We start from the raw sequence: 72,089 nt of genomic DNA on the forward strand, positions 1-72,089 counted from the left end.
TCGAGCGCGTGGGCGAGCGCGAAGGGGGGAGAGGCGAGGTGGCCGGAGTCGGGCGTGAGAGAGGTGGAAGTCCCGCGGCCTTCGTGTTCGTCCCGCGCCCAGGTCGGGTGCGCTTGCAGTAGGGGGGTTACAAGCGTCCACGCGGGTGAGGGAAGCGAGCGGCCCCAAGAGAGCGCATGTCCCGTCCTCGGTCCCGCGCGGCCAACCTTCTCTAAGAAGGCCGTGGTCCTCCCTTTTATAGTCGTAAGGAGAGGATCCAGGTGTACAATGGGGGGTGTAGCAGAGTGCTACGTGTCTAGCGGAAAGAGAGCTAGCGCCCTAGGTACATGCCAATGTGGCAGCCGGAGAGGTCTTGGCACCTTGCTGGCGTGATGCCGTGGCTGTCGGAGGAGCGACGGAGCCTGGCGGAGGGACAGCTGTTGGAGCGGTCGAGTCCTTGCTGACGTCGCCCTGCTTCCGTAAGAGAGCTGAGGGCCGCCGTCATCACAGAGCTCGTGGAGCGCCATCATTGCCCATCCGGCGGAGCTGGCCGGATGGGACGCCGGTCTTGTTCTCCGTGACCCGAGTCGATTCGGGGTAGGATGATGATGGCGCTTCCTGTTGACGTGGCGGGCCTGTGCCCTAGGCAGGGCGGCGTGGGGGCTCCTCCGAAGCCGAGGTCGAGTCTGTCTTCCGTTGCCGAGGCCGAGGCCGAGCCCGAGCCCCTGGGTCGGGCGAGGCGGAGATCGTTTGGCCGAGGCCAGGGCGGAGTCCGAGCCCTGGGGTCGGGCGAGGCGGAGTTTCGTCGTCTTCCGGGTCTTAGCCCGAGTCCGAGCCCTGGGGTCGGGCGGAGCGGAGTTCGTCGTCTTCCGGGTCTTAGCCCGAGTCCGAGCCCTGGGGTCGGGCGGAGCGGAGTTCGCCGTCTTCTGGGTCTTAGCCCGAGTCCGAGCCCTAGGGTCGGGCGGAGCGGAGTTCGCCGTCTTCCGGGTCTTAGCCCGAGTCCGAGCCCTGGGGTCGGGCGGAGCGGAGTTCGCCGTCTTCTGGGTCTTAGCCCGAGTCCGAGCCCTGGGGTCGGGCGGAGCGGAGTTCGCCGTCTTCTGGGTCTTAGCCCGAGTCCGGGCCCTGGGGTCAGGCGGAGCGAAGTTCGCTATGGCGCCTTTGGCAAGGCCTGACTGCCTGTCAGACTCACTCTGTTGAGTGGCACTGTAGTCGGAGTGGCGCAGGCGGCGCTGTCCTTCTGTCAGACTGGTCAGTAGAGTGGTGGAGTGACGGCGGTCACTTCGGCTCTGCTGGGGGGCGCGTGTCAGGATAAAGGTGTCAGGCCACCTTTGCGTTAAATGCTCCTGCAACTTGGTCAGTCGGTGTGGCGATTTAGTCAGGGTTGCTTCTGAGCGAAGCCAAGGCCTCGGGCGAGCCGGAGGTGTGTCCGCCGTAAAAAGGGGGGCCTCGGGCGAGACGGAAGTCTCTCGAGGTCGGCTGCCCTTGGCCGAGGCTAGGCTCGGGTGAAGCGTGATCGAGTCACTCGTGTGGACTGATCCCTGACTTAATCGTACCCATCAGGCCTTTGCAGCTTTATGCTGATGGGGGTTACCAGCTGAGAATTAGGCGTCTTGAGGGTACCCCTAATTATGGTCCCCGACAAATTTACTTAGTGGTGTTTTAGATAATTTAAACTTTTAATTTCCGAGAGTTTTTATTATGCCCTCGGAAATAAGGTTAATTTATATAATTTGGCACTCGTGGCAATGTTATTTCATATATATTATATGTTATTTCGTATATATTATATGTTAGTGGTAGTTTACTTAGTGGTAGTTTACTTAGTGGTAGTTTATTAGTTTACTTAGTGGTAGTTTATAGGTTATTTTAGTTTACTTAGTGGTAGTTTATTAGTTTAACTACGTAATTTACTTATTCTTTTCTATAGATATAGGGGTGATTTACTTAGATAATCAAGTAAACGTAATCCAGTTACCTCATGGAGGAGGATCGTCGGTGGATGTATGAAGGTTGGAAGAAAAGAGGTGCTCTATCAAGTGAGTGGGTTGCCAAGACTGACGCGTTTCTCGACCGTGCTTTTGCTCAGTCAGAGACTGGAACCGATGTTAGGTGCCCTTGTACCAAGTGTCAGAGCATTTATTTCCTTGACAGGAGGACTATGTCGATAGATCTTTACAAGAACGGTTATATGGTAGGCTATGAGGTGTGGGTGCACCACGGTGAGGACCCACCTCCTTGTATTGTATCAGAAGTTCAGTCACATGAAGAGGAGGACTACGATAGAATGGAAGAGATGCTTGACGATGTACGCCATGAGCTTCTAACCGTCGATTCGGAGAACCCCGGTCAACCCACCGAGTATGAGGATCCAGCTACACCTGAGGTTCAGAAGTTCTTCGAGCTCCTTAAAGCTGCCGATGAGCCGTTGCATGAGCACACAAAAGTGACCGTCCTTGTATTTGTGACTCGACTTATGGCTATTAAGTCTAAGTTTGCATTCTCAAACAACTGCTACAAGGAACTTTTGAACTTGATCAGTGATGTACTTCCGGAGAATCACAAGATGCCAAAAGACATGTATCAGTCCAAAAAGTTGTTATCTGTGCTCGGTATGGACTACGAAAAAATCGATGTCTGTGATAATAATTGTATGCTTTTCTGGAAGGAGACCGCGGGTGAGAAGAAGTGTATTGTTTGTGGTGAGCGTAGATTCGTTGAGGTTGAAAATGACGATGGTTTGACCGTGACTACGAAGATTGCACGTAAGCAGCTTCGTTACATGCCTCTTATACCTCGGTTGAAACGTTTGTTCATCTCCAAGAATACAGCCAGACACATGAGGTGGCACAAAGAAGGGGCACGTGAGAATCCAAATGTCATGGTGCACCCAGCTGATACAGATGCATGGAAGGCACTAGATGCTTTTGATTCCAGCTTTGCTAATGAAGTGTGGAATGTCCGCTTCGGTTTGGCAACAGATGGTTTCTCGCCATTCAATCTAACTGCAACGTCCTACTCATGTTGGCCCGTCTTTGCTGTTCCATACAACCTTCCACCAGCTCTTTGCATGAAATATGAATTTATTTTCTTGTGTCTTGTAATACCTGGTCCGGATCATCCTGGAACAAAGATCGATGTGATGATGAGACCCCTGATTGAAGAATTGAAAATTTTGTGGGAAGGAGTAGAGGCGTACGATTGTTACAAGAAACAGAAGTTCAACCTGAGAGCCACATTTTTATGGTCTATTCATGATTTTATGGCTTATGGTATATTTGCTGGATGGAGTTGTCATGGGATTTTGACATGTCCGATATGCGTTGAAGACACTTTATGCTTTCGACTAAAGTTTGGTGGAAAGATATGTTACTTCGATTGCCATAGATGTTTTTTGCCAGAGGATCACCCGTTCAGGTTCGATAGGAACGCTTTTAAAAAGGACACGATTGTGACGAGGGGACCACCCAAGCGTCTAAGTGGTCCAGAGATTCTCGCGAGACTTAATGATTTGAAACTAAACGGACATGGAAATCGTTTTGAAGGTTATGGATCCGAGCATAATTGGACTCACAAATGTGGTCTATGGGAACTCCCTTATATGAAAGCCTTGATTCTAATGCATAACATTGATGTCATGCACCAGGAACGAAATATGGGTGAAAGCATTATCAGCACTTGCATGAATATCACTAACAAAACAAAAGACAACCCTAAGACTAGGAAAGACTTGGCCTTAATCTGTAGAAGACCAAATATGGAGATAGGAGAGAATCAGAAGAAGCCATGTGCTCCTTTCAGTATTAAACCTAAAAGGAAGAAACAATTGATGAAATGGTTGAAAAACTTAAAGTTCCCAGATGGTTACGCCGCGGGTTTTAGAAGGTCGGTGAATTTGAAGACGGGCAAGTTTTCTGGGTTGAAGAGTCATGACTACCACATAATAATGGAAAGACTCCTTCCTGTTATGTTTCGTGGTTTTGTAAAAAATGATGTCTGGAAAGCATTAGCAGAGCTAAGCTACTTTTATAGACATCTTTGTGCTAAAGAAATAAAGAAAGAGATGATGGAGAAGCTTGAGCAACAAATACCGATTTTGGTATGCAAACTTGAAAAAATATTTCCACCAGGTTTCTTCAATCCGATGCAACATCTACTTGTTCACCTACCATACGAAGCTAAGGTAGGAGGTCCTGTGCAATATAGATGGATGTATCACATCGAAAGGACACTAAAGAAGCTACGTGCAATGGTTGGTAATAAGAGACGAGTTGAAGGGTGCATCGCTGAAGAATTCAAATACAAAGAGATAGCATCGTTCACGGGCCTGTACTTTGCAGAGGAACACAATGTCAATGCCCCTACGTTGCGGTATCATGTCGACGAGCCCCCTATCAGTGATATTGAAATTTTTCAATGGAGGGGCAAAACTGTAGGACCCAACACAACATATTGTTTCACCAACGACGAATGGAAGACTGCTTTACTCTACATGTATAACAACATGGAAGAGATGAGTCAGTTTCTCCTGTATGTGTAAACTATATTTTAGTCATTGCCACTAGAATTTTTGTTGTGATACTAAAAGGTTTGTTTCCTTGTACTAACAGGGAATTTGATTCTCAAAATTGCATCTCTGGCTGTGAACGTGACCAGATTCGTCGAGAGGGAAAAGATGGGGGACTTAATTTCTTGTGTTGGTTTCGAGATTGTAGATAAAAATGACAATATACACCCGGACCTTCGACAATTATCCCTAGGAGCAGTAACTGGCAGACGTTATGGTCGGTATGATGTCAATGGTTTTATATTCCGTTCCACAAGGTTCGAAGATGATCATCCTCTAGCAGCCACGACAAATTCCGGAGTTGTAACTAGAGCTGTCGATGATGAAGGGAAGGTGACTAATTATTAGGGAGTCATTAATGATATAATCGAGTACAAGTTTTTTGGAGATAAACAACTCAAAGTGGTGTTCTTCGATTGTGATTGGTTTTCTCCAAACTCAACGCGAGAAAATCAATATGGCATGGTGGAAGTCAAACACAACGATAGATTAAAAGGCCACGACACTATAATCCTTGCCCACCAATGCGAGCAGGTGTATTATATGACATATCCATCTAAGAAAAAGGGTTTGGTTGATTGGAGGGTAGTGTACAAAGTCAATCCTCGTGAACGACTATATGCTCCTGGTGATGCTGGTTATGTTGAAAGTCAAATCGAGCAGGAAGTGGGGCTGCTGAGATTTTCCAAGACGAAGAACTTACAAGCACGTTTAATGTACAAACTGAAATGTTGGAAGAATCTTTATTAGGTGATCAAAATGATGTAGAGGTTCCTCCAAAACGAAAACGAGTGACGAGAAAGAAGAAAGCTACTTGGCGTCCATTAAATCGACGAAAGCAACTAGATCCTGATTTTAATTACGATGGCGAGTATGGATCATGATTTTATTGCATATTTTATGATTTTATTGAATATTTTATGATTTCGTTGCATATTTTATGATTTTATTGCATATTTTATTATTTTATTGTCGATTTATGTACTAACTTGTTGTTGTTAAAATAGGATGTCAAAGAAAATGAAGTCTTTAGCTCGTAGTTTGCTTGGGACGAGGAGTAGCTCGAGGAGCAGCTCGAGGGGTGAGGATTCAGTTTTTCAGGGCACAGGTTCTACCATGAGCAGACGGAGAGCGCTGGCAGAACATTTGCCTCCACAAGATGTAAGTTAGTTGTTAAATTACATTATTTGAGTTACTTAATATTGTATGATGTAAGGTATTTGTTTCATAGGATGCTGAAATTGAGGAACCAGTGGTAGAGGATCATGCAAGAGATGATGTTGAAGATGATGGTGGAGATAATGTGGGAGATGATGGTGGAGACGATGCTGGTGGGGATTCTGGGGCTGGGGATTCTGGGGCTGGTTGAGATTCCGCAGCTGGGTCTGGAACTTCTTGAGTTAGGAGAACGAGGAAGCTGCATTTTGTTGGACCACCTCCAGAGCTTCCACCCGAATCTCGGGTTTTGATAAAGCCTAGTGGAAAGTGAGTGACATGTCTTTGCTTTAATGTTATTGAAAGTTATGTTTTAATTTCCACATTGTTTATACTATTTGCAGGACTTGGATCGACGACTCGTTCACAGGCACAGGACACTACAGGCAGGTTCACAGGCACAGGACACTACAAGGGCATAGGGGTTCTGATCCTCAGAATCCTGATGTGTTATGCACTCAGACGGCCACCGACCGTCTAGTGAGTTTTTGATACTCTATTATGTGTTTGATATTGTTTGCAAGGGCATAGGGGTTATGCACTTATATTTGATATTGTTTGCCTCCAGGCTTCGTATGGGTAGGAGATGGTTCAACGCCATGGGCAGGAGTACGATTGGAGGAGCCAGCCAATCGACCCTCAGGCAGCATATGCTAGCGGAGGAGGACAAGCCCACGGACGGTGAGATTATTTGATTTGGATTTCAAAATTGTCATCATATGCTTGCGATTCAACTGAGGCATGCGTTACTATACTAAGTGCATGGTTCACTCTTGTAGGTTGGGTATTTTTGATTCTACGATTGATTCCAGAGAGCTGAGACGCCGTGGACGACAGTCCACATCATCGTCTTCACAGTCGTCCCGTTCACGATCATCCGCCCACGAGATAGAGATGGCAGTGTTGCGTCAACAGGCAGAGTACCATCAATCAGTCTTGAGGGAACAATTGGAGTACCAGAGGCAACAATATGAGTACCAGAGGCAACAAGCCGAGTACCAGAAGAAGAGGGACGAGTATTATGCAAACCTCCAGGCCCAAAATCAAGCTCTTCTCTCGGTAAGTTGAAGTAACATTTTGTAGTTTATTTTGTAAAACACATGATGTGTATCTTATTTGCTCAACAATGACTTGTATATAATTTGTAGCAACTAGCCCAACAAGCGGGCGTCCCGATGCCCACCTATGGGATGCCGCCTCCGGACTTTGCACTTCTGATGCCAATGCTTGCGCCTCCACCTCCACCTCCGCCTCCGTCACAATTCCCTACGGTATGTACACATATGTGTGTGTGAAATGTTCATAGATGTCTTATTTGTTTAAATGAAAAACTGAGTGGTTACAATTTCATGTGCGTGTGTTATAGGAATTTCAGACACCCCCCGCTACAGTTGCAACACCAGGAGATGGGTCTGGTCAAGACGACGCATCACATTCGTGGGTGAATAACCTTTTCAACACGCATAGTCCAGCAGGAGGAGGTGGCTACTCGAACCATCCAGGCGATGGATATGATTGATGTGTTGTGATGTTAATTTATGAAACACTTTGCAACACTTGTTTGCAACCGTGATTACAACACTTGTTTATGAGACACAATGTTAGTTTGCAACAACCGTCGGACCTATATGTTGATGTCAAATTTGTGAATGTTAATATTTATGTGAGAATATTTGTGATTGTGAATGTGAATACTTATGTGAATGTGTATATTTGTGATTGTGAATGTGTATATATGCATGAAATCTGTTTTTGTTTTGTAAATGTCAGTTTTTTTAAAAAACAGAATTTTTTGTAACTTCTGAAATATGTTATGTCCGATGGCCTAACCGTAGCCGTCGAACATAAGGGCTCACTTATGTCCGACGGCTTTAGAAGTCGTCGGAGATAATGGCTCACTTATGTTCGACGGCTACGGTTAGACCGTCGGACATAACGTTGTGGGACCCACAGCTGGTCGGTAAAACGGTTGACCATCCTTACGTCCGACGGGCCGAGGCGGCCGTCGGAGATAGGTTATTTCCGACGGCGGCCGTCGGACATAAGGCTATTTCCGACGCCTTATCGCCGACGGCCTAAAACCGTCGGACATAGGTTGATGCCGTCGGACATTGGTTATCTCCGACGGTTCAATCCTTACGTCCGACGGCTTTGGCCGTCGGAAATTGTTCCTTTTACTGTAGTGTTTAGTAGTACGGATGGGTCATACCTGAAGCATTTCTCGTTCAAAAAGAACAGTAAAAGTCTGGTCCTAGTTTTTCTTTGTAAGAGGATATAAAAGAAGAAAGCTTTGCAAGAAGGAAAAAAAATTACAGCTAGACAGCTTGTATCTAAACCGGTCGACAACTTCGCCTAAAAACTAGAAAGGAGAACCTCTACTACAAGGCTACTGCAGCGTTGCTTCTTTGTAATGTTGCCACCGTCATCGGGTACCAAAGAATATCATCTTTGCGTAAACCCGCAACTTATCTTGGATTTTTGTTGAAAAGTTTAAAGTTCGTCTATTTCTTTCATTGCATACATTCGAGCAAAAATAGATTTGGATCTCATCAATCAATGTTTCTTCTCTGATTCTTGTCAACCTTCCTCCTACATTTCCACTAGAACTGGTGAATAATGATTTTTTGTCAAACCGTTCTTTGATGTCCTCAATCCAAAGCAAACCTCTTTTGTTGTATGGGTATTCTTTACAATGATGTGTGGTTGTTTCCTGTTTGATCCCGCACAATTATAATTTTGGACCATTATTCTATATGTGCTTCATGAACTTGTTTGCGTGGTTAGGGTTTTCTTATGTAGCAGGGGCTAGGCGAAGAATTTGCATTTCGGATCCGTTTTGGCCTTCTAGATCGGCATTATTCTGATTTTACAAACTATCATTCAAACTATACACGATATGTGCTGTTTTCGGTGTATTTCCCATTTCTAGTCCAACGCCACCTTATTACTCTATTCAATCGGATGTGCTTTATGGCCATCCAAAAGGTTCCAAAAACTAACACCTTTGCTTGCGAGTTCGAAGGGCAGATGTGATCAATCTATTCGTTGTTTCTCATAGCCTTTTGGATAGTGGTTTTCTTTCCTCACCATTTTGTGGTATAAGTGTCAAATAGAATACTACATACTCATCATTCACTTCATCAATTGAATGTGTCCATCAGTCCCATAGGTATAGTTGACTACGACCTCATCATCGTTCACGTCCTGCTGATGGCACTGCCTATGTCGATTCCTATTTGACTTCTCAATCCACTCTGACGAAGCTCATATCTCACACAAAGCCTTATAAGCTTACGACAGGTGTTCCATTCATGGAAGAGTTACCTGCATCTAAGCGTTAGCACAAAATTACATTCACATCTGAATGAGCTGCTAAATTAAAATTTTACCTACATGTACTGGTCCACAGTCAAATAGACATCCGAATATTATCGAAAGTCGTTGATAGAATGCCCTCAGCGCTTCATGTATGTGTTCACGACCTGTAGACGAGCATTGGAAAATGCATCCTTGCACACCTTCTTCGCATTTTTCTCTAATACTCGGTCTGCATGCCCCTGAGTCTCAGGTTCCACATGATAGTGTCTTTGTCCAACATCGAAATAAAGTTAGTATGAAACAAATCATAAAATGTTAGTTTCAAACAATACACTTACCCAAAAGTCGTGCTTGACAGTGCCCTGAGCTGTTCCAAACGTAGCATGTGGAGCTAGTGCGAAGTGCCACCAGCTAGTGTAAGGAACTACCGCACCTTTCGAGTCGGTCAGAATTCCAGGATTATGTAGACGACAGAGGTTACCTAAGACTTGATTAACCTGTCTATGGTGACCTCGGCCGTCGAAAGACGTGTCATTCCATTGGCTGCATGACAAAAAAATAAGGAAGTCATGTCATATATATAATGTATAGTAAAATAAGCAAATAAGTAAGAACAAAAATGCCCAAACGTGAGTACCTATCACCAACCGAGATGATCATTACCCGAGCTTCTGATTGTGCAGGCGTTGACGGAGGTAGGACAAAGTGGCCCTTCCAAGTGTCCCTCCGTTGAAAGGCAGGAGCCTCGATGGTATCGTCATCTGCCTTAGCATCTATGCCCACGACCTCCTCCTCATGGCTCTGCACTCCGGCATCTGTGGCTGCAAACCTCTTCCTCGTGGTGCTACACCTTCTCCTCCTCGTCCTCCTCTTCCTATGGACATGAAATAGCTAGAGACATGTAAGACACATTTATATATAAGTGGATGACAAATAAGATCAATTACATAAACATTTACATCGGTACTCCTTTGTAAAGCGATAGGTCTATCACGTAGTTCTAGCCGGGTGTGTCTCAGCAACGCCTCCTATCTGCTCTGGCTAGAAGAATTCCCTTGGAAAAGGGAACGTGCACCAGGGACTATCCTGCTAGCCACATTAAGAAACCTCCTCGCAGTGTGCCTTGTTTTCCTACCACTCATCCTATTCAATAGAAAACATTAAAGGTATTAGCAACTAAACGGAATTAAATATACTTAATAAAAAAATACACATAATTTAAAGCAACTAAAAGTAAATTATGCATTACACATCAAAATTCATCGGAATCACGATCAAGGAGACTTCTTCGATCCAAAGCTCGCAATGTGGTTTTTTTGTTCCTTGGATTTCGTTTTTGTCTTGGTGCAACACCCTCATCAGCAGTGATATCGTCACGGTCTCCGACTAGTGAGTTGAGTGCAACACCCTCATCATATCGACCAAAGGTTCTGCAAGTCACCGTCTCATAAGATTGTTGTCTCAAGTTCTCATGTATATTAGGAGTCTTTGTGCACTGCAAATAATATAGAGTTAAAATGACTACCTCGTGTAAAAGGCTAAATGACATCAAAGTCTGGAATATAAACAGTTTACATGATCCCGAAACCAATCAACAAAATTAGGTCTTCCTTGCCTCCCATGTCATCACATCGTATCTAGTTGTTTGTTTGTAGGCTGATGGGAATAAGTCCAATTTTCCTCGTCGAACTTACTGTACGACAAATAAGTAATTAAATATGGCTCCACGACAAATAAATTATGGGGCAAAATAAAGACTTACATGAAATATGGCTCCATCTCTTCCATATTTGAGTACATGTATAACAATGTGGACATTCCTTCATCCATGCTAAGGTGGTAGAACGTGCCCTTACTAGTAGTTGTGCCTCTCCATTAGAAAGTTTTGAGATTACTGATAGGAGGTTCCTCATAGACATTGTATCGCATCGTAGGAGCATATACATTTTGTTCCTCTGCGAAATACACACTCGTGAAGTATGAAACCTCCTTTAGCAAAAAAAGCTTCAGCGATGCATCCTTCTACTCTAGCCTTATTTCGAACCATGGCTCACAGGTTTTTGAGTGCATGTTCAATGTGATACTTCCACCTATATTGTACAGGTCCACCAACCTTTGTCTCATATGGAATGTGAATAAGTAGATGCTCCATCGGATTGAAGAATCCAGGTGGAAATATTTTTTTCTAGCTTGCATAGCAACACTGGTATTTCTTTCTCCAACTTCTACATCATATTTTTACTTATTTCTTTAGCACAGATCTACCTATAGAAATAACTTAGCTCAGTTATTGCTTGCCACATGGCGTCGGGCATGTAACCATGAAACATGATAGGGATAATCCTCTCCATTAATATATGGAAGTCATGGCTCTTTAACCCAGTTAGTTTTCCTGTTTTCAAATTCACAACTCTTTTCAAGCCCGCAGCATAACCATCAGAAAATTTATTTTTTTATCCATCTTATTACCTCGATCTTGTCCTTAGAGGCACGTGGCGGCTTGCCGTTGTCATTGAGCACTTGGGTTGGTCGGTCTCAAAGCATTGCTAGATCTCTTCGAGCTTTCAGATTGTCCTTTGTTTTTTTTCAAAATGCATGCAGGTGTGTATGAGGGCTTCAGCAACATTACTTTCTTGGTGCATGACATCAATGTTGTGCACAAGAATCAATGATGGCATATAAGGGAGCTCCCACAGACCACATATATGTGTCCAGTTGTGGTCCACTCCGAATCCTTGGTACTTGTCCCCCTTTTCATTTAGGACAAGGTTGTTCAGCTGAGCATATATTTCTGCTGCGTTGAGACGTTTAGGCGGTCCTTTGGAGACCATGATGTTTAAAGTTTTTCTTATCGCTCCTAAAGGGGTGTTTCCTGGGCAACTAGCGGCGATGGCAATCGAGGTAAGTGATCTTTCCACCATGAGCAAGACGGAAGCAATCTGTATCTAAATCGCAATATGGACATGTCAATCTACCATGTTGTAAGGAAAATGGACCCCGGGCCATTTGGCTAATTGAGTTTTGGTGTTTGATGTTCAACACAATCCGTGAACTAATAAGTTTTCTAGTGTTTGTGTTTGTAGTTCACAAGATGCAAGATTAACTTGGACTAAGGAATTGAGGAAAGCAACACCTCAAAAGAAGACATTAAAAAGATCCAAGAAAAGTCCAAGTGTGCTGCCTACGGACTGTCTGGTGCCCACACGCCGGACTGTCCGGTGCACCAGGGAACAGCAGCCCAATGGCTAGTTCCAGGTGGCACCCGGAGAGAAGACGACCGGACTGTCCGGTGTGAGTACCGAACTGTTCGGTGTAGAAAGCCTGCGGCGCCAACGGTCACCTGCTCTGACACAGCAATGGCTAGGCGCACCGGACAGGCTACAGTGCGCTGTCCGGTGCACCACCGGACTGTCCGGTGTGACACAGAAAGCAGCAGCTTTTCTCCAACGGCTCTATTTGTGTTGGGGGCTATAAATACACCCCAACCAGCCATATCCAAGTGTGGGAGATCAAGAAACATACCAAGGCATCTTGTAGACATTTCCAAGTGCTCAAACACCCAAGTGCTTAAAAGAATCACTCAGTGATTAGCATAGGTGCTTTGCGAAGTGCTTAGGTTAGTTAGACCGCATTAGCGCTTGCTCTAGGTGAATCCTAATTAGTTGAGTGAGTTTAGATAAACCTCACAACCCTTCGGCTCTTGCGTGAGTTGTTGTAATTGTACCGAGTGGGGCAAGAGTCTTGTGAGATCGTGACAACCGTGTTTGTGTCACGGCCGCCACCGTGTACCAGAGGGAACGAGGCCCGCAGCGTTTCGGCCGGAAGCTCGATAGTGGAGACGGTGGGGAGCATCCGAGAGGAGCCAGAAGCGGAGCACCACTTGCGCGTGGAGAAGGCCCGCGGCTCTCTACGGAGTTACTCGACCGAGGTGCTTGGCCCTCGCGTGGGCTTCCCTTTGCGTAGGGGCACCAACGAGGATTAGTCGGGACCTTGCGTGGTTCCGGATACCTCAGTAAAAATACCGACGTCATCCACGAGAGTTTGCTTCTCTACTTTGCTCTTTAAGATTCCGCATTTATATTAAGCATTTAAGTTTCAATCTTGTATTCATACTTATATAGTGTAGATTGAAACTTAGCCATTTCGGTAGAGATAGCAACATTTAGACAAAACCTAGTTTGCACACTCTAGTTTGTTTATTTGCATAGGTTTTGCTCTAGGGATTTAATTGTGGCCTAGTTTAGTGAAAGTTTTAGAAGTCCTAATTCACCCCCCTCTTAGGCGCCACCCGTTTCCTACAAGTGGTATCAGAGCCTGGTTTGGCTCATTTGAAACATTTTAGCTTCACCGCTAAAAGAGCCGACGCTTTTTAGAGGAAGGGATGGATACCCATAGGCCACCACACTTCGACGGCACTAACTTCCCATATTATAGTGCTAGAATGGCTTGTTACCTAGAGGCCGTTGATCTAGGTGTTTGGAGAGTCACTCGTGACGGGATGAAACCCCTCAAGAATCCCGAGAAACCCACCACGAGTGAGGAAAAAGAAATTCATTTAAATGCTAGAGCCAAAAATTGCTTGTATGAATCTCTTAGCATGGATATTTTTAATCAAGTATTTACTTTGAAAACTGCTAATGAGATTTGGCTAAAATTGCATGAGCTCCATGACGGCACATCAAATGTCCGTGAGCAAAAACATTGCCTAGTCTTAAATGAGTATAATTCTTTTGCTATGAAAGATGATGAGCTTGTTAGAGACATGTATTCTCGTTTAAATCTTAATCATCAATGAGCTCAACTCTATTGCCATAAATAAGCTAGGTAATGCGGACATTGTGAGGAAGATTATCTCCCTGCTACCACAATGAAGATATGGGAGCATCATCACCATCCTTCACAACATGGAGGATTTGAGCAACATGACCCCGACCATTGTGATTGGGAAAATCGCGGCTTTTGAGAAGTCACGAAAAATGTGTCAGGGAAAGGAGCCAACTTCCTCAAGGCCATATGCTTTTGCATGTGATGAAAGGAAGGGCAAAAAGAAGGCTCCCACTCCAAGTTCCTCAAGTGAAGAAGAGGAAGAAGAAGAAAGTGATGATGATGAAGATAATCAACCATGCACATCATCCTCTAAGGACGAAGAAACTATCTGACGCATCGGAAAGGTAATGGGGATGATCCGCAAGATTAATCTAATGGGTGTGCCCCTGCATGTAGAGGATCTTCTCTTTAATATTGACAGGAAAAAGCAAAGAAAGAGAGGATTCTTTGCATGCGGGGAGAAGGGCCACTTCAGGGACAGCTGTCCAACTATGGCCGAACCCAAAAAGAAGAAGAGCAAAGGCAAGGCGCTAACAAGTGTTAGAACTTGGGATGATTGTTCAAGTGAAGATGAACCTCCAAGGACGCACAACCACTTGTCCTCATCACGCTCATCACGGTCATCACACAAATGCCTTATGGCAAGAGGTAAAATGAGCATTCCATCCTCTAGTGATGATAGTAGTAGTGATGATGATGGTGAGGGAAAATCCTCCGTAGATGAACTTGCGGAAGCCGTTAAATTCTTCCAGGATGTTTGCACTAAGCAAAAAGCTCAACTTAAAACTTTGAAAAATAAGTTGATTAGCTCCCAAAATGATTATAAAGGATTGCTAGAAAAATTTGAAACCTTTGCAAACCTAAATTGTGAGCTGTCAACTAAAATTGAGCTATTAGAGTCTAATGCTCCATCCACTGCTACTGATGATGGCCTTATTAAAAAGAATGACAAACTTAAGGCTAAGTTAGCTAGCTCCCAAGAAGCTATTGAAAATTTGCTAGAGAAAATGGAAATTCTTAGCATACACAATAATGAGCTAACTACTAAGCTAGAAAACATTGGTAGCACCCCAGCAACATCTTTAGTTGAAATACCTAAAATTATTAAGAAAGCTGCTTCTACTTCTTGCTTTGATTTAATTGATAACTCTAACCCCTGCAACCAAGTTCTTGTTGAGAATATTGTTGTAGTGACATGTTCGGATGAGGTTGCAAAGGAAAATGAACAATTAAGGCAAGAAGTAGCTCGCCTTGGCAAGGCTTTGTATGACAAGAAAGGCAAAGCCAAACAAATCCGATCTCCACAGGATAACACCACTGCGGGAGTGAACAAGCCTATGGAGGGAGAAACTGTGATTTGTAGGCTATGCCACATGGAAGGCCATAAGTCTTTCCAATGCAAGGCGATGACCGGGGATAAACAAAGGCAAAAGCTCAAGCAAAAGCCATCAAGCAAAATCTCCAACACCTACATCAAAAAGGTGGACAAAAAGGCTGCTACACCATATTTGATCAAGAAGAAAAAGAATGTAAAGGTGATAGCAATCAAGGCCAACAAGCAAGCCATCAAAGGAAAGGGGGCCAAACGCATCTGGGTGCCAAAGGAAATAATTTCAACCATGAAAAGCACCAAGAATGTTTGGATCCCGAAAGGGAAGTGAGTGGACCAAAGGTCAAACGGGGAATTTGGAGACCTGGCAAAATTGGGATGTATATCATGGGATACATCATATTGGATCAAGTTTATTGCCAAGTGGGTTAGTAAATATTTTGGACCCAAATTTCCCCACCCATGACTAAGGTAACTAGATTTATTGTATTCCTTATTTTAGATATGCGTATCTATTTTCTTGTACCTAGTTTTATCTTTTATGCCTAGTATTTACTTTTGTTTTAAAATTATGCATACTAGGTAAAATCACATGGTAGGATTGCTTGCTTTCAATTCATACACTTAAGCAAACCTACATGCTTTAAAATGTTTAATTAAGCACGTCACATAGCTTATTTAATATCCCTAAGTAAATGACACTAATGCATCAAAAGCTTATATCCTACAATTGGTATCATTTAACTTATATGTGCCAAAGTTCGAATTATAGATAATTTGCCCCTCTTGATATTAAATCAAAAGTGCATGTCTCCTACAAGTATTCAAAACTTGTATGCACACTTTCAGGGGGAGATTACTCTATAATCTAATACTTTGAGACTAACACCTTTTCAAGTTTATTTCATGTGATAGTCTCATTGTAAGGAAAATGAGGTCCCGGAAAAAGACAACAATCTTCCACTGCAAAATCTCCAAGAACTCTCATGTCTCTCAAGCTCGCCATTGAATTTCAATCGGTATCTTTTGATACTACATCAAGTTTCATTTACATGTCTTCTCCAATATTTGATTAGACTATATTTCATATCATATACTTCCATGTTGCTAAAAATGCAAAAGTAGTTAACTCATATTCTGTTACCTATGCATAAAGGAAGTTAGTCTTTTCAAATTATGTCTTGCACCTCTATTTCTAACATGCTTTTTCCTAAGTAGAAGATCTCTGTCAGGGGGAATTTTTTCTTCATCTCTAAAGGGAGAGAAAATTCTTCCTAAAGGAGAACACACATTTAGGGGGAGTAATCATCTGAGGGCAATTTTTTACTTCCTACATGCTTTTAATGTCTTCCTTTTCGGTGGTTGATGCCAAAGGGGGAGAAGTTTAGGGACCAAAGCAATGAAAACTATATCAAACACCAAACACCACCAATTTAAAAATTTAATGGTTTTTCAAGTGGTTTTGGTTATTTGGTCCAAGAATAAGAAGTAAGTGAATTATGGAGTTAGGGGAGGCTTAAGTCCATAATATCACATTGTGGGGACAAACATGCATCCTAGCAAGTAGATTGCATAATGTCATTCAAATAATTGTATTATTTGCTTGCTTTGGTTGTGTTGTCATCAATCACCAAAAAGGGGGAGATTGTAAGGAAAATGGACCCCGGGCCATTTGGCTAATTGAGTTTTGGTGTTTGATGTTCAACACAATCCGTGAACTAATAAGTTTTCTAGTGTTTGTGTTTGTAGTTCACAGGATGCAAGATTAACTTGGACTAAGGAATTGAGGAAAGCAACACCTCAAAAGAAGACATTAAAAAGATCCAAGAAAAGTCCAAGTGTGCTGCCTATGGGCTGTCTGTGCGTGGAGCACCGGACTGTCCGGTGCACTAGGGAACAGCAGCCCAACGGCTAGTTCCAGGTGGCACCCGGAGAGAAGACCACCGGACTGTCCGGTGTGAGGACCGGACTGTCCGGTGTAGAAAGCCTGCAGCGCCAACGGTCACCTGCTCTGACAGAGCAACGACTAGGCGCACCGGACAGGCTATAGTGCGCTGTCCGGTGCACCACCGGACTGTCTGGTGTGACACAAAAAGAAGCAGCTTTTCTCCAACGGCTCTATTTGTGTTGGGGGCTATAAATACACCCCAACCGGCCATTGCTAAGTGTGGGAGCCCAAGAAACATACCAAGGCATATTGTAGACATTTCCAAGTGCTCAAACACCCAAGTGCTTAATAGAATCACTCGGTGATTAGCGTAGGTGCTTTGCAAAGTGCTTAGGTTAGTTAGACCGCATTAGCGCTTGCTCTAGGTGAATGCTAGTTAGTTGAGTGAGTTTAGATAAACCTCACAACCCTTCGGCTCTTGCATGAGTCGTTGTAATTGTACCGAGTGGGGCAAGAGTCTTGCGAGACCGTGACAACCGTGTTTGTGTCATGGCCGCCACCGTGTACCGGAGGGAACAAGGCCCGCGGTGTTTCGGCTGGAAGCTCGATAGTGGAGACGGCGGGGAGCGTCCGAGAGGAGCCGAAAGCGGAGCACCACTTGTGCGTGGAGAAGGCCCACGGCTCTCTAGGGAGTTACTCGACCGAGGTGCTTGGCCCTCGCGTGGGCTTCCCTTTGCATAGGGGCGCCAACGAGAATTAGTCGGGACCTTGCGTGGTTCCGGATACCTCGGTAAAAATAACGGCGTCATCCACGAGAGTTTGCTTCTCTACTTTGCTCTTTAAGATTCCGTATTTATATTAAGCATTTAAGTTTCAATCTTGTATTCATACTTATATAGTGTAGATTGAAACTTAGCCATTGCGGTAGAGATAGCAACACTTAGACAAAACCTAGTTTGCACATTCTAGTTTGTTTATTTGCATAGGTTTTGCTCTAGGGATTTAATTGTGGCCTAGTTTAGTGAAAGTTTTAGAAGTCCTAATTCACCCGCCCCCCTCTTAGGCGTCACCCGTTTCCTACACATGTGTACTCCAACCAACAAAAATAGCATAAGCCACGAAGTCATGGACCGACCATAAATAGACAACTCGAAGTTTGAATATCTATTTTTTTAAACATCGTATGCTTCGACTCCTTTCCAAAGCTCCTTCAACTCTTCAATCAAGGGTTTTAACATGACATTGAGTTTCTTTCCAAGATGGTTCGGGCCGGGTATGATTAAGCAAAGAAATATAAATTCATACTTCATATAAAGAGAAGGTGGAAGGTTGTATGGAATAACAAAGACAGTCCAACATGTGTATGATGATACCATTTGACCAAAAGTTGTGAAGCCATCAGTCGCGAGGCCGATTCGAACATTCCTCGGTTCAGCTACAAAGTCTGGATCAAATGTGTCGAGAGCCTTCCAAGCATCCCCATCTGAAGGGTGCACCGTTAGCTCATCGTTCTCATGGACACCTTCTTTGTGCCATCGTATGTGCATGGCGATTTTTTTAGATAGAAACAATCGTTTCACTCGAGGAGTTAGTGGCAAGTAGCGAAGCTACTTATGTGCAACATCTGTCATCACCTTGTCACCCTCATCATTAACAACTTCCACAAATCTAGATTGTCCACATTTCAGACATTTTCTCTCTCCTGCATGCTCTTTCATGAAAAGCATACAATTATTTTTGCACACATCAATCTTTTCATAATCCATACCGAGACCTTTGATAATTGTCTTGGAATGGTACATGTCTTTAGGCAACTTATTGGGCTTTGGCAGCACATCTCCTAATAACTTTAAAATCTCATTGTAACAGTTGTTCGAGAAAAAAATACTTGGACTTAATGGCCATGAGCTGAGTCACAAAAGCGAGTATACTCACATCTATGTGTTCAACAACGACTCTTCAGAGTCTTTTAGTTGTTTAAAAATCTAAAAACCTCTGGTGTGGTAGGATCCTTGGAGCATAGTTATAACTCTGGATGTAGCGAATCTAGCATCTCGTGCATTGCATCATTGCTAGCCCAATCATTGTTCTCCTCCTCTTCTACATTGGGGTTGGATACTACCTCACCATGATGTTCCCACACCTCATATCCGGGCATAAATAAAAAATGACAAAGATCTAGGCTAACTCTTTCCATATTAAGGAATATACTGTTTTCGTGCCGCCTATAAGGGCATCTGATAGTGCGGGTTAATGACAAGGAAAATACATGGTCCACAAAATCTTTGGTCTTAGCTAGCCAATCATCAGAATGACATCCATTCCTATTCCAACCATTGTACATCCATGCACGATCTTCAGCCATGCCTGAGACTGTTAAACCGAACCATAACATAAAAACATTATTTAACTTCATCAAGGGTATCGGTCCTACATCTATAGGCAAGGATAGGTTCTAAACCCACAAGCTAGCAGGACCCAAAGAAAATTTCGGCAACATAACCTCGCTACCACTAAACAATATATTACTTATATATAAAACAAAAGAAACGATATGTTATTAATCAAATCAGACTAAGTACCACATACCACTAATATGGCAATTGTACGACATACAATATAATGTACTTATAAAACTAATAATATAATAGTACCCCATATGAATATGAAATTAATGCCACAAATACAATATGCCCCTAATTACTGAACCACATATACCACTATGAAATCGAACTAAACAATAATACTAATCACACAAAAATCAAATAAACATAATTACAATCATATACTAATTTCGACGGCAATTAAATAACGACCGCCGAAAATATGGAATAGAATACGCAAAAAAATTAACCTTTTAATAAGCTCGGTCGCGACGGCGGAGTGGTGGCGGGAGGAGGGCTCGGCAGCGGCCGGGAGCCCGGACGGCTCGACATGATGGGGCCGGACGAGGGCGGTGCGGAGGGACTTGGCCGGGGCGGGTGCGGGGCCGGGGTGCGGAGGCGCGGTGAGCGGCGGGGCCGAGGCGCGGAGAATGGCTGGCGGCAGTGCGTGCGTGAGATGAGGGAAGAGAGAAGGAGGAGGTAGCAATGTGTTTTAAAAGCCTTATTTTCGGCGGCCTGGGCTAGGCCGCCGAAAATCTATGTCAGTGGCCGCCGAAAATAGCCGTATTTTCGGCGGCCATGTCAAAAGCCACCGAAAATAAGCCTAATTTCGGTGGCCACCGCGCGTCGCCGAAAATTAATTCTTATTTTCGGCGGCCGAACTCTGGCCACCGAAAATAAGCGTGGTCACAAAAGTGGTGTACAATGCTATTGTGTGTAGGGCAATCTTTTTTACGAGCTTTTGTTTTTATCCATGACAAAGTCCACAATTATGTTATTTTTTCATTTTCTATGTTGACTACAGTTGATGCATTGAAGAGTTATTGATCATATCTATCATAAGGAATCTTTAGTCTAGGAATGTCAAAATGCCTAGTCCAGTTTGTTGAGCATCATATTTGGCACCTAGACACGACTAGATGGTCCGCGGGTGTAGACCGACCGGGTTGCGATTAGATTAACTTGGGCGGATGTCCTTTTCCCGCATGTGCTTATCCAACTAATCGTGTTGAATCTGCTGGGGAGCACCTATGAACGGGTCTAGACCTCTCCCTATAAATATATAGAGGTACGACCAATTAAAGCATACCCAATCGATCAAATCAATCTATTATCATTACTTAAACATTTTTGTCTTAGGAGTAGTAGTAATTTAGCCTAGATTAGTCTTCCCCATCCCAATTTTCACCTTTACTCGACTCTATGTAGTTTACAGACATCTTGGGTGGTATGTTGACCCCAAGACAACCCTAGGATATTTCCTCCCTACCGGAGTGAGATCCAGGTTCTGCAGGAGGAGGATTACTAAAATGAGTTTGGCGAGGTCTAGGTGTCGTCTCCCAGTCAGCTTGATGGCGCCATGGAATAATAATATTAGTTCGTTTTATTTATTATCAGTTATATTGTAAGACATTTTCGTTACGTAATAATGTTTTTGACATTCGTCTCTATACATAGAGTCATTATATGTGTTGATCTTGTTTGGTGCATATATGAGACGCACCCGGGTTTGCCCCTCAAATACGGGTGTGACAGTCTTAGGAAGTAATGCCGAATAAATCAGCCAGGGATGTTGTCTGGCTAGTCCCAAATCCACAATCAAGACCACGAACATATATGCCTAACCAAATGTGGGGAGCATACATGCACAATATCCCTACGGGATGATACAACAACCATGTTGGGGGCACACCAAACTTTAGTGTTGACCGATTGAGCACTCCTCAATCTGAGCCCTAGGCCTAGGTGCACCAAAAATGTCAGAGTCATCGGCCACAAAGGCCGACTAAACCGGCAGGGGCATAAGGAGAAAACTCCCACTTTTTTAGTACTAGAGTCATCAGCTTCAGGTTCTAAAAAAATTTAGCAAGAATAACCAACGGTGATGTTGTTAAGGTAGGCACTACATATGTCATTATTAATGCTAACAATGAGGGGTCAGAGACCTTTGGAGAATCGACCAAGGGAGAGGAAGTTGTTGTAGCTAGTAATGATAAAGCTGAAAGGAAATTACTTGATCCCAAATATTCTATGCCTCGATGGTGCCCATCGGGTCTTTCACGATCTCAAAAACGCAAGGTTCAGTGTTTAAGAGAAAAGGAAAACAGAGAAAAAGAAGTTGAGCGAGTATTCAACAAGACACATCCAGAGTACCCACAGAAGCAATGAAGGCCAAAGGTCGCTGAAGCCAAGGCACAAGCGGCCATAGTCGACAAAACACATGCACTATAGGCTCCTACGCAACTTGCCAACCATCCGGCTCCTATGGCTGGACCGTCCGAAACCATCACGGACTGTATGAACTATTAAGTATTTTCTTAAGTCTTTACATTTAATTTATTTTTTGAATCATGTAATTTTTTTTAATTATGTGTTCGGATCAGGGTTTACCTTACCGATAGCAGAAAAAACCGGACCTCACCGAGAAACGTGGTTCTCGGATTTCTCGATTTTTTTCATTTTTCTCAAAAAAATCGAACGATATTTAGAATGAACAACTCAATTTAATCAAAAAACATATAGATCATTTTAAACCACCTAATGTCACTATGTACATGTAACGATTCTATAAATGGCAAAATGAATAACAAATTGACTGCAAATATATATCCATAGAGAACATAGAATAATGAGATAGTCCAAATAAACCAAATATTACATAAATAAAGTACTTTGGTAGCATCCTTGCACCAGTAAATAAAACACTAGTGTTGAGACACAAAGAATTGATAGTCCATAGTTCAAATAATGCATAGAAATCAATCACAGTTCTAAATATTGGTAGGTCACATAAACCAAATATAGCAGCAATATTGTGCTGAAACGGAAACAGAGCTGATACGGTAGAGCCACATGTTCAAAATCTTGCCATTGAATCAGTCCATGCATACGTCGTATTCTTGTGCTTGTGCTTAAATATTAGACCACTGTATTTTCCAACCGTAAGACAACAAATTAATTAGTAAAAGAAAATATTTGAAACACTGAGACAACACATCTATAATCTTAGATGTACTTAACCTTCTCAAGCATGTACAAGCCCTTGATAGAGAGCTTCTTCTGCCTTTTTGATCTTGGACGGAGAGCGGCTGGTTGTTCATCTTGACCTACACAAGATACATAGATATGAAAACAAAATACATTCTTGAAACAATTATTTGCAAGTACACTATCGGTTTCACTTGCTTACCAGGACCATTATGAGTTGGTGGCCTAGCTGCAGAACTTGGACCACTAGGGTCACCATCTTCATCATCACCACCACCTTACACAATGATATTAAAGATAATTTTAATCATAAAAAGGACATGACAAATAGTGCATAATTAACTCAAAAGTGAACTCACCATCATTTGACTCAATGTCACCTGACTCGTCATAGGTTGGGCTACTCGCTCCCTCACTACTATCTAATAGGAAATCATCTCCAATATCTTCTTCTGCAACCTTCCTTTTCCTAACTTTTTTCCTACGATAACCAATCCTAAAATTTAAAAGAACAATGTCTTCTTCATTCAATCCTCCTAACTCCTCTAAAACGAATCCACTTGGTCCGTTAGGTGATTCCGGCTCATCATTTTCATCAAGTGTCAGCAATGATTCACTCCTAGAACTACACAACCATTCCATAATCGGGTTGCCTTCATCATACATAGCAACATCTATCATGATGCTACATGGATCTATGTTCCTATCTTTAGAGTTTTTCATTTGTTCAAGACTTTCCATATTAGTTTCGTAATGTTGAATGCGCAACTTCAAGTTGTAGTGAACATAAACTAGTTTATGCAACTTATCATAACTCAACCGATTCCTCAATTTTGTATGAACCAAAGCAAAGCTACTCCAATTATGTTCACAACCACTAGAGGACATGCATTGAGAAACAATACGACGTTTAAACTCGTGTAATTCTAGGTAGTCTCCACCATATTGATCCCACCAATCAGCTAGGAAAATATGAAAAAATAGGACAATCAGCACAAATAATGAGGCAACTCTCAAGGACAACACCATAATAAATCTAGACAATAGGACTTACCTGCACTTGCGCGGCCATAAGTGCTGAATCTTTAACCTCTTCTCCTCCAAATAACCCAGCTTGCTTTCTGAAGAAAGTATATTGATCAATTGCAGCTGAAGCCTTTGAAGATGAGCTTGAAAGTTTTTTATGGCCATTGTCACAGCATGTTGGAACTTTGGTTTTGTAACACCCCACTGGTCACACACAATGGATATTACCAAAAACCCCACCCACCTAACTTACTCAACACAAGAGGCGTAATAAAGAAAGGAAATATAGCAAAATCCGGCAGCATCTCCTTTGAAACTAACATAACAAGGAGGGGAAAACATGAAGTTCATACAGGATATAAAGACATATAATTCACATAGTAGAAGCTAAATGCAAAGTGGTAAACTCATTTATGCCCCAACTGAAGCAAAACAAATGGGATGAGGAACTCAGCCCACCCCAAGATAAACGCTCAACCAAGAACAAGGCAAATCACTAGACTTGACCAATTCTGATTAACAACATTATTAAATGGTGATTCCTTTATTAAAGGTGTAGTGGTCGTGCTGCTACATCCCTCTATTCCCAAAGCAGAAATTAGGTGCCTGCATCAAACAATGCAAGATGTGAGATAATACATCTCAGCAAGTAAACATAACAACAACAAATAGGACATTGTAAATCAACTGTGCTTACACAACCACATGGTTCAGAACTCCTTTCTTTCTTTTGAACAGTAAATTGCAGCAAGTAAGCAAATAACTAAATTCTTAACGCCAAGAAGAATCACCATGCACAAGTCCAAATTAACCACATCCACATAATAGATTCCACACCTCTCCCATGAATGCACATGGCTACAGATGCAATAATGACTTCTGCCTCCATATCACTAAGGATATGAAGCTGCACCATACCCCTTCTCGGGCAACATATGATGCTCAATGTACCGGTATGGTCAGACCATAAGATCGCGACGAAACTTCAATGCAATGGATGATGAGTGCATTATGCATGACAACATCATGAGTTCTTCCCAAATAAAAATGTGCTAGACATATACTTCCACCCATTCCACATAATAACCACTTGAGTAACATAATCAAACCTCAAACTCAACATATGAAATCCATGAAACATGAACATTTCAAATGATGGTACTCAAAAAAAATATGAATATGAACACAATAGCAAAACATAATCATGTATAAGACTCCTCATCTGACAGACGGAATAACCATCACAGTTTTACTTGCCTTCACCGGATGTTTGGGCAAATCCCTAAGAACGATCCGGAAGTCCACCACCTTGGATTCTCCCCCTTTCCTTCCTCCCTTCTTCCCTCCACCAAAACGATTGAAGATTCGCACCACGTGACGATGATCCGAGCGGCAAGGATTGGCACTGTTGGAACTTGCTATCAGTCGCAAGAAAGCCAACAGGGGTGAACAGTGTGGACAGTAGGGTTACGCGTGAGATGGCAAATAGCTCTATTAACCAGGCCTCTCACGGGCACTGCGCGGGGGTATTTATAGGTACCTGAACGCCCAGCGCCTTGTGTTAAGGACGCATGTGCCCTCAGCTACCTAGGTTATCCCCAGAATATTCCCATAAGGCAGGGTTACAGACTGTAATTACAGGGATGCCTTTACAAATTAGGCCCGTAACACGCGGCGGCCACGCATGGCCCGTTACAATGGGCCGAATCGCACGTGGGCCTCTGAGCTGGACGAGGCCGCACTATGGGATGCCTTCGTCGCCGATCTTCGTCTGGTGCCGATCAAGCGAAGGGTGTCCCTGCCTGCTTTGTCTGTCAGAGCAGCGGCTAAGCAGCGGAGACTTCGAGCGAAGGGTGGCGTTTCTGCCTTCGCTCCAACATCTGCCCTCCGAGGGACCAGTTCGACAAAGTCACCTGGTGCCGAAGACGTCGCTAGATGGCGGAGACGCTACCCTCGCTCGAAGTGGTTCCGCGGGGGTTTTTGATGTGACCGTTGATTGACCGCGTACTGTTGGATTGCGGGTTTCCCGAAGCGCCGCGCTCTGTTGGATTGCGGGTTTCCCGAAGAGCCGCGCCCTGCCTATAAAAGGAGGCGGGGGCCGGTGCTTTTTGAACTTTACTTTCCGCGCTCCGCGAAAACCCTAGCCGCCCGCCGTCTTACTGCTCGTCTGCCCGCCGTGCTCTTGTTCGCCGGAGATCTGGCGCGAGTGAAGCAGACTGCCCGCCGCCGCCGACGGTACGTAGCGATGCCGTCTTCCTCTTCTTCCGCTGCCGCTACGCCGCCGGCCGGTTCCTCGCCGCCAGCCGCTGCCTCGTCGGAGGAGACGCTGAGCAGTTTGATGCCGGAGGAGTTGCGCGCCGGCGATTCTGTTGATTTCGGCGTGTCGCGAATGTCGTCGGCCCGCGTGGAGGATATGCAGCGGTTGGGCTACTTCGGCGGCGGAGTTGCTCGTGCCCCGGGGACGGAGAAAGTCCCCGAGCCGGAGGGCAAGTTGGTTGTTTTCGAGGCATTTTTCGCCGCCGGTCTCCGCTTGCCTGCGCATCGGTTTGTTGGCGAAGTCCTGCGCAGGTTCAACGTGCAAATACATCAGCTGACGCCGAATGCCGTGGTGGCCCTGTCGAAGTATGTCTGGGCGACGACTTCGTACGGCGGACAGCCATCGGTCGAAGTTTTTGCGAAGCATTATTGTTTACACTGGCAGAAGAGGATGATCGGGGACGAAGTTGCTCAGTTTGGGTCCTGCACATTCACGCCGAAGACCGGCAAGACCACGATGCCAGTAGTCGAGTTGGTCCCTTGCGCCCGCAACAAGTGGGGCAACTGGAATGAATTTTGGTTTTACGTTGCTGAGGGTACCGTCGAAGGCCACGAGGGACTTCCCGTGTCCGAGATGTGCTCTCATTTTTACTCGGCGTACCCGCCCTTTGAAGTGGCAGAGGATGATGTGGACGAAGGGGCCCTTCGGTGTGCCGCCGGCCAGAGCAGTGGGCGCGACTTGGTTGAAGAGTTTGTGGCGTACGGGGTATGGCCCTTGGCGCATCGTTGGGCGTTGGGCGAAGTATGCCCTCGCTAGATGCCTTTCCGTGGTGGAGAGATGGTGCGGAGTCCCGCCTTCGCGCTAAATCTGCGAAACCGTGATTCGGCCGCCTTTGTGCGTGAAGCTGAGGATGAGGCGGTGCGGCTTGTTGGGCGTTATGTGCCGAGGACCGAGGGCCAGCGCAGCTGGGAGATCCGCGGGTCGAATGACCGTTTGAATAGGGTCTTCGAATTGAACCAACTGCCATATGACGGCTATCCTGGTCAAGACGACGCGGACCGCCGGGGGAAGAAACCGGTGGTGGAGACTAAAGAAGACCCTGCGCCGGCGGCCGCCTCATCCTCTAAGAAGAGGAAACTAGGTACTGCCATGGGAGGACTTGTGGTTTCCGATGGGTTTGCTAGAGAGTTGATGAGGACATGCGCGGCCCCGGGGGAAAGGATGTCTTCGCCCGAGCTCCGGGAGCCTTCGGCTCGGATGCTGAAGGTTACCGGGGGTTGCTGGCCTAGGAATGTTCCTATCCCCCGCGCGGCCAGCGGGGACGTTTTTACATCTCGCATGGTTCGCAAATGGAGAGTTTTTCCTTACGGGCGGAATATTGCTGCTGTTGTGTCGGCAGTGATGGACAAGGATCGCCAGGGGGCTGCACAAAAGCGGCAGGCGGCTATCAGGATTGTTGAAGCCAGGCCAAAGAGGCAAAAGCGGGGGTCGGCGAAGGATGCGGCCCCCAGCGGAGGCAAGCCGCCGCTGGCGGCGAAGTCAGGCGTCCCTGCATCTAGCAAGGCGCTAGAGGCAGCGGCGGGCGCCGGAGGCTCCAAACCGTCGAAGGTTGTGCCGCCGCTCAGCAGGGTGGCGGAGGCCGCGAAGGCGGCCCGAGCGTTGCCGTCGGCAGGCAAGCGTGTCGCCGACTTCGCCACCGACATTTGTGTGGAGGACTATCTTGGTGGTAAGTCGCTGGCTTGTGTTTTTTTTAATTCGTTGGTGCGTTGCAGGGTCGGACGAGGGCCAGCTTGCTATGGTTGCGCCTGCCGCGGCGATCGCGACGGCTGGCATAGTGCCGAAGGCGAGGGGCGAGGCTCTTGGCTCCGGAGGCGAGGTGTCGGCCCTCGCGGTTGTCAGGGACGAGGCGGGCGCAGCGACCCGCCGGCTGAAGGGGGTGACGGAGGCGCTGAGTCAGGTGACGGAGGCGCTGAGTCAGGTCCGCTGAGCTATACTCTCTCCCCCCCCCTTCTTTTTTTTACGGGCAACGACCTTACATGTGCTCTGCAGGTGGCTGACTTCGCCAGCCGTACTGCGTCGGGGGCCCTCACGGCAGCTGTGTCTGCCGAAGTCGAGAGACTTCGAACGCAACATGCTGACGCTGTCCGTGAGAAATCAGCCTCCGACAGCAAGTGCCGAAAACTGACGGACAAGGTGGCCGTGCTGGAGAAGGAGAAGGCTGACCTTCGGCGCCAACTGGCGGCGGAGAGGAGGGAGGCCAACGAGGCCATCGCCAAGGAGCAGGCTGCTCAGGCGGAGGCCAAACTGGCGTGGGCGGAGGGCAATCTTGCCAAGGAGCTCGCCGAACATCTGCAGGAGCGGCTCACCGCCCTGGAGAGCCGCGCGAAGGGGGCCGAGGCCGCGATGCGTGCGGAGGCCGAACGGACGCGCACGCAGCTTATGGATGCGTATCGTGAGTTGGGTGCGCGGACCGATGACTTCGAGGTGCCGGACCGAGAGCCCGGGCTTCGTTGTCTGCAATGGGTGCAGGAGGAGGTGCAGGAACTCCCCGCTGTCGTGGGGGGTTTATGTCATACGCCTCCCTGGTTACCTGCGAGGGGGCGATGAACGCGCTCTCCCGCGAAGGGTGCCGGCACTTCGAGGTCTTCGACCAGGCGGATGAAGATTTTGATCGAGATGTCTATAAGGTTGAAGACCTCGTGGTGAAGGATTCTGCCGGGGCCCTCTACGACCGGATGTGGGGTCCGCACGGTCGCGAGGTGGTCAGGGAGCGGGCGGAGACGGCGATGGCTCAGGTAACATTTTCGTTTGTTTGGCGTTTGTTGGATGTGGGGTTTGCGTGTGTTTGCTGAATCTTGCGTGTTTTGTCTTAGGCGTTGCGTGGCGAGCGAGTGGACGACCTCGAGGCGTTGAACAGCGCGCTGCCTGACCCTGAGCCGGCCCCCGCGGAGGCCGTGTCCGGGGTCGCCCTGGAGCCAACCCCGGAGACCGCGGCGACCGCGACGGCTGCCCCCACATCTGCTGCGGCCGGCGAAGACCTGCCCCCAAAGGTGGCCGAAGGCGCCCCTGATGCCCCCGCAGCTGCTGTGCCGAGTGCTGAAGATCCCGCGGCGGAGGCGACGGAAACAACGGCAGAAGCGGCGGCGGAGCCAGCGGCGGAGGCTCCCGCAGCGCCAGGGCCTTCGCAGGTGGCATAGTGGGTGTATAGGGTTGGGGAATTTTGGATGTTTTGCTGAATTTTGGTTGCTGCGCAGGTTCAAGATTTTGGGCCTGCGCACGCAACCGCTACTACTGAATTTTTGGCGGCTTCGACCGCGGAAGGTGGTAATGGATATGGTGAATCTGCATCTGAGTTTTTTGATTTTACTGACTCTGGGAGCTCGGTTGAGTGGACTGAGGAGTCGTCGGAGGAGGACTTGGATTATTTTGCGGCCTTGGACGTGGCTGCGGTGGAGGCTACGCCACACGCCGCGGACGCGCCAGACGTGCCAGGTCCTAGCACCGGGCGCCGACGACGAAGGGCGGTTGCAAAGCGTAGAGTTAGCGCGGAGGAAGGGGCTCGGCTTCGTGTGAGTAGGGCTGGTCGGCGGGAACTGTTGTCTTTGCCGGCCGCCGCGAGTACAGGGGAAGGGGAACTGCGAAGTCTTTTTGCGGGTGAGGAGCTTAGGATAATGTTATTTAATTATAGGGAGATGGGAATTATTCCTAAGGTTGAGCCGATGTAGAGTGTGGCGCCCTCGCTTGTATATGTGTAAAGGCTTGTACGATGAAGTTGTGTGCCCTCGCGCGCCTGTGCCTGCGAGGGCGCTGTGTACTTTGTCTGGTATGGTTGGTTATGCTGTGCTGGTGTGATTATAGTCGGTCTTAGCACGGATGGTTTGATGCTGTCGTTTCTGCTTTTGTTGTACTAGTTCGGCTGCGCCCTTAGGCGGCTTCTGCGTGGATAGCCTTCGCGGTAAACTTCGGTTTTTTCGCACTTTTTTCGCACTTGTTGTGCTAGTCCGGCTGCACCCTTAGGCGACTTCTGCGCGGAGTCTTTTGCGATAGACTTCGGGTTTTTTCGCACTTGTTGTGCTAGTCCGGCTGCACCCTTAGGCGACTTCTGTGCGGATAGTCTTCGCGATAGACATTGGATTTTTTCGCACTTGTTGTGCTAGTCCGGCTGCACCCTTAGGCGACTTCTGCGCGGAGTCTTTTGCGATAGACTTCGGGTTTTTTCGCACTTGTTGTGCTAGTCCGGCTGCACCCTTAGGCGACTTCTGCGCGGATAGTCTTCGCGATAGACATTGGATTTTTTCGCACTTGTTGTGCTAGTCCGGCTGCACCCTTAGGCGACTTCTGCGCGGATAGTCTTCGCGATAGACATTGGATTTTTTCGCACTTGTTGTGCTAGTCCGGCTGCACCCTTAGGCGACTTCTGCGCGGATTTGTCGCACGCGAGGGTGGCTAACGCTTAGCCTCGCGGTGACCTCGAATTGGTCGAATGTCGAAGACCGTCGTCGCGGTCTTTTTTCGACGCATGTTTTTGCGGGGGATTTTTCACACATATATTACATGGCTCCGCCTCGTTAAAAACCTCACCCCCCGGGAGGAAAAGAGTGCGGGCCGGTACAAGATTGTTTTTGGCGAATTACAAGGGCAGAATCAGCCCCTATGAGTCAAACAAAAAATTTGCGGAGGTTGTCGATGTTCCAGGAGTGCTCCAGGTCCTCGCCGTTTGGCGTTGTGAGCCTGTAGGCGCTGGGGGAAGCTTTTGTCTTGACTATAAAGGGGCCCTCCCACTTGGGCTCCAGCTTGCCCCTGGACTCCGTCCGAGCTGTTCGGACGAGTACGAGGTCCCCTTCGCTGAACTCCCTCGGGATGACTGCGTGGTCGCGCCATGCTTTGGTCTGGGCTTGGTATTTGTTCAGGGCCTGTAGGGCGAAGACCCGGTCTCCGTCAATGAGATCTTTTGAAGTTGGCTCGTCCACGTCGGGGACGGCTGACGGAACTGTACGCGGGGATCCATGCTTTATTTCTTGCGGGGTCATGGCCTCCGATCCGTATAGAAGGCGGAAAGGAGTGAACCCAGTCGCCCTGCACTCAGTTGTGTTTAGCGCCCAGACTGCCTCCGGTAATAAATCGGTCCATCTGCCTTTTTTCGTCGAGGAGCATCTTCTTGACAGCTGTGAAGATTTTCCCATTGGCGCGCTCCACGACCCCGTTGGACTGCGGATGATAGACTAAAGCGAAGGCAAGCTTGGTGCCGATGGAGAAACAAAAATCCTTGAAATCCTGGTTGTCAAACTGCTTGCCGTTGTCAACTGTTAGCTCGGACGGTACTCCGAAGCGGCAAACAATGTTTTGCCAGAAGAACTTTTGGGCAGTCTTTGATGTTATTGTAGAAACAGCCCTCGCTTCGATCCATTTGGTGAAGTATTCGACGGCTACGAAGGCGAACTTGAGGTTCCCCTGAGCGGTGGGCAGGGGCCCGACAATGTCCAGGCCCCAGCGCTGGAGAGGCCATGTATGGGCAATCAGCTTTGTATACTGCGAGGGGCTGCCTGACCGAGGAGAAAACTTCTGGCAGGCTTCGCAGGACCTTGCGACCCGATTTGCAGCGCAGATCATTGCGAGCCAGTAAAACCCTTGGCGGATCACCTTGGCAGCTAGGGCCCTTGGCCCTGCGTGCGAGCCGCACGTGCCGCTGTGGACTTCACGTAGGATCTGCATGCCTTCGGTTTCGGTGACGCACTTAAGCATTGGCTGACTGACCCCTTTCTTGTAGAGTTGGCCCTCAATCAGTGCGAAGTCCCGGCTTCGATGTCTGAGGCACTTGGCCTCACTGACGTCGGTTGGATGATAGTACCCCTGTAGGAACAGGGTTATTGGTGCCCGCCAGTCTTCGGTCATGATTAGGTTGACTATGCGGTGGCCCTCGCTATCATTAGTTATTTGGAGCCCTTCGGGGCTCCGGACGGCTGGCATGCTGATGGTGTGAAAGAACACGTCGGAGGGCAAGGACTCGCCCCTGGCGGCAGCCTTGGCCAATGCATCGGCCTCCTCGTTCTTGGCCCTATCCACATGCTGCAAGGTGAATCCCTTGAACTGTCTCTCGAGACTTCGGATGGCCGCGAGGTATTGCATGAGCGCGGGGTCTTTTGCTGCATAGTCCTTCTCGACCTGGCCGGCAACTATCTTGGAGTCTGTTTTGATGATACATGTGGTGACTCCGAGGGCCCTTAGCTTGCGGAGGCCCAGGATAACCGCTTCATACTCTGCTATATTGTTTGTGCATCTGTCGGATTCCAGAGCGAAGCTGAGGCATGCTGCATATCTGTGTTTGACTCCGGCTGGTGAGGTGACGACTGCAGCGACGCCTGCCCCCACATGGCACCATGCGCCGTCGCAATGGATGGTCCAAACCTTCTCTGTGGACGGGTCCGACTGTGTTATTGGCCCAGTCCAGTCGACGACGAAGTCTGCCAGGACTTGTGACTTGATGGCTGTCCTGGGCTCGAAGCTGATGTGGTAGCCGGAGAGTTCGGCTGCCCACTTGACAATCCTCACCGATGCCTCCGGGTTTCTGAATAGTTCGTCGAGCCCCCTGTCTGAGGTGACTCGGACCTTGAATGCTTCAAAGTAATGGCGCAGTTTGCGCGAAGACATAACAACTGCGTAGGCGATCTTCTCCAGCTCTGTCATGTTGCATTTGGACGGTGTCAGGACCTCGGAGACATAGTAAACATGGCACTGTCTGACCGCGCCCTCAACTGTCTGCTCCTGCACTAGTGCCGCGCTGACCGCGTGCGGCGAAGCCGCGACATAGAGCAATAGGGGGAGCGAGGAGTCGGGGCTCGTGAGGATGGCCAGCTCCGACAGGTACTGTTTTAGTGAGGCAAAGGCCGCTGCTTGCTCCGGTCCCCAGGCGAAGTCTTTTGCACCGCAGAGTGTTTTGAGGAAGGGGAGACTTCGCTCGGCGGACCTGGAGATGAATCTGTTGAGAGCGGCCAATCTGCCTGTCAGACGCTGGACGTCCCTGGCGGACTGCGGAGGCGACATGTCGACGATGGCCTGGATCTTGGTTAGGTTGGCCTCGATGCCGCGGTGTGACACCAGGTAGCCCAATATCTTGCCCTGGCGAACACCGAAGATGCACTTTTCCGGGTTTAGGCGGAGTCGTGCATCTCGCATGTTCGCGAATGTCTCGGCGAGGTCGGCGAGATGGTCCTCCTTATTCTTGCTGGCGACGACAATGTCGTCCACATATGTAAATATATTTCTGCCAACCTGCCCTTCAAGTACTGTTTTGGTGAGTCTGGAGAAGGTGGACCCGGCATTCTTGAGTCCCTCCGGCATTCTGATGAAGCAATAAGTGCCGAAGGGTGTTATAAAGCTGGTGCTAGCCTTGTCTTCCTCCTTCATGTATATCTGGTGATAGCCGGAGAAGCAGTCGAGGAGTGACATGACCTCGCATCCGGCCGCGCTATCGACTATTTTGTCGATCCGCGGCAACGGGAAATTGTCCTTTGGGCAGGCCTTATTGAGACTGGTGAAGTCTATGCACATTCGCCATTTCCCGCTTTTTTTCTGCACCATTACGACATTGGAGAGCCACATGGGGTAAGCCACTGGCTCGATGAATTTAGCTTCTAGGAGGCGGTGCACCTCCGCCTTGGCGGCCTCTGTCTTTTCGTCGGACATTTTGCGAAGCCTTTGCTTTTTTGGTCGCACCGAAGGGTCAATTCCCAAGCTGTGCTCAATTATGGATCGGCTCACTCCGACCAGGTCGAGGGCGGACCAGGTGAAGACATCTTTATTCTTGGCCAGGCAGCAGAGAAGCTTCTCTTCTTCATGTGAGGTAAGGTCTTCGCTGACAGTGACTGTCTGTCTGGGCATGGCCTGATCGAGGGGGACAGTCTTGGTCCCGTCTTGGCTCTGCAACTGTGCCTTGTCATGCTGCTTATCGGTTGGGCTGGCGGGCGCAGGGACCTCACACTGGGTCGTGAGACAGTGCACGTTCCTCTGACCAGGCACGAAGTCCCGCTCTATGTTGCACGCCGTCTGCTGGTTGCCGTAGATCGTAATAGCGCCTAGCGGACCTGGTATCTTCATACATAGGTACAGTCAGTGGATGGCAGCTTCGAACTTATTGATGGAGCCCCGGCCCATGATGGCGTTGTATGGATATACCATGTCGACAATGTCGAAGGTTACTTGCTCACTTCGGGCATTGGGTGCTACACCGAAGGAGAGGGGCAACTCTATTTTGCCAACGGGAAAGGTGCCCTTGCCGCCGAAGCCATACAACGGGTTGTCCGAAGGCTTGAGCAGGCTGTGGCTTATAACCATGCGGTCGAAGGCGTGGAGGAAGATGATGTCCGCCTGACTGCCGTTGTCGACTAGGACTTTGTGTAAGTCCCAGCCTGCCACGCTGCAATTGATGACCATGGCGTAGATGTGGGGGGCGCTGCGCAGGTCGACGTCTCGTGCGTCGAAGGTTAGCGGTATGTGGGACCACTTTGTCTGCACGACTGGGCCAGTGACGGCGACATGGTTGATACTGCGGTAGTGGTCCCGCTTCTGCCGCTTGGTGTCGAAGTCAGTGCTTGACCCCCCTGTTATCATGTGAATGACTCCGCGATATGGTTGATCGGCGAAGTCTTCCTGCTTTGGGGCATGGGGGATGTTTTGATGTTGCTGGTGTGGAGGTGGGGGTGGAGGAGGTACGATTTGTACTTCCTGATGGTGTTGGTAAGCGTGGTGCGGTGGATGCGGAGCGGGGGCGTGGATATATGGTGGAGGGGGTTGCTGGTAGTTGTGCGCGACAATTCTGGGGTTGTCGGCTGGCTGCGCCCGTGCCATTCTGTCTCTGGTGGCCTTCGTTTCGGGGCAGTCTTTGGTTTGGTGGGCGCATTCTTCGCCGTGAAAAAGGCAGTAGAATCGGCGCGGCGGCTGTGCGCGCCCTCGGCCCCTGCCACGAGTTCCATTTCCGCGGCCTTGGGGGGGATATTCCTGGCGGCGAGCGGGGTCAGCAGCGGGATGCTGGTTGGCGATGTTGTGCACTTGCTGCTGACTGCGGCCGTCTCGACCGGAGTCTGGCTGCGGAGTCCTCGTCCATGTGCGGCTGGACTGCGGGGCATCTTTGGGCTTCCGCTGTGACTCAACCTTGCGCTGGTGGAGCTCTTTGGATTTGGCATATTTTTCAAAGAGCTGATATAGCTCCTGGAGGTTTTTGGGTGGATCTCTGATACAATGACTGTAGAGGACGCCGGCACGAAGGCCACTGATGGCGTAGTGGATAGCGATCTGATCATCGACGGAGGGCAGCTGTGACTTGAGTGTTAAGAATTTGCGGTAATACTCCCGCAGAGTCTCCTTTTCCAGCTGCTTGCAAAGCGAGAGCTCGGCCAAGACGTCGGTGTCTGGGCGGTACCCTTGGAAGTTGAGCAGGAACTTGTCCCTGAGACTTCTCCATGAATCAATGGACAGCAAAGGCAATCTGGTGAACCAGGTGAGTGCTGGGCCCTCTAGGGCGATGATGAAAGACTTCGCCATTGTGGCGTCGACCCCTCCGGTGGATGCAACGGCGACCTGATAACTCATTATGTATTGCGCCGGGTCGGTGCTGCCGTTGTACTTGGGATAGGTCCCTGCTCAGAAGTTAGCTGGCCAAGGCGTCACTTGCAGGTGTGGCGCCAGGGGACTTCGCTCGTCGAGGTAGTTGACCCCTTGGAATGGCGCGCCGTGCTGGAAGGTGTAGTCATGCTGGGGGAAACGCGGGTTCTCCGGCTGCGCTCGGTGTTGCAGGGGTGGGCCATGCTGCAGGCCGAGGTGGCCTTCGCGCGTGTCTTCCGGTTGTGCGCGCTGCTGGAGGGGTGGCTCTTGCTGTAGACCGAGGTGGCCTTCGCGCTGCATCAGCGCGATCTCGCGCTCGAGGTCTTGGGCCTTCTGCTCCTCGTCGCGTATCATTTGCCGCACCTTGGCTAGTGCGGACACACGCTGGCGCTTGGCCTCCAGTATCTCTTTCTGCCTCTGGAGATTGCGGTTCTTGAGGCGCAGGGCGCGCAGCTGTAGCTGTTCTTCTGTTGAGACGCCGAGGACCTCGCCGTCCTCGGTGAGATCCGCGCCTTCTAGTGGGGCGAAGCCTGGGGGCGGCTGCGATTGTCCTTCGGGCCCGCAGGTGTGGAAGGTGTCGTCTTCGCAGGTGCGGGGAACATTGTCTTCAGTGGGCTCTTGGTGGGTGGATTGGGTGAGGACGAGGGCCTTGCCCTTTCTTGCGGCAAGCAGTGCTGCCTTCGCAGCCTCGTCAGCCTTCGGGTTAGCTCTCTTGGGTGCCATCGCGGGTGGTTTTGTCGTAGCACGAACGGTGGGCGCCAAATGTTGGAACTTGCTATCAGTCGCAAGAAAGCCAACAGGGGTGAACAGTGTGGACAGTAGGGTTACGCGTGAGATGACAAATAGCTCTATTAACCAGGCCTCTCACGGGCACTGTGCGGGGGTATTTATAGGTACCTGAACGCCCAGCGCCTTGTGTTAAGGACGCATGTGCCCTCAGCTACCTAGGTTATCCCCAGAATATTCCCATAAGGCAGGGTTACAGACTGTAATTACAGGGATGCCTTTACAAATTAGGCCCGTAACACGCGGCGGCCACGCAGGGCCCGTTACAATGGGCCGGATCGCACGTGGGCCTCTGAGCTGGACGAGGCCGCACTGTGGGATGCCTTCGTCGCCGGTCTTCGTCTGGTGCCGATCAAGCGAAGGGTGTCCCTGCCTGCTTTGTCTGTCAGAGCAGCGGCTAAGCAGCGGAGACTTCGAGCGAAGGGTGGCGTTTCTGCCTTCGCTCCAACAGGCACCTTGGGAGGAGGAGATTGGGGGGGGGCGGCTAGGGTATGGTGGTGTGGCTTCAAGGATTGAGAGAGGAGGAGATGGGAGGGGGGGCGGCGGCCAAGGTGTGGGGGGAAGTGGGGGGGCGGCTGCACAAAGGGGGAGGGGGTTAGGAGGGAGGGCGGCTAGGGTTTGGGAGGAATAATGGGCCGAATCTCCAACCGCGGCCCAACTAGCCCACGCGATAGCTCCCGACCCCATCGCCAGCGCCAAACCAAATAAATTCTACTGCCATAATTGTGAATGTTTTCTACAAATTCCAAATCCCCAAAACAACAACCGGATGAGGAAGAAAAAAACTAAAAGAACAACCCCCAACTTCTCTTCTTTGCAAATCGGGTATCACACTCTACCCCTCTTAAAAAGAATTCGACCTCGAATTCTGACGCTTCTATCGGAATGACAAAAGAATAGATTAATAAATCAACAACACTTACCCACAACGAAAAGTTCTGGGTACTTCTGCCGCATCAGCTCCTCAAGTTCCCACGTAGCCTCACGCTCAGACTGATTAGTCCATAAGACCTTGACATACTTAATTGATCTCTTCCTCAATACACGCTCCGAGAATTCCAATACACGCACCGGACGACACTCCAGAGTCAGATCCTGCTGCACCGCAATTGGTTCCATCTCAATCTGATGGTCCGGATCCTGCAAGAACTTCCTCAACATAGAGACATGAAAAACCGGGTGTACCCCTGCCATGGAATCCGGCAGTAGCAAGCGATAAGCCAGGCTGCCCACTCGGGCCAAGATAGTGAACAGTCCAATGTACCTCGGGCTGAGCTTCCCAGAGACACCGAACCGAACAACTCCTTTAGTGGGTGATACCCTGAGAAGGACTTGGTCACCCACAACAAATTCCAGATCCCGCCTCCTCACATCAGCATAACTCTTCTGATGACTCTGAGCTGCCAAAATATTCTGACGAATTTCCCGATCCTTTTCAGAAGTTTGCTGAACCCAATCAGGACCAACCAGGGATCTCTCTCCCAAAGTCTCCCAGCACAGAGGAGAGATACACCGCCTCCCATACAAAGCCTCAAATGGTGCCATCTTGATGCTAGCCTGGTAGCTGTTGTTATAAGCAAACTCTGCCAGTGCAAGATGATCCTCCCAGCTACCCTTCCATGATAGAACACAAGCACGCAACATATCTTCCAAGGTTTGGATTGTTCGCTCTGACTGACCATCCGTCTGAGGGTGAAAAGCGACACTAAGCGAAAGCTTGGTGCCCAAAGCACTATGGAGACTCTCCCAGAATTTGGATACAAATTTGGAGTCTCGATCAGAAACAATAGACTTAGGTACCCCGTGAAGCCTGACTACTTCCTTCATATACAAGGCAACCAAATCTGAAGCTGAATTTGTGGTCTTCATGGGAATAAAATGCGCAGACTTAGTCAAGCGATCCACTACCACCCAAATAGCATCCCTGCCACGAGGGGAACGAGGTAGACCCACCACAAAATCCATGGTGATATGCTCCCATTTCCACTCTGGAATTTCTAATGGCTTCAGCAAACCTGCAGGCCGCTTATGCTCAGCCTTCACGCGCTGACATACTTCACAGGCGGCCACATACTTAGAAACGTCAACCTTCATCCGCTTCCACTAGAAGTTTTGCTTCAAATCTCGGTACATTTTGGTTTCGCCAGGATGGACGGTGTAAGGCGTTTTATGAGCTTCTCTCAAGATATCCATCTTCACCTCTGATTTCTGAGGCACACAGAGGCGGCCCCTGAAACGAACCAAATCATTCTCATCAATGGTGAACTCCCGCGGTTTACCATCACCCACCCTCTTTCGAGCTTCCTGCAATAGACGATCCTGCTGCTGAGCCGCACGCACTCTCTCCATGAGAGAGGATTGAATAAGCATCTGAGTCTCCTTGCTAGCGGTGTCGACATAACACAAAGTGATCCCCACATGGTCCAGATCAGCGATCAACGGCAAGGCCGCCTTCGGAACCCCGGACCTGCTAAGGGCATCAGCCACCACATTAGCCTTCCCTGGGTGATAATGAATGGACAAATCATAATCTTTAATCAATTCCAGCCACCGACGCTGCCTCAAATTCAGCTCCTTCTGAGTAAAAATATACTTGAGACTTTTGTGATCGGTGAAAATGTCACACGTCTCGCCATAAAGGTAATGCCTCCACGACTTAAGAGCAAAAACAACCGCGGCCAATTCCAGATCATGAGTTGGATAATTCCCCTCATGCTTCCTCAACTGCCTTGAGCCATAAGCAATCACTCTGCCTTCCTGCATCAGCACACAGCCAAGACCAATACGCGAAGCATCCGTATAAACTGTGAAACGCTTACCGCTCTCACGCAAAGCTAGGATAGGGGCGTCCACCAACTTGCTCTTCAATGATGTCACACCCGGTTTTGGAAGGCAAACCGAATGCGAACTATGTACGTGCTAGGATCAGAACTCACGTACACGGCAATTACATAAATGAACATCATCGCACAATGCTCGAATAATAACATAAAAGAGTATTAACTTATTACATCACAGAGTCATAGACATCCACATAGTCATCGTCTTAATAGGTAAATCAAAGTGCTAGCGAAACGCAGTAAAGATAAAGCCTCCACAGGCAGCTGACTGGGGGTTGCCACCAACCCACACCTAGAATTCGTCGTAGTCTTGAAACTCCTGGAAGTCTCCTTCCACGACTTCGCCTTCTCCTGAGCAGTGATTACAATGCGGACAACCTGGTGTTTTGTGGTAAAGCAAGGATGAGTACACATCAACGTACTCAGCAAATGTCCCGTTTGGCTGAAGTGGACTAGCTTTATGTGGGGTTAGGCTCAAGCAGTTGCTTTTAGTTGGTCAAGTATTTATCATTAGTAGGAGCCAGATTTTAGCATTAACCAACCCGTAAACCATTTCCTCATCGAGGAACAACATCATCATAGTCGAACCAAAACCATAACATAATCCTTGTATCTCGAACCATCTGTATCTCTAATCAAAGAGGATCCCAAGGCTGCTCTTAACCGTGAGCACGGCTGATATACCAGTTTCACTACCCTCTGCAGAGGTTGCACACTTTACCCATGAGACATGATCCCCTTTCTACCCGGGGAGAGCTAATCCCCATTGACCATTACCTAGGTGGTCCGGCAGGGCATCACTACGTAGCTTTTACAAAGATTCCCTAGAGATCATAGCTGCCCGTTAGGTTTCTCCAGTTTGATAAACACAGTACCCCTCCCCGCAGGAGAGTGACTAACAAAGAGCAAAACGAAAGAACCTCGGCACTCAGCCTCGGCAGAGCAAGCACTGTGCCTGGACCCCATTGACGGCACGACGGCTAAGCAACTACACCTCTAGTTCATCTAATTAATCAGCTAAGGGCATCCCATTTCACCCTCATGGTTGTACTGTTATCCCGGGTGGTCTCTCAACGAACAAGTCCTTACGGAGAGGTACTCAGGAAACAGCCTGAGCCCCCTAGAGTATCACAAGGTCATCAACATCATCAGGATAACAGTATCATAAATAGTCACATCATGTTCATTGATTAAGTTAAGGCAATAGCAGAGTGCTAACCATAACAGCCCATAAGGTCATCAAGGATAAAGTAAAGTGTAAAGCTAGTCAATCCTTAGGTTTCAAGTAAGTAATGCAGGGTAGTAAGTTATAAATGAATAGGACATAATGGGACAGAGGACACTTGCCTTCACCAAACTGCTGATCAGGGACTTCCTCTGCAACTTCCTCGGGAAACACAGACTGCTCGTTGTCTACGTAAAGTAATCATTCACACTATGCACTTGGGAAGATAACAAACAAAAAGCAACATACCAAACATATGCAGCAAAGAGATCACAAGTTCATAGTAGAAAAGGGATAGGCACTCTGGTGTTCCCTAGGTCTGGGGTAGAGGACTATACAAAGTGATTCATTATCCACTAATCAGGTTTAAGTCAGTGGTGGGATTAAATCATTACCTGGTTTTAAGTTTCTAAACTTAGGTGTTTAAGTCCATAAACTTAAGTACTCCAACTTTTATTAAAGTCTACCAATTTCTAATTATCTCAAATAGGGTTCCAATTACCTTAATCCTATCCTAATGATTAACCATTAATTGGTACATGAAAACAGCAGGGAAACATTGTTTAAATAGATAGACAAAAACATCATGAGCATTTTGCAATTTGAAGCACCTAATTTGGAGTTCATATGACAAAGTTATGAATTTTACAAGTTTAGGGGTTAAAAATATACCCTAAATACCTATTTTGAATTAAATAAAAGGTCCAGGGACCTAACTGAGAGAAACCAGGGACGGCGGGTTCAAATTCCAGAAAACCGGGGGTCTCTTTAAGAAAACGCGCGGGCGAAGGGGTATCGGGCTACTACGGCCGTCAGATCTAAGGCGAACGGCCAGGATTAGATCCTGCGGGCGGGCACGCGAGCGCGCGGCGGCCTGAGCGGCTGACAGGCGGGGCCGGGCGGGCAGCGCGAGCACGTGGCTGACAGGCGGGGCTGGCGGGCAGCGCGAGCGCGCGGGCGGGCTAACAGGCGGGGCCGGGGGGCAGAGCGAGCGCGCGGGCGGGCTGACAGGCGGGGCCCAACTGGCAGGGAGGCGGGGTGTGGGGGAAGCGGGCCTGGGCCGCTGGATCTCCGGCGGACGGCCGGGATTAGGCTCGGCCTAATTAAAACGGGACCGCCCGATCTGGGACGGACGGTGGGGATCGGGTGGCCGGCCTGGGCTTCTCCTACGGCTAGCTGGGGCGGCGGCGCTCGTCCCCGCGGCGGAGGACTCGCCGGAGACGAGGGGCGCGGGCATTTGGCGGGCCTCCGAGGCGACCTGAGCGGCCGGGAAGGTTGGGGAGGGCACAGGGAATCCTCTGGTGGGGTCTGGGTCGGGGCAGGGGCACCGGAGGGGGGCGGTTCACGGCGGAGCGGCTCGGCGGCGGCATAAAACGACTCCGGCGAGGAATTAAGCGCAACAGAAGGCAATACACGGGTCGATAGGGGCGGGAGAGATTCCTTACCTCAAGGCGGGCTTCGGGGACTCCTCGGCGGCGGCAATGGCGCGACGGTGGCCCGGGGCGACGGTGGCGGACCTCCGCGGCTGCACGGGGAACAGCGGGTGAGCGCGGGCAGAGAGAAATAGGGAGGGGGAGAGGGAATTGGGGCGCGTCCCAGGTTGCGGACGCCGGGGCGAAGCTCACCGTGGCAACGGACACGGCGGAGCTCCGACGGCGGCCGGGAAACGAGCTCGGGACGGCGGGGATTTGTGGCGGCGGTGCTCTGGCGTGCGCGCAGCGAGGGGGAGGTGGAAGAGGGGTCTGCTGGAGCGCAAATGAGGGAGGGGGAGAGGGCGAGTGGGGCTCTGGGCCCAAGTGGCCAGGGGCGGGGCGGTTGCGAGCTCCACACGCGACGTGGGCGCGGAGAAGGCGGCCGCGCGCAGCTCGGGCGGCGGTTACGCGAGGACGACGGGGCTGACAAGCCGGGCCCGCGAGCAGAGAGAGAGGGGAAAGCGGGGGCGGGCGCGCGGAAGGCGGCCGCGCTGACGGGCGGGCCCGCCATGGCAGAGAGAGCGGGGGGGAGAGAGGCGCGCGCGCGGGATGGGCTTAGCTGGGCCGAAAGGCTGAGGGGGGCGGGGGAGTGGGCTTCTTTCTCTTTTCTTTTTATTCTGGAATTGTTTTCTCTTTTCTTTTTATTTTCTCTATTTGATTCAAATCCAAATAAACCACAAATTCAAATTAGACTTTCCAAGAATTATGCACCAAGCAAAAGTGAAATCTAGGGTTCAACATGATGCAACAATTCATACTCCCTTAGGGTTTAACCTATTAAACTATAATTACAAATAAAATAAGCACTTTTCTCCTATAGAAATGAGAAAGAAAAGAATGAGGAAGGATGAGAAAAGGGAAGTAACACCTGAATTTGTGAATATGAGCAAAGAAATTTTATACCCCCAAATTCAGGGTGTTACAAGTGACTGATAACTGACCTCACAATCGCCGGACCAGACGAAGGGAACACCCTTCTCCAAGAGCCTAGTCAAAGTCTTAGCAATGCTGGAAAAATTTGGTACGAAGCGCCGATAATACCCAGCAAGCCCCAAGAAACTCCGGATTTTAGAGACACTAGAAGGTCTCTTCCACTCCACCACAGCCGCAACATTCTTGGGATCAACCGCAATACCCTGCTGATTAATCACGTGCCCCAGGAAAGCCACTTCGGATAGCCAAAAGGCACACTTCTTAAACTTGCCATAGAATTGATTCTTCCTTAGGGCACCCAGAACGAGACGGAGATGTTGTTCATGCTCGGCCTCAGTCTTTGAATAAATCAAAATATCATCCAGGAACACGACCACAAAATCGTCCAGGAATTCTTGCAGCATCCTATTCATTGCTTTCATAAAGGCAGCAGGGGCATTAGTTAAGCCAAAAGACATGACTATGAACTCATAATGCCCATACCTGGTGCAAAAGGCGGTCTTCTCAATATCCTCCTCACGAATCCTCAATTGATGATAACCAGAGTTCAAATCAATTTTGGAGAACACCTGGGCACCCCTCAACTGCTCAAAGAGGACCTCAATTCGGGGAAGCGGATATTTATTCTTGATTGTCACTTGATTCAAAGCGCGATAATCCACACACAACCGCTTGCTCTTATCCTTCTTCTCAACAAACAATACTGGGGAAGCCCATGGAGACCTGCTAGGCCTAATGAAACCCTTAGCCAGCAGATCATCCAATTGCTGCTTCAATTCAATCTGCTCCTTTGGGGCCATTCGATACGGGGCCTTATGAATAGGCTGCGTACCCGGGATCAGCTTAATCTCAAATGCTGCATCGCGCTCCGGAGGAATGCCTGGAAGCTCTGCCGGAAACACGTCAGCAAAGTCACACACCACCCGGATGTCCTGCACCCGCAAGGCAGCCTCACCCTCCACCACCATGGAGAAAAAGACCCCCGACTTCCTTGACCGGCGATCAGGAAGCAATTGCGCCAACAAGGATAACATGAACTTCGGGGAACTTCCCAAGAATACCACCTTCTTACCCGACGGCGCCTGCAATAACACTGTCTTCCAGAAGCAGGATATAACCGCGCGATACTGGGATAACCAATCCATACCCAAGATAACATCGAATACCCCCAAGGAAATCACCACCAGATTGGCCGAAAAGACCTCATCAGCAAGAATGACGGAACACCCCTGACAAACTGAACAGCTACTAATGGAGCCATTAGCAGATCTAACCAAAATTGGGTGACCCAACCTCTGCACCGAAAGACCAGCCCGCGACACAAAATCCTCCGAAACAAACGAATAGCTAGCGCCAGAGTCAAAAAGAGCATGGGCTGCAAACGAATCAACTGAAATCGTACCTGTCACCACGTCTCCTTGCTCCCTGCCATCCGTAGCGGGTAGCACATAAGCTCCAGAAATACCCGCAGAAGAGGAAGCCCCCGGAGTGAAATTAACAGAAGAACCCCACTGAGCCACTGGATGAGGCAGGCGCAGAGCTCCAAACTGAGACAGCATAGGAGTAGACGGTGCAGGAGTAGGCGCGGCCTGATACTGTGGAAAACCCTGCATCGGCACGAACTGAGAAGTCCCAGGCACATAGAGCTGCTGCGGAGGAAGAGGAACTGAAAACTGCTACTCAGCACTTGACATCATGTTGATGGTGCCCTGAGAAGAGGAGGAAGTCACCGGCTCCCATCTGAGCTTCCCATTAGGATTCCTCCTACACACCACATCCTTATGGTCCTGACTGCAGATAGAACACCTGCCACTCCACTGGCACTCTGCACGGCGATGCGCATCACCACAGCGGAAACACACCAGCCCCAGCCCGGGCTTAGGAACGGCCCGAAACCTCTGAGTACTTCCTCCCGAAGTACCCGAGTCAGAAGATTTGCCACGGTAAGGATGGTGGCGCTGATGCTGAGACTTGCCCCTCTTGTGGGCTGGACCTCCAGTGTTGCCCCTCCTTGCATCCTGGCTACGAGGCTGATCAACACCCGAAGACTTCTGCGACTCCATGGTATACTGGTGTTGCATCTCCACACCCAGTGCCTGCTCCACCGTGGTACGGAAGTCCACCAACGGAAAGGCCCCCAGTGCATGCCTGATAGAAGGCTTCAGACCCTGACGGAACTGGCTCGCCTTCTCCATCTCATTATAAGCCACATGAGGGACAAAGCGGACCATCTTGTTGAAGCCCACCTCATACTCTGTGACAGTCTTCTTCTCCTGCTTGTAGGACTGCAAGTCAATCTTCATTTTCTCCAGAAAGGTGACCGGGTAGAATCTCCTTTCAAACTGCCTGATGAAAACATCCCAAGATAGGACTCCTGGTGAGGAGGAGTGCGCTGCCTGCACGCCTCTCCACCAAATTTGCGCCTCTCCCTTTAGCAGCTGAGTGCCAAAGCGAACCCGATCTCCATATGCAATCTCGAAGACATTCATCTTATCCTCCACATAAGTCAACCAATCTGCCGCCTCGACCGGAGTACCACTGCCATCAAAAGAATCCAACTTCATGCCCATCCACTGCATCAGAGAAAGACCACTGACTGAAAGAGGCACCTCGGCCCCGCCACCTGGAACAGCGCCCCCGGGCACTTCTCCACCTCCAGCACCCTGAGCAGCACCCGCAGGGGTGACAGGAATGGCTTGCCTCAGAAGGGCCAACTCCTGCTGCATGGCCTGCATCGCAGCTAACATTGCCGCCGGACTCATCGAGTCCCCACTAGGAGCTTGCGGACTACTCCGAGCCCTACGAGGCGGCATAGATGCAGCCACAGGGATGAGAATAATAAGTAAATAAGATTGGCATAACATCTCTTCAGATAATGCCAAACTAGCACATACAATAACATAACATATCAATAGCAAGCCAGAAATCCCATCCTACATGTGCAGTGTGTCAATTTATTATTACCCCACTTGCTAGGACCTACAGCCTATCCTCTGATACCAACTGTAACACCCCACTGGTCACACACAATGGATATTACCAAAAACCCCACCCACCTAACTTACTCAACACAAGAGGCGTAATAAAGAAAGGAAATATAGCAAAATCCGGCAGCATCTCCTTTGAAACTAACATAACAAGGAGGGGAAAACATGAAGTTCATACAGGATATAAAGACATATAATTCACATAGTAGAAGCTAAATGCAAAGTGGTAAACTCATTTATGCCCCAACTGAAGCAAAACAAATGGGATGAGGAACTCAGCCCACCCCAAGATAAACGCTCAACCAAGAACAAGGCAAATCACTAGACTTGACCAATTCTGATTAACAACATTATTAAATGGTGATTCCTTTATTAAAGGTGTAGTGGCCGTGCTGCTACATCCCTCTATTCCCAAAGCAGAAATTAGGTGCCTGCATCAAACAATGCAAGGTGTGAGATAATACATCTCAGCAAGTAAACATAACAACAACAAATAGGACATTGTAAATCAACTGTGCTTACACAACCACATGGTTCAGAACTCCTTTCTTTCTTTTGAACAGTAAATTGCAGCAAGTAAACAAATAACTAAATTCTTAACGCCAAGAAGAATCACCATGCACAAGTCCAAATTAACCACATCCACATAATAGATTCCACACCTCTCCCATGAATGCACATGCCTACAGATGCAATAATGACTTCTGCCTCCATATCACTAAGGATATGAAGCTGCACCATACCCCTTCTCGGGCAACATATGATGCTCAATGTACCGGTACGGTCGGACCATAAGATCGCGACGAAACTTCAATGCAATGGATGATGAGTGCATTATGCATGACAACATCATGAGTTCTTCCCAAATAAAAATGTGCTAGACATATACTTCCACCCATTCCACATAACAACCACTTGAGTAACATAATCAAACCTCAAACTCAACATATGAAATCCATGAAACATGAACATTTCAAATGATGGTACTCAAAAAAAATATGAATATGAACACAATAGCACAACATAATCAAGTATAAGACTCCTCATCTGACAGACGGAATAACCATCACAGTTTTACTTGCCTTCACCGGAAGTTTGGGCAAATCCCTAAGAATGATCCGGAAGTCCACCACCTTGGATTCTCCCCCTTTCCTTCCTCCCTTCTTCCCTCCACCAAAACGATTGAAGATTCGCACCACGTGACGATGATCCGAGCGGCAAGGATTGGCACCTTGGGAGGAGGAGATTGGGGGGGCGGCTAGGGTATGGTGGTGTGGCTTCAAGGATTGAGAGAGGAGGAGATGGGAGGGGGGGCGGCGGCCAAGGTGTGGGGGGAAGTGGGGGGGGCGGCTGCACAAAGGGGGAGGGGGTTAGGAGGGAGGGCGGCTAGGGTTTGGGAGGAATAATGGGCCGAATCTCCAACCGCGGCCCAACTAGCCCACGCGACAGCTCCCGACCCCATCGCCAGCGCCAAACCAAATAAATTCTACTGCCATAATTGTGAATGTTTTCCACAAATTCCAAATCCCCAAAACAACAACCGGATGAGGAAGAAAAAAACTAAAAGAACAACCCCCAACTTCTCTTCTTTGCAAACCGGGTATCACAGGTTTTCTTGCCATTTTGGAAGTATATAGCGCTTCAGGGTTAAGGGCGACAGCTAGGAAAATAAAAAGGCAGCAACAACAGCAATGGATACGAATTATGATAAAACAACAATGAAATATGACAAAACAGAATTGAACTATCACCTATTATGATTATAGAAGAATCTACAAATTCTCTTTGCACTATCCACTACTTCTGCAACATCAGGAAATCGTCCTATATCCTTCAACATTAAATTTATGGTATGTGGAAGCACATGACTGCCAAGTAATATGTGTGTCACACCCGGTTTTAAAAGGCAAACCGAATGTGAACCATGTACGTGTCAGGATCAACAATTCACGTACACAGCAGTTACATAACTGGACATCATCACACAATGCTCAAATAATAACATAAAAGAAGGTATAATAGTCGATTACATCATGATGTCTGGGACATCCACATAGTCTTTAACAATTATCAAAGTGCGGAAAAGAAACGTAGATACACACGGCCTACACAGGCAGCCGACTGGGGGTTTGCCTCTAACCCACGCCTAGAACTCATCGTATTCTTGGAACTCCTGGAAGTCCTCCTCCACGACTTCATCTTCACTTGAGCAGTGGTTGCAACGCGGACATCCTGGGGGGTTTGGTGTGTAAAGCAAGGGTGAGTACACATCAACATACTCAGCAATATGTCCTGTTTGGCTGTAGTGGACTAGCTTTATGTGGAGTTTAGTCAAGCAGTTGCTTTTAGTTGGTCAGGTTATTATTACTAGTAGAAGCCAGGTTTTAGCATTAACCTAAGTTATTAACCCAATGTACCCTTTCTAAACGGAAAGAATACCACTTACCATTACCATAGTCATAACCAAAACCGTCATCCTCATCACCACTTGTAAACCAAACATCTCTGATCAAGTATCTCTAATCAATGGAGCTCCCTTGGCCGCTCATAACCGCGAGCACGACTGATATATCAGTTTCATAACACTCTGCAGAGGTTGCGCACTTTACCCACAAGCCGTGATTCCCTCTTGGCTCGTGCCGATCAAACCCTTAAACACTACCAAGGTGAATAGGCAGGGTTTCACTACGTAGCCTTTACAAAGATTTCCTGGGGCTGTAGCCGCCCGTTAGGTTTCCTAAATGCACCGCACTCCTCCCCAAGGGCGAACCAACCTTGGCAGAGCGAGCCACATACACCGAGCCCCATTAACGGCATGACGACGAAGCCAACTACACCTCAGTTCCTCTAATTACTCAGCTAAGGACGTCCCACTCCACCCTCATGGTTGCACTATTTTCCCGGGCAGTCATCCAACGAACCAGTCCTTATGGAGAGGCACTCGAGAAACAGCTCGAGTCCCCTTAAATGCCATAGTACCATCATCATAATCAAAATGGAAAACATCGTATCATAGATAATCTCATCATGGTTATTGATTAATGTGAAGCACTAGCATATAGCTAAACCAAAATAACCCAACCAAAACAGGTAAACAAGGACAAGATAAACAAAAGCTAGTCAATCCTTAGGTATAAACTCTGTAAATGCGGGGAGTGAATTATAAGAATGAGTAGGGCATATATGGGTCAAGGGACACTTGCCTTCACCAACCTACTGCTGCTCAGGGTCTTCACCTGCAACTCCTTCGGACTCCACCAACTAAACGTTATCTATACAAGTTCAAACATATATTCCACACATTTTATACGAAAGAACAGTACACCATACAATAGAATATAATAAATAAGCAGAAGCTCAGCGCAGGGCTCACACCTACGACTAAGCAAGAAAGAAAGAGTAACGATCGAGGCTACGGTCGAAAAGCGATCACGTTACGCGATTATAAATCAGAGTGCTCGTCTAAACAGAACATTATTAATTTGACCATCGTGCTATGCATAGGATAAAGTCATGTTCCGTATTTAATCATCATAAGCAGATCAGAGTAAAATTAAAAAGGTTGTCGCGCGGTGAAACGCGCGACACAACACTTAAATTGAATTAAGAAATAAACGACTCGTCGCGCGACGGAGCGCGCAACGAGACACTTGCATTAATTATAAAAATAACGTCAAGCGTCGCGCGATGAAACGCACGACAGTATACGTCATCCAAACTGAATTTAAAACGAAACGCCGCGCAACTGGACGCGCGACGCCACACCTTAAATAATGTGGAATTAAAAAGAATCGTCGCGCGACGAGGCACGCGACGCAACACATTAATAGAATCTGAAATCAAACTAATTTGCCGCGCGATGAAGCACGCGACAGCATATTAACAAGGTATGAAATTAAATAAATCACTGAGCGACGAAGCGCGCGACGTAGCACGCTAAATAACCAAAATTAATCCAACTCGTCGTGCGACGAAGCGCGCGACACACCACACTAATAAATCTAAAATTAAACTCATTTGTCGTGCGACGAAGCGCGCGACGCAACACGTTCATTAAACTAAATTCAAAACCAATTAAACTAAAATTTGATCGTCGCGCGCACTAGGGCTGCGCGCGCGGGAACGCGCTGGGCAAGCCGCGAGGGGCCGCGCCGAGGACCATGCTGCCGGGGGGCAGGGGCTGCGCGCAGGGGGCGCCGGGGAGCCGGCCGCGCAGGGGGCCGAGGGGCCACGCGAGAGGGGGACGGGGAGCCGCTCCACCGGGGCTAAGGAGCCGCGCTGCCGGGGCCTGGAAAGCCGGAACAGGGCCACGCGTCACGCGGTGGAGCCGGGGTGGGGCCGTGCCGCCACGCCAGGGGGCCGGAGAGGGGCCGCACCGCCGCGCCAGGGAGCCGCGCGCAGGGACGCGCGCGCGAGGGGAAGGGCGGGGTCATGCGCAGGGGAGAGAAGGGGAGGAAGCGGGAGAGAGAGAGGGGAGGGGAGCTCACCTCGGGGATCCAAATCCGGCGATTACCGTCTCCAAATCCTAGGGCACCACAGGGAGAAAAGAGAGAGAGGTGGAGGAGAGGAAGTTGCTGCGCGGGAGAATTGAATGAGAGAAAGGAAGAGAAGGGAGGGGGCGCGCGTATGGGGAGAGGCAGGGCTCCAGGGGCGCGCGAGCCAGGGCCGGGCCAAGCTGGGCCAGGCCGGGCTGGGCCGGGCTGGGTCGCGTCGCAGGTCAAAATCTCACGACACGCACAACCACTGATCGGAATCCCAAATGCGAAACGAAATCTGTAACGAGACGAGACGAATGTGTGATTAAACATGACATCAAACAAAAGAGATATGCTTCGGCATGATGCAACACCCATGACAACTTAGGTTTTTGTTTACACACGATACTGACACCAGTCGCTATACTGCTTTGAATTTGGGAAGGAAGGAGCGAAGCGGGAAGAGAAAAAGAGAGTAACGCCTGAATTTAGTGAGTATTAAAGAAGAAAAAGTGCTACCCCCAAATTCAGGGCGTTACAAACCTATCCCCCTTAAAAGAATCTCGCCCTCGAGATTCAAGGTTGGTCATCAAAGAGTTCAGGATACTTGGCCATCTGATCATCTTCACGCTCCCAGGTTGCTTCTTCCTTAGAGTGGTGACCCCATCTGACTTTGCTCATTCTGATAGTTTTCCTCCGGGTGACTATGTCTACGGTCTCAAGAATCTATGCTAGCTTTTCTATGTAGGTCAAGTCCTCCTGGACCTCCAGACCTTCCACTGGCAACTGCTCTTCTGGCACACACAAACACTTCTTCAAATGAGACACATGAAAGACATCATGCACTGCGGACAAACCTTCTAGCAGACTGAGCTGATAGGCCACTTCTCCACGCTTTGCGAGAATCTGATACGGACCAACATAGTGGGGTGCTAGCTTGCCTTTGACTCTGAATCTTCTGACTCTTCTGATCGGCGATACCTTCAGGTAGACAAAATCTCCAACTTCAAAACTCAGCTCTCTCCTTCTTGTGTCTGCATAGCTTCGCTGCGTTGACTGCGCTATCTTCAGGTTCTCCCAAACCATCTTGATGTTCTCTTTAGCTTCGAGCAAAAACATCTGGCCCAAACACTTGCTTTTCTCTAGGCTGATCCCATTGCAACGGGGTTCTACAACTCCTTCCATAAAGTGCCTGAAAGGGTGACATCTTCAAGCTGGTCTGGTAACTGTTGTTATAGGAGAATTCTGCATAAGGCAATCTCTTGTCCCATCCGGACTGATCTTGCAACGCACAAGCTCTCAACATGTCTTCGAGGATTTGATTAGTTCTTTCAGTCTGACTGTCTGTCTGCGGATGGTAAGCTGAACTGAAATTCAGATGTGTACCCAAGGCTTCATGCAACTGCTGCCAGAAATGAGAGGTGAACTGTGTTCCTCTCTTTGACACTATCTTCTTTGGTACACCATGGAGACAAATTATCCGAGACATGTACAACTCTGCCAACACTGCACTGTTGTAGTTAGTCTTGACAGGTATGAAGTGGGTTGACTTGGTTAAGCGGTCCAACACTACCCAAATTGAATCATAGCCAGCTCGAGTGCGGGGCAATCTGACTATGAAGTCCATCTCGATTTCATCCCATTTCCACTGAGGAATTGGCAATGGTTGCAACAATCCAGCTGGCCTCTGATGCTCTGCCTTGATACGTCGACAACTATCACACATAGCCACATGCTCTGTGATTTCCCTTTTCATTCTGTACCACCAGAACTTCTTCAGATCCTGATACATCTTCTCACTTCCAGGGTGTATGGAATAAGCTGTCTCATGAGCTTCCTTGAGGATCAACTCCTGAATAGACTGGACATTGGGAACACACAAACGGTACTTGAACCATATCACACCTTCTGCATCCTCTCGAAAATCTTTGCCTCTGCCTTCTAGATTCAGTTGCCAGATTTCACTGATCTTCTCATCATTCTTCTGTGCTTCTTTGATATCCCGCTCTAAAGTGGGCTCTAACTCAACTGTTACTCCTCGCAAGCTGTTCAGAAATTCGAGGCTCAACCTGTCAAACTCTTTGGCCAACTCATAAGGCATCAGATGAGCGACCATCATATTGACCTGACTTTTCCTGCTCAAAGCATCTGCCACTAGGTTCGCTTTGTCTGGATGGTAATGAATCTCCAATTCATAGTCTTTGATCAACGCTAACCATCTTCATTGTCTCATATTCAACTCGGACTGAGTGAATATGTACCTCAGACTCTTGTGGTCTATGTAGACATCACACTTCTGTCCGTACAGATAGTGCCTCCATGTCTTCAGTGCGTGAACCGCTGCTGCCAACTCTGGGTCATGGATTGGGTAATTCTTCTCATGAACCTTCAGCTGTAGGGACGAGTAAGCCACAACTCTTCCCTCTTGCATCAACACGCATCCCAAACCAGTGTAACAAGCATCACAATACACTGAGAAGGTCTTGTGCACATCAGGTAAGACTAAGATAGGCGCTGTAGTCAACTTCTCTTTCAGCGTTTCAAAGGCTTCTTGGCATTTTTGGGTCCACTTGAACTCAACTTTGTTGCCTAGCAAAGCTGTCATCGGTTTCGCAATCTTCGAAAACCCTTTAATGAATCGCCGATAATATCTGGCCATTCCAATGAAGCTCTTGATTCCTCGAGCATCTATTGGCGCTTTCCAGTTCAGAATGTCTACCACTTTCTTCGGATCCACCACCAATCCTTCTTTGTTTATTATGTGACCCAAGAACAGGACTGTTGGAACTTGCTCTCCTGGGCAAGTTGATCCAACGAGGGAGTGAAAGTAACGTAAAGAAGGTTTTGACTCGAGATGGCGATTGCTCTGTTAATTCAGCCTCTCAAGGGCACTGTACAGGGGTATTTATAGGTGCCTGGGTGCCCAACGTCTCGATGTAAGGACGCAAGTACCCTCAGGCACCTGGACTATCCCCGGAATATTCCTATAAAGGAGGGTTACAGACTGTCATTACAGAAAAGCCATTACAAATTAGGCCCGTAACACACTTCTCCGTGCAGGGCCTGTTACAATGGGCTGAATCCCAAGTGGGCCTCCAGGTCGTTGTAGGCCTTCGTCTTGTAGTGTAGACGACGAAGGGTGGACCTCGCCGGTCGTTGTGCTTCCGTTGGTGCAGCGAGTTAGACGAAGGCTGGAGCGAAGGGTAGCGTCTTCGCCTTCGCCCCATCATTTGCCCTCCGAGGGACCAGTTCGACTAAGTCATCTGGTGCCGAAGACGTCGCTAGATGGTGGAGACGCTGCCCTCGCTCGAAGTGGTTCCATGGGGGTTTTTGATGTGACCGTTGACGGACGCGTTACTGTTGGACTGCGGGTTTCCCGAAGTGTCGCGTCCTGTGTATAAAAAGGGGGTGGGGTGGCGCGGGTCAGGTTCTCTTTCTGCGCGCCACAAAACCCTAGCCTCCTTTTGAAACCGTTCGCCCGCTCGCCTGCCCTCCTTGCTCCTGCTCGTCAGAGATCTGGCCCACGTCAAGCAGTCCGCTCGCCGCCGCCGACGATACGTAGCCATGTCGTCTTCTTCCTCGTCTGCTGCAAATACGCCGCCGGCCGACGCATCGTCCGAGGATACCTTGAGCAACATGGCGGCGGAGGAGCTACAACCGGGTGATACGGTGGAGTTCGGCGTTTCGCGGATTTCCTCGGTCCGCGTGCAGGACATGCAGCAGCTTGGATATTTTGGCAGCGGAGTGGGCCATGTCTCGGGGGCAGAGGAGGTTCTCGAGCCCGAGGGTGAGTTGGTCGTGTTTGAGGTGTTTTTCACCGCTGGCCTTCGTCTGCCTGCACATCGCTTTGTGGCGGAGGTCCAACAGAGATTCGAGGTCCAGGTCCACCAGCTGACTCCGAATGCCGTGGTGGCCCTGGCGAAGTATGTCTGGGCGGCAACCTCGTATGGTGGTCAGCCTTCTGTGGAGGTCTTCACCAAATATTACTGTCTGCATTGGCAGAAAAGGAAAATTGGACATAAGATTGCACAGTTCGGATCGTGCACATTTACTCCGAGGACCGGAAAGACTTCGATCGAAGTCGTGGAGTTAGTTCCCTGTGCCCGCAATAAGTGGGGCAACTGGTGGGATTTCTGGTTTTATGTTTCCGAAGGCAAAGTCAAAGACCACCCAGGGCTCCCTGTGGCCGTGATGTACTCCCATTATTATGTGGTGTACCCGCAATTTGAGGTGGCAGAGGATGATGAAGACGAAGGAGCCCTTCGGTGCGCGGCCCGCATGAGTAGCGGGCGCGATTTAGTTGAGGAATTTATCGGGTATGGGGTATGGCCCTTGGCACATGGCTGGGCGTTGGGCGAAGTATGCCCTCGCGAGATGCCCTCCCTGGGCGAGCAGCGGGTGCGAAGTCCAGCCTTTGCGTTGGATCTGCATTGCCGGGATCCCGCCACATTCGTGCGTGAAGCGGAAGACGGTGCGGCGAGGATTGTGGGGCGCTATGTGCTGAGGACAGAAGGTCTGCGGAGCTGGGATATCCGTGGGTCCAATGTTAGATTGAATCGGGTCTTCGAATTGAACTGCTTGCCATACGGTGGTTATCCCGGGGAGGACGCTGCCGACCACCGCGGGAAGAAAACGGTGGACATGACCGAGGAAGGGCCTTCACAAGATGCTGCCCCGGCCACTAAGAAGAGAAAATTAGGTATTGTAGTGGGGGGTGGGGGTCTCTGAAAGTTTTGATGTGGATTTGATGGGGACGTGCGCAGCCCTCGGGGGAAGGATGTCTTCGCCCGAGCTCCAGGAGTCTTCGGCGCGAATGCTGGAGGTTACCGGGGGTCGATGGCCCAAGAATGTTCCAATCCCCCGCGCGGCTGGCAAAGACTTTTTTACGTCTCGCATGGCTTGCGACTTGAAGGTTTTTCCTTATGGGCGGAATATTGCTGTTGTTGTGTCGGCAGTGATGGAGAGGGACCGTCAGGACGCTGCGCATAAACGTCGGGCGGTTGTCAGGATCGCGGATCCTATGCGCGAGGCGAAAAAGGTGCGGTGGAGCGCGAAGGCTGCTGCCTCTGGCGGTAGCAAACCGGTGGCGGCTGCGAAACCGGCCGCCCCCGGGCACAACAAGGCGGCGGCGAGTGTGAAGGCTGCCGCCCCTGGCGGGAGCAAGCCACCCCCGGGCGGACTCAGGAAAGGACGAAGGCCGCTTTCACCGGCGCGACGTATTGCCGACTTCGGCACGGACATCAGTGTCAAGGATTATTTTGTCAGTAAGTTATTTTTTTTCGATGAAGTCTTTAACTCATATCATGGTGCAGGTTCGGGTGAGGGGCAACTGATTGTTGTCCCGCCTCCGGTGGTGACCACTTTGCCAACTGCGGTGGTGGGGGCGAAGGGTGCCGCGCGGGACCCGTGGGCCACTTTCTGCGCGAGCGGCGAGATCCTGTCGGCCGCTGCCGCTAAGGACGTGGCGGGCTCCATGTCTCAGCGACTGAGGGAAGCATCGCAGCAGCTGTCACAGCAGCTGAAGCAAGTAAGTTGTGTTGGACTTCGATATTTGTTGTTTTTATGAGGATTCGGGTCTCATGGGTTTATTTGTCAGGCGGCCGACTTCACCGATCTCGTCGCGTCGGGTGCCTTGACTGCGGACGTTGCTGCCGAGGTCGAGCGTCTCCGGGCACAGCATGCGGATGCTGTGCGGAAGAAGTCGGCTGCGGAAAGCAAGAACCGCAGGCTGTCAGAGAAGGTGGCCGCCATGGAGGTCGAGAAGACGGATCTCCGGCGCCAGCTAGCGGAGGAGAGGGAGGCGAACAAGGCCATCGCTGATGCGCAGGCTGCGCAGGCTGAAGCCAAATTGGCGTGGGCGGAGGGCAGTCTCGCCCGCCAACGCGCCGAGGAGCTGGAGGCGAGGTTCAACGCCCTGCGCAGCCGCGTGGACAAGGCCGAGTCCTCGACGCGCGCAGAGGTCGAGCGGACGCACGCGCAGTTTGTGGACACGTACCGCGAGCTGGGTGCGTGGACTGCTGACTTCGAAGTGCCTGGCCAAGAAGCGGGCCTTCACTTCCTTGAATGGTTGCAGGAGGAGCTGCTGGTGCTCCCGACCATTGTGACAGGTTTCATGTCCTTCGCCTCCCTCATCACCTGCGAGGGGGCCATGAATGCTTTGTCCCGTGAGGGGTGCAGGCATTACGAGGTCTTCGACCAAGCGGACGAAAACTTTGAACATGAAATCTTCAAGGTCGAAGACCTTGTGGTGAAGCAGTCGGCGGGGCACTCTTTGATAGGATGTGGGGTCCGCACGGCCGAGAGGCGGTCAGGGATCGGTTCGACCGGGCGATAGAGCAGGTAAAGGTTGTTTTTTGTGTGGTTGTATGTGTGGGTATGTGTGGTTTTGCTAAATGAGTGTGCTGTTGCTGCAGATGGCTCATGCCGAAGACGTCGAGGACCTTGTTGGTCTGGACGGCGCGCTGCCCGAGGCCGCGGAGGTCGGTCCGGTGCCGCCGTCGGATGCCGGTGAAGGCACCTCAGCAATCCCTGCGCCCGCTGCAGCCGGCGAAGACCCCGCACCAGCCCATGCACCGACGGGCGAAGCCGCTCCAAAGGTGGTGGCCGAACCGGCTGCCGAGCCAGCGGCCGAAGACCCAACAACTATGGCCGGGCCTTCGAAGGTGGCTGAATAGGTGTTGAGGAGTTTGTAAATTTTGTCTGTGTGATACTAAACCTTGGTTGCTGCGCAGGTTCTTGGGTCTGGGCCTGCGCACGCAACCGCTACTAACAATGATATTTTTGTGGTGGCTTCGACCGTGGCTGCTGATGCCAATTCGTTTGGCTCTGTGTCTAAGTGTTTTGAGTCTGATGATTCTGGGAGTTCGATTGCGTGGACGGAGGAGTCTTCAGATGAAGACTTGGATTATTTTGCGGCGTTGGATGTGGCTGCAGCGGAGCCTTTGCCGCGCGCGGAGGGTTCCGAGGAACTCCCGGGCATGAGTACTGGGTATAGGCAGCGAAGGGCGGTAGCGAAGCGGAGAGTGAGTGAATTGTCGCAAAGTGGCAGGCGTTATAGTAGCGAGGTGGAGAGAGGTCGTCTTCGCGTGGACGGGACTGGTAAGCGAGAATTGTTGTCCTCGCCGATTGGGGTGAGGGTAGGTGAGGGGGAGCTGCGAAATCTGTTTGAGGGTGAGGAACTGAGGATAATGTTGTTCAACTACAGGGAGATGGGTATCATCCCGAAGGTTGAGCCAATGTAATATATGATGCCCTCGCTGTGTGTATGGAACCGCTATTTGTATGATAAGGCTGCGCACCTTCGTTGATCCGGCCGCGCCCGTGGGCGACTTCTGCACGGAGAGTCTTTTGGAAAAGGCTTCGATTTTGCGCGCCTATTATTTCGGGTGCACCCTTAGGCGACTTTTGCACGGAGAATCTTTTTGGAAAGACTTCGATTTTGCGCACTTATCATTCCGGCTGCACCCTTAGGCGACTTTTGCACGGAGAGTCTTTTGGAAAAGACTTCGATTTTGCGCACCTATTATTTCGGCTGCACCCTTAGGCGACTTTTGCACGGAGAGTCTTTTTGGAGAAGACTTCAATTTTGCGCACTTATTGTGCTTAGCCCGGCTGCACCCTTAGGCTACTTTTGCACGTAGAGTCTTTTGGAAAAGACTTCGATTTTGCGCACTTATTGTGCTAGTCCGGCTGCACCCTTAGGCGACTTTTGCGCGGAGTGTCGCACACGAGGGTGGCCAGCGCTGCCCCTCGCGGTGACTTCGGTGTGGTCGAATGCCGAAGACCGTCGATGCGGTCTTTTTCGACATATTGTGTCTTAGTTTTTGCGGGGGATTTTTGGCGGGTATATTACATGGCTCCGCCTCATTAAAAACCTCACCACCCGGGAGCAAAAGAGTGCGGGCCGGAATGATACTGTTTGGTGAGGTACAAGGGCGCATTAGCCCTGAGGATTCAAACAAAAAATTTACGGATGTTATCAATATTCCAGGAATGCTCTAGGTCCTCGTCGGATGGCGTTGTTAGCTTGTACGCGCTGGGGGACGCCTTCGTCTTGACGATGAAGGGACCCTCCTACTTTGGCTCTAGCTTGCCCCGTGACTCTGTCCGAGTTGTCCGAACGAGTACGAGGTCCCCTTCGTTGAATTCTATTGGGACAACTGTGTGGTCGCGCCATGCCTTTGTTTGAGCTTGGTATTTGTTGAGGGCCTGCAAGGCGAAGACATGGTCTCCGTCGATGAGGTTCTTGGAGGTTGGTTCGTCTACGTCGGGGACGACTGAAGCGCTTGTCCGTGGTGACCCGTGTTTTATTTCCTGCGGGGTCATGGCCTCCGATCCATATAGTAGGTGGAAAGGAGTGAATCCAGTCGCCCGGCACTCGGTCGTGTTGAGTGCCCAAACTGCTTCAGGTAGCAGGTCGGGGCATTTACCCTTCTTGTCGTCGAGAAGCATTTTCTTGATGGCCGTGAAAATTTTGTCGTTGGCGCGCTCCACGATGTCGTTAGATTGTGGGTGATATACTGAGGCGAAGGCAAGCTTGGTGCCAATGAAGAAGCAGAAGTCCCTGAAGTCCTGACTATCAAACTGTTTGTCGTTGTCAACTGTGAGCTCGGACGGGACTCCGAATCAGCAAACAATGTTTTGCCAGAAGAATTTCTGGGCAGTCTTCGATGTTATTGTGGATACTGCCCTTGCCTCGATCCACTTGGTAAAATACTCGACGGCGACAAAGGTGAACTTGAGGTTCCCTTGGGCCGTGTGTAGTGTCCTGACAATGTCCAGGCCCCAGCGCTGAAGGGGCCACATGTGGGCGATCAGTTTTGTGAATTGCGAAGGGTTGCCCGAACGGGGCGAGAACTTCTGGCAGGCTTCGCACGACCTCGTGACCCGATTCGCGGCGCAGATTATAGTGGGCCAGTAGAAGCCTTGACGGATCACCTTGGCAACGAGGGCCCTAGGCCCCACATGAGAGCCGCAAGTTCCGCTGTGGACTTTGCGCAGGATCTGGATGCCTTCGGTCTCAGTGATGCATTTAAGCATTGGTTGGCTGACCCCCTTCTTGTAAAGCTAGCCCTCAATGAGTGCGAAGTCCCGGCTTCGGTGCTTGAGGTGCTTGGCCTCGTTGATGTCGCTTGGATGGTAATATTCCTGCAGGAACAGGGTGATTAGTGCCCGCCAATCTTCAGTCATGATGAGGTTGACTATGTGGTGGCCTTCGGTGTCGTTGGTTATTTGTATGCCCTCTGGACTACGGACGGCTGGCGTGCCAATGACATGGTAGAACACGTCGGAGGGCAAGACCTCGCCCCTGGCGGCTGCTTTGGCCAAGGCGTCGGCCTCCTCGTTCTTAGCTCGGTCCACGTGCTGCAGGGTAAAGCCCTTAAATTGTCTCTCAAGACTGCGGACAGCCGTGAGATACTGCATGAGTGCGGGGTATTTTGCTGCATAATCTTTTTCGACCTGGCTGACAACCACTTTGGAGTCTGTTTTGATTATGCAGGTAGTGACACCAAGTGCCCGTAGCTTGCGAAGGCCGAGGATGACAGCTTCGTACTCTGCTACATTGTTGGTGCATCTGTCAGACTCCAAAGCAAAGCTGAGACGTGCTGCGTATCTGTGTTTGACCCTTGTGGGTGATGTGATGACTGCAGCTGCGCCTGCCCCCGCATGGCACCATGCGCCGTCGCAGTGGATGGTCCACACCTTCTCTGCAGGCGCGGGCGGCTACGTTATTGGCCCTGTCCAGTCAACGATGAAGTCTGCCAGGACTTGTGACTTGATGGCTGTCCTAGGCTCAAAGGTGATATGGTAACCGGAGAGCTCGGCTGCCCATTTGGCGATCCGGACAGACACCTCCGGATTTCTGAATAATTCGCCGAGTCCCCTGTCCAAGGTGACCCGCACCTTGAACGCTTCGAAATAGTGGCGCAACTTGCGCGATGCCATAACGACTGCGTAGGCAATTTTTCCAACTCTGTCATGTTGCATTTGGAGGCCGTGAGGACTTCGGAGACGTAATAAACTGGACACTGCCGAGTTGTGCCCTCTCTGTCCTGCTCTTGGACCAACGCTGCGCTGACTGCGTGTGGCGAAGCTGCGACGTAGAGCAATAGAGGTAGCGAGCGGTTGGGGCTTGTAAGGGTTGCCAGCTCTAACAGGTGTTGCTTTAGTGATGCGAAGGCCACCACTTGTTTTGGTCCCCATGCAAAGTCTTTTGCGCCGCGTAGCGTTTTGAGGAAAGGTAGGCTTCGCTCAGCGGACTTGGAGATGAATCTGTTGAGGGCGGCCAATCTGCCTGTCAGACGTTGGACGTCTCTGGATGACTGCGGAGGCGTCATGTTGATGATAGCCTGGATCTTGGTCGGGTTGGCTTCGATCCCGCGGTGTGACGACAGGTAGCCCAGTATCTTCCCCTGGCGAACGTCGAAGACACACTTCTCGGGGTTTAGGCGAAGTCGTGCGTCCTGCATGTTCGCGAATGTTTCTGCGAGGTCGGCCAGATGGTCCTCTTTGTTTTTGCTGGCGACGACGATGTCGTCCACATATGTGAATATGTTCCGGCCGACTTGGCTCTCGAGCACTATCTTGGTGAGGCGAGAGAAGGTGGACCCAGCGTTCTTTAGTCCCTCCGGCATTCTGACGAAGCAATACATGCCGAAGGGTGTGATGAAGCTGGTACTGGCCTTGTCTTCCTCCTTCATATATATTTGGTGATAGCCAGAGAAGCAGTCAAGGAGTGACATGACTTCACATCTGACCGCACTATCGACAATCTTATCGATCCGAGGCAGCGGGAAATTATCCTTGGGGCAGGCCTTGTTGAGACTGGTGAAATCGATGCACATCCGCCACTTGCCACTCTTATTTTGCACCATGACTACGTTGGCGAGCCATGTAGGGTAGGCAACTGGTTCAATGAAATTGGCCTCAAGCAGGTGGTGTACCTCGGCTTTGGCGGCTTCTATTTTTTCATTAGACATTTTGCGTAGTCTCTGCTTCTTCGGCCACACCGAAGGGTCGATGCCCATGCTGTGTTCGATGATAGTGCGACTGACTCCGACCAGGTCGAGGGCGGACCAGGCGAAGACGTCCTTATTTGTGGAAAGACAGGAGATGAGTCTCTTGTCGTCATGCGAAGTAAGGTCTTCGCTTATGATGACCGTTTGCTTGGGCGTTGCCCGTTCAAGTGGAACTGTCTTCGTTCCATCATTGCTCTGCAGCTGTGCCTTTTCATGCTCGTTGGCGGTTGGCCGGGCAGCCTCGGGGACTTCGCGCTGCGTCGTAAGGCAGTGTATGTTCCTTTGCCCTAGAACGAAGTCTCGTTCAATGTTGCGCACGGTCTGCTGGTTTCCAAAGACTGTGATCACGCCTTGCGGACCCGGGATTTTCATGCACGGTTAAAGTCCGTGAATGGCTGCTTCAAACTTGTTGATGGAGCCCCGACCCATTATGGCGTTGTTCGGGTATACCATGTCGACGATGTCGAAGGTGACATGCTCACTTCGTGCATTGGGTGCTACACCGAAGGACAGGGGTCGCTCTATCTTGCCCACAGGAAAGGTGCCCTTGCCGCCGAAGCCATATAGGGGGTTGTCCGAAGGCTTCAGTAAGCTATGGATGATGCCCATGCCGTCGAAGGCATGGAGGAAAATGATGTCCGCCTGGCTGTCGTTGTCAACTAAGACTTTGTGCAGGTCCCAGCATGCCACGCTGCAGTTGATTACCATGGCATCCATATGGGGTGCGCTGCGTAGGTCGACATCTCTGGCGTCGAAGGTCAGCGGCACGTGGGATCACTTCGTTTGCATGACTGGGCCGGTGACGACGGCGTGGTTGATGCTGCGGTAGTGGTCCCTCTTCTGTCGCTTCGTGTCGAAGTCGACGCTGGACCCCCCAGTGATCATGTGAATGACTTTGCGATACGGCTGATCAGCGAAGTCTTCTTTTTTGGTGCTTGGGGGTGATTTGGGTGGTGGATGTTTGGCTGATGCGGGTGCGGAGGTGGGAGTGGAGGTGGTACGATTTGTACCTCCTGGTGGTTTTGGTATGCATGGTTAGGTGGATGCTGAGCGAGGCCGTGGTTGTATGGTTGTGGGAGGTGGTGTTGATATGTGTGCGCGACAACTCTTGGGTTGTCGGCTGGTTGCGCCCGAGACATCCTGTCTCTGGTGGCCTTCGTTTCTGGGCAGTCCCTCGTTGGGTGCGCGTAGTCTTCATCGTGAAACAGGTAGTAAAATCTGCGTGGCTGCTGCGCCCGTCCTCGGCCCCGACCACGAGTGCCATTGCAACGGCCCTAGGGGGGATAATCTTGTCGGCGAGGGGCCTCACCGGCGGGGTGCTGATTGGCAATGTTATGCACCTGCTGCTGACTACGGCTGGCCCAACCGGAGTCTGACTGCGAAAGTCTTGTCCACGTTCGGCTGGACTGCGGAGGGTCCTTCGGTTTCCTCTGGGACTCGACCTTGCACTGGTGGAGCTCTTCGGATCTGGCATATTTTTCAAACGGTTGATAGAGCTCCTGGAGGTTCTTTGGTGGGTCCCTGATGCAGTGGCTGTAGAGGACGCCAGCCCGAAGGCCACTGATGGCGTAGTGAATGGCAATTTGGTCATCGATCGAAGGCAGTTGTGACTTGAGAGTCAGGAACTTGCGGTAGTACTCCCACAGAGTTTCTTTCTCTAGTTGCTTGCACAGTGACAGTTCGGCCAAGGCATCGATGTCTGGGCGGTACCCTTGGAAGTTGAGCAGAAATTTGTCCTGGAGACTTCTCCAGGAGTTGATGGACAACGGGGGCAACCTGGTGTACCAGGTTAGGGCCAGACCTTCGAGGGCGATGATGAAGGACTTGGCCATCGTGGCGTCGTCCCCTCCGGACGATGCGACAGCGACTTGACAGCTCATGATATACTGTGCTGTGTCAATGGTGCCATTGTACTTGGGGTAGGCCCCTGCCCTAAAGTTGGCGGGGCATGGTGAAACTTGCAGTTGCGATGCTAGGGGACTCCGCTCATCAAGGTAGTTGACGCCTTGGAATGTTGCGGCGTGTGGGATGACGGGTCCGCGCGGAGGAATGAATAGGTCTCCGATTGGCACGCGTTGTTGGAGGGGCGGACCGTGCTGCAGAACATGTTGGCCTTCGCGCTGCATGAGCGCAATCTCTTGCTCGAGTTCCTGAGCCCTCTGCTCCTCGTCTCGTATCATCTGGCGCACCTTGGCCTGTGCAGAGACACGTTGGCGCTTGGTCTCGAGGATCTCTTTCTACTTCTGGAGGTTACGGTTCTTGATGCGCAAGGCCCGCAGCTGTAGCTGTTCCTCTGCTAAAACACCGATGACTTCACCATCCTCTGTGGCGTCCTCGCCCTCTAGTGGAGCGAAGCCTGGGGGTTTTTGCGGTTGTCCTCCAGAGCTGCAGGTGCGGAGGGTGCCTTTGGGAGTTGGTTGATCATTGCGCTATCTCTTGCTGAGTGCGTCGTCTTCGCAGGCTTCTTGGTGGGTGGTGTCTGCAAGGGCCTTGCCCTTTTTCTCGGCCAGCAGAGCTGCCTTCGCTGCTTCGTCAACGAATGGGGCTGCTTTCGAGCTAGCTCTCTTGGGTGCCATCGCGGGTGGTTTTTTTGTAGCACGAACGGTGGGCGCCAAATGTTGGAACTTGCTCTCCTGGGCAAGTTGATCCAACGGGGGAGTGAAAGTAACGTAAACAAGGTTTTGACTCGAGATGGCGATTGCTCTATTAATTCAGCCTCTCAAGGGCACTATACGGGGGTATTTATAGGTGCCTGAGTGCCCAACGTCTTGATGTAAGGACGCAAGTACCCTCAGGCACCTGGACTATCCCCGGAATATTCCTATAAAGGAGGGTTACAGACTGTCATTACAGAAAAGCCATTACAAATCGGGCCCGTAACACACTTCTCTGTGCGGGGCTTGTTACAATGGGTCGAATCCCACATGGGCCTCCAGGTCGGGTGAGGACGTGGGACGGGGCGACGTCGTCGTAGGCCTTCGCCTTGTAGTGTAGACGACGAAGGGTGGACCTCGCCGGTCATTGTGCTTCCGTTGGTGCAGCTAGATAGACGAATGCTGGAGCAAAGGGTAGTGTCTTCGCCTTCGCCCCAACAAGGACTTCATTGATCCAGAACTCGCACTTACTCAACTTTGCATACAGCTGGTGCTCTCGCAATCTCTGCAATACCATCTTCAAATGATTCACATGCTCTTCTTCACTTTGAGAATATATAAGAATATCATCAATAAATACCACCACAAACTTGTCGAGATAATCCATGAATACATTGTTCATCAGATTCATGAAGGCTGGTGCATTCGTTACACCAAAGGACATAACAGTTAACTCATACAACCCATACTTGGTAATGAATGCCGTATTCGGGATGTCTGAGGGTCGAATCATGAGCTGGTGATAACCTGACCTCAGATCTATCTTTGAAAACACGCTAGCTCCTCTCAGCTGGTCGAACAAATTTTCTATTCTGGGCAAGGGGTACTTGTTCTTGATTGTGACCTCATTTAGAGCTCGATAATCGATACACATCCTCCTAGTGCCATCTTTCTTCTCCACGAACAGGACAGGGGCGGCCCAAGGCGAGGTGCTTGGCCTGATATAACCTTTCTCTGACAGCTCATCGATCTGCTTCTTAAGTTCAACCAACTCTGGTCCAGATACCCTGTAGGCTCTTTTAGAAATGGGAGCGGTGCCAGGAAGAAGCTATATGGCAAACTCAACTTTCCGCTCAGGTGGCATGCCTGGTAAGTCTTCTGGGAACACAACTGGGAATTCGGACACAACCTTGACAATCTCGAGTGAATCTGTCTCCTTGCTATCAATAGCCATATGATGACAACCTCCTTTCCTTGGTTTAGGTGAGACTAACTCAGCTACCACTTCTTCTCCTAGTGGGGACACCAACTTAATTATCCTATTATCACAACTGATAATTGCTTGGTACTTATCTAGCCAATTCATCCCTAGGATGCCATCTATTCCCTGAGTACCCATTACTATGAGATTAGCGAGAAATGCTATCCCCCTTATTTCCATAGTTACATTCAAGCAAATGCTATCGGCTCAAATTCTACCACCTGCTGAGTCAATTTGAATGGGTGTTGACATGGTAGTTACTAGAAGGTTATGTGCTTCTACCCATGATGCAGTAATAAATGAATGCGTTGCTCCAGTATCAAATAACACTTCTGCAATATGGGAGTCGACTGGAAACATACCTACTGTCATGTCGGGTGTTTCCTGGACTGCTTCAGCCTCCAAATGGTTCGGTCTCCCATGGTTGTAGCGTGTCTAGGAGCGGTTGCCTGCTCCAGGCTGGGGCACATTCTGCTTTGCTGGGGCACTGGGGCCTGAATGCTGCTAGGCTGCCTTCTTCGGACATTGCATCACCCAATGGCCTTGCTCTCCACAATGGAAACATGCTTTGCTTCCGCCTTAGACTGGGGCTGCTTGACTGCTCTGGTTGGTTGCTGGGGCGGGGAGGCGAGGTGCATGCTGATTCTGCCTCTGGAACTGACCTCCTCCTGACTGATTGTTCTGATGATTCTACTGCTGGTGCTGAGGGTACTGCCTCTGAAATTGCTGCTAAGGCGGATGCTGATTCTGCTTGAACTGTTGAGGCAAGTTGCCTGAGAAACAGGGGTGATTGCTGCTTCTAGGTTGAGGTCCACTGATCTTGTGCTTGCGATCCTCCATCTCTTTGCGCTTCTTCTCTGTCATGATTGCGCTGTCGATCATGTGCTTAAATGTGGGGAAGGTATAATTCATCAGCTGATAGTGCAAGGGATCAACTAGGCCTCTCAAGAAACGGTACTGCCTCTTAGCATCTATGTTGACATCTTCAGGAGCATAGCGGGACAGTAGCAGAAACTTGTCTCGGTACTCACTAACAGACATAGGCCCTTGCTTGAGCGCCAGGAACTCCTCCTTCTTCATTGTCATCAGACCTGCGGGAACATGGTACTGTCGGAAATTGTCTATGAATTCCTCCAGGTGATAGTGTCGGGTTTGGCATGGGTGGCGAGATAGAACTCCCACCAAGACTGAGCTGCTCCTCTCAACAGACGAGGACCATACAGAACTTTCTCCCTGTCGTCACACTGAGCGGTGTGCAAGTCCCGCTCCACGGTACGCAGCCAATCTTTAGCAACCATGGGGTCAGAAGAGTGAGCGAACACTGGGGGATGACCTCTCATGAATTCAGCACGCTTGTCTCTTGGCATCTGAGGCATCTGGGGCTAAGGTAGGGGCTGATGCTGCTGCTGCTGCTCAATGGCGGCCAGAGTCTGACCAATGGCTTGAACTGCCTGAGTCTGCATCAAGAACATCTGCTCTATCGTCATTAGGGGCGGTGGTGGCAGGTGCTGCCGGGGTGCCTCATCTTGCGGTGCTACCTGCTCCTGCTGAGCACGCCTTCCTCCTCTACGCCTGTTGTCTGACATCTACAGAATGCAATCACATATCAAAACTGATCTTGCAACTTGCAGCATAAGAAAAGAGTATAGAATCCTTCCACAATTCTGAACAGATGAACATCTTCACTGATTTCCAACACAGGCAGACACAACTTCTCAAATAAAGAGGAAAGTAGAATAAAAGAGCTTCCCAACTAGATAACTAATTTTATTAGCATTATCAAGTAAACCAACATGCAGGGGATACCCACACTCTAGCGACAGTCATTACAAAGATCCAAATCCATCATAGTTCATCATGACAAATATAAAAACACAGGATAAGCAAACTACCCTGTCTAACTAAGACTAACTAAGAGTAAGACTAGGACTAAGGCTATAACTTCTAATTTTTAAGCATTAATTACAAGGTACGACGCTGATGATCTATGGTTCTAAATTTATCTTGGTCCTGCAGTTGGGGTTACATTAAGCATGGTGTCCACGCTGAGGTGAGCGGTAGGGGTGCTGAGTCCCGACGGGAGCGGGGGAGCTATCCTCCAGGCGACGATGCTCCGCGCGCTCAGCCCGCGACTGGGCGATCTTAGCATGAGCCCTACTCAGCTCATCTACTGCATGGTCTAGCTCCGTGTTTAGCACGGCGACTAGGTTGACTGCGCTACTCAACCTAGGATTGTCCTCACCGACAGGTGAGACAACCACACCTCCTATGATGCCTGATGGACGGCAGGGGTAATACTTCAGGTTAAGACCATCGGCTACCCCACCGAACACTGAGCAGTAGTGCGAAAGCGCACGCCCTGCGGCATCTTGCATGGCCGCCTCAGCTGAGTCCCGCTCAAAAATAGAGTAGTGTTCTGAGCAGACCTCCGCACCCCGGAGACTGTTCTCTGGACGGCGCACCAAACAATTCGCCTACCAGCGGTCCGGGTAAACCCCGCGACTATGCTGGAAGACAACACAGCGATACTCGATGGACCAGGTACGCCGGTCAAGTGCCTGGCTGAAAGGGAAATAGGCTTACACCTTTTCCTAATTGATTTTGGTGGTTGAATTGCCCAACACAAATAATTGGACTAACTAGTTTGCTCTAGATTATGAGTTCTACAGATGCCAAAGGTTCACAACAAACCAATAAAAGGACCGAGAAAGGATTCAAATATTGAGAGCTAAAGTCAGCCGAAGTGTGCCCTGGTCTGGCGCACCGGACAGTGTCCGGTGCACCAGGGACTCCAACTCCGAAATGCTTACCTTCGGGAATTCTGGAGGCCGCTCCGCTATAATTCACCGGACTGTCCGGTGGCGCACCGGACTGTCCGGTGTGCCAGCGGAGCAACGGCTACTTCGCACCAACGGTCGTCTGCAGAAGGCATTAAATGCGCTACAGAGCGCGCCAGAGTCAGAGCAGAGCCAGATGGCGCACCAGACAATGAACAATGCCTGTCCGGTGGCCCAGAAGACAGAAGCTCCAACGGTCAGAATCCAACGGCCAGGTGACGTGGCAGGCGCACCGGATAGTGTCCGGTGGCGCACCGGACTGTCCGGTGCGCCATGCGACAGCAGCCTTCACCAAACGGCTAGTTTGGTGGTTGGGGCTATAAATACCCCCAACCACCCACCATTCATTGCATCCAAGTTTTCTGACTTCCCACACCTTACAAGAGCTATAGCATTTAATACAAGACACACCAAAGAGATCAAATCCTCTCCCAAGTCCATAGATCATTCCCAATCAAATAGTGACTAGTGAGAGAGTGACTTGTGTTCATTTGAGCTCTTGCGCTTGGATTGCTTCTTCCTCTCATTCTTTCTTGTGATCAACTCAATTGTAACCAAGGCAAGAGACACCAATTGTGTGGTGGTCCTTGCGGGGACTTTGTGTCCCGTTTGATTGAGAAGAGAAGCTCACTCGGTCTAAGTGACCGTTTGAGAGAGGGAAAGGGTTGAAAGAGACCCGGTCTTTGTGACCACCTCAACGGGGAGTAGGTTTGCAAGAACCGAACCTCGGTAAAACAAATCATCGTGTCTCACTCTTTATTTGACCACGATTTGTTTTTCACCCTCTCTCTCGAACTCGTTCATATTTGTAACGCTAACCCGGCTTGTAGTTGTGCTTAAGTTTACAAATTTCAGATTCGCCCTATTCACCCCCCCCCCTCTAGGCGACTTTCAATTGGTATCAGAGCCCGGTGCTTCATTAGAGCTTAACCGCTCAAAGTGATGTCGGGAGATCACACCAAGAAGATGGTGATCGGCGGTGAGAAGACCACTACAAGCCACGGAAAGGCTCCATCAAGGGAGTCCGCCAACAAGAAGAAGGATGGATCCCCTTCACGGATTCGATCGCACAAGAGTGGCGAGAAGAAGAAGAAAATAAAGAAAGTGGTCTACTACGAGACCGACTCTTCCTCGCCCTCTACATCCGGATCCGACGCCGCGTTCATCACTTCTAACCGCCAAGAGCGCAAGAAGTATAGTAAGATCCCCTTACGCTATCCTCGCATTCATAAGCATACTCCATTACTTTCCGTCCCATTAGGCAAACCACCGACGTTTGACGGTGAAGATTATTCTAGGTGGAGTGATATGATGAGATATCACCTAACCTCACTCCACAAAAGCATATGGGATGTTGTTGAGTTTGGTGTATAGGTACCATCCATAGGGGATGAAGATTATGATGAGGACGAGGAGGCCCAAATCGTGCACTTCAACTCCCAAGCCACCACTATACTCCTCACCTCTCTAAGTCGAGAGGAGTATAACAAGGTGCAAGGATTGAAGAGCGCCAAAAAGATTTGGGACGTGCTCAAAACCGCGCACGAAGGAGACGAGGTGACCAAAATCACCAAGTGGGAGACGATCGAGGGGGAGCTCGATCGCTTCAGGCTTCGCCAAGGGGAGGAGCCACAAGAGATGTACAACCGGCTCAAGACCTTGGTGAACCAAGTGCGCAACCTCGGGAGCACCAAATGGGATGACCATGAAATGGTCAAGGTTATTCTTAGATCACTCGTTTTTCTTAACCCTACGCAAGTTCAATTAATATGTGGTGATTCTAGATACACACTAATGTCTCCCGAGGAAGTAATAGGAAAATTTGTGATCTTTGAATTGATGATCAAAGGCTCAAAGAAAATAATCGAGCAAGATACCTCCTCCACGCCCGAAGCACAACCGGTCGCATTCAAGGCGACGGAGGAGAAGAAGGAAGAGTCTACATCAAGTAGACTCCCCATTGACGCCTCCAAGCTCGACAATGAGGAGATGGCGCTCATTATCAAGAGTTTCCGCCAAATCCTCAAGCAAAGGAGGGGGAAGGACTACAAATCCCGCTCCAAGAAAGTGTGCTACAAGTGTGGTAAGCCCGGTCATTTTATTGCAAAATGTCCATTATCAAGTGATAGTGACAGGGGCGACGACAAGAAGGGAAAGAGGAGAGAAAAGAAGAGATACTACAAGAAGAAGGGCGGCGATGCCCATGTGTGCCGCGAGTGGAACTCCGACGAGAGCTCCACCGACTCCTCCTCCTCCGACGAGGACGCCGCCAACATCGCCGTCACCAAGGGACTTCTTTTCCCCAACATTGGCCACAAGTGCCTCATGGAAAAGGACGGCAAAAGGAAGAAGGTAAAATCTAGATCCTCCACTAAATATGCATCCTCTAGTGATGAAGATAATTCTAGTGATGAGGAGGACAATTTGCGCACCCTTTTTGCCAACCTAAACATGCAACAAAAGGAAAAATTAAATGAATTAATTAGTGCTATTCAGGAGAAGGATGAACTCTTGGACTCCCAAGAGGACTTCCTCATTAAGGAAAATAAGAAGCATGTTAAGGTTAAAAATGCTTACGCTCTAGAAGTAGAAAAATGTGAAAAACTATCTAGTGAGCTAAGCACTTGCCATGATATTATTGCCAACCTTAGAAATGAGAATGCTAAAATAATTGCTAAGGTTGATTCAAATGTATGTGATGATTCAATTTCCAATCTTAGAGATGATAATGTTAGTTTACTTGCTAAGATTGAAGAATTGAATGTCTCTCTTGCTAGCCTTAGAAACGAGAATGAAAAATTAATTGCTACGACTAAGGACTTAGATGCTTGCAATGTTACCATTTCCAATCTTAGAAGTGAAAATAACATTTTACATGCTAAGTTTGTTGAACTAAAATCTTGCAAACCCTCTACATCTACCGTTGAGCATGTTTCCATTTGCACTAGAAGTAGAGACATTAATGTTGATGCTATTCATGATCACCTAGCTTTAATTAAGAAACAAAATGATCACATAGCTCAACTTAATGCCAAAATTAATGAGCATGACTTAGAAAATGAAAAATTTAAATTTGCTAGAAGCATGCTCTATAGTGGGAGACGCCCTGGCATCAAGGATGGCATTGGCTTCCAAAAGGGAGACAATGTCAAACTTAATGCCCTCCTAAAAGATTGTCTAACTCTGTTAAGGGCAAGGCTCCCATGCCTCAGGATAACGAGGGTTACATTTTGTACCCTGTCGGTTATCCCGAGCACAAAATTAGGAGAATTCACTCTAGGAAGTCTCACTCTGGCCCTAATCATGCTTTTATGTATAAGGGTGAGACATCTAGCTCTAGGCAATCAACCCGTGCTAAATTGCCTAAGAAGAAAACTCCTATTGCATCAAATGATTCTAACATTTCATTTAAAAATTTTGATGCATCTTATGTTTTGACTAAAAAATCCGGCAAAGTAGTTGCCAAGTATGTTGGGGGCAAACACAAGGGATCAAAGACTTGTGTTTGGGTACCCAAAGTTCTTGTATCTAATGTCAAAGGACCCCAAAACCGTTTGGGTACCTAAAATCGAGAACTAAATTAGTTTTGTAGGTTTATGCATCCGGGGGCTCAAGTTGGATCATCGACAGCGGGTGCACAAACCACATGACAGGGGAGAAGAAGATGTTCTCCTCCTACGAGAAAAACCAAGATCCCCAACGAGCTATCACATTCGGGGATGGAAATCAAGGTTTGGTCAAAGGATTGGGTAAAATTGCTATATCCCCTGACCATTCCATTTCCAATGTTTTTCTTGTAGATTCTTTAGATTATAACTTGCTTTCAGTTTCGCAATTATGTAAAATGGGTTACAACTGTCTTTTTACGGATATAGGTGTTACTGTCTTTAGAAGAAGTGATGATTCAATAGCATTTAAGGGAGTGTTAGAGGGTCAGCTATACTTAGTAGATTTTGATAGAGCTGAACTCGACACTTGCTTAATTGCTAAGACTAACATGGGCTGGCTCTGGCATTGCCGACTAGCACATGTTGGAATGAAGAATCTTCACAGGCTCCTAAAGGGAGAA

General features: G+C 49.3%; 1 pseudogene; it reads right to left on the reverse strand.

Annotated features, from left to right (window-relative positions):
- Positions 1 to 22,729: 22,729 nt before the first annotated feature.
- On the reverse strand, positions 22,730 to 53,948 carry LOC103632368 (uncharacterized; annotated as a pseudogene).
- Between the last annotated feature and the right edge of the window lie 18,141 nt (positions 53,949 to 72,089).

Source organism: Zea mays, chromosome 7, assembly GCF_902167145.1.
Source record: "Zea mays cultivar B73 chromosome 7, Zm-B73-REFERENCE-NAM-5.0, whole genome shotgun sequence".
Classification (NCBI taxonomy): Eukaryota; Viridiplantae; Streptophyta; class Magnoliopsida; order Poales; family Poaceae; genus Zea; species Zea mays.